We start from the raw sequence: 72,089 nt of genomic DNA, 5'->3' as shown, positions 1-72,089 counted from the left end.
TACACACCGATACCTCTAATACCCAGCAGCCAGTCCTCTTGCACAGCTGCATGTCTGCATTCGTCGTGACATACTATCCACAAGTTCATCAAGGCATTGCTGATCCAAATTGTCCCATTCCTCAACGGCGAGTCGGTGTAGATCCCTCAGAGTGACAGCAAGTGAAGAGTCGCTATTACAGGACACAGAAGTAGGAGGATCCTGCTCCATGCGATCCACAGTAGCATCTGCTTGGTTGTGCGGTCAGTCTGTAGAGTCCAGCGCTGAAAAACGGTTGCTGATGCGCACCGGCAGCACGGAGGCCATACGGTCTAAGGTATCACGTGGCGACACCCTCGAAGAGGATCTTCAAGTTGGCGAAGGAGATCGTTTGCCTTTGGTGGCCTTTTTCGAGCCTATCCGGTTAGAGAAAAAATTGGCTGTTGTTTGGCTGGAGGGACAGAGGAAGTCTTCACGGGAGTACTCCTTCTGTCCTTTCCGGCCTACCAGTTGTGTACCTGGTGGCTTCGCCCACTGAGGCGAGGGTCTGACAGCTTGTGGCACAGCTGGAATGGGGGATGGCGATGCTACCTTGACACTGGGCGATTTCACAGCCTCAGAGCTGAATTGGAGGTCGCATATCTGCGTGGCCATATCCTCCATGGAGCGAGGGATAACAAGAACAGAACTATAGGTGCCAGATGGGAGAATGCAGGGTTTGCGTCTAGCCAGTAACTTGCGAGCGACTGGGTATGGCACTTTTTCCTTTACGCAGATCTCTTGGACAGCCCGCTCATCAAGATACATGGGACAATCCCGAGAGGAGGTGGCATGGTCGTCATTGCAGTTGATACTGCGGGGAGAAGGAGGTGGACAGTCTCCCTCGTACGCAGCCCTACCGCAGGTTACACATTTGGCTGGGTGTCGACAAGACGTTCTAGTGTGGTTGAAACGATGACGAAGTCTGTGATAATTTCAAAGCCTGCTTTGATCTTGAATGGAAGCACCACTCTATCAAAGGTGAGAAAATGAGTGTGGGTGGGCACTAAGGAGGAACCTACCTTTTTCATTACACGACGGACGGCAATGAAACCCTGATCAGAGACGTGATGCGGATTCGGCCTTGGTTAGACCACCAAGCAGCCTGGTGTTAATTACACCACGGGAAGAATTCAAAGTTCAATGGGTCTCAACATGAACAGGGTAGCTGTGGAGAAGCGAGGCAGCAAGGAGTTGTTGTGCTTGAGAATCAGAAGTGTCTCCAAAAGCAAAGTGCCGTTCTGTAAACGAGAGCAGGGTTTCACATGGCTGGCTTGCAACAACACCTTCCTGAATAATAAACGGATTTACTGTAGCGAAGGACTGACTGTCTTCAGTACGTGAGACCATGAGGAACTGTGGTGCAGAGGGAAGGGCTTGGAATCACTTGCCTCATTACGTTTACCTTTCGTAGGTGTTGATTGGGAAGATGATTGACTCATTGGGAGAAAATCCCCCATGATTGCCAGCATCTCTGATGGTGTGGTCCTTCCAACTGGTGGCCCCCTTCACTAGGGGGCGCACCCACCTTAGGTGATTGTTCACACCACAGGTCACACCTGTATTACTTCATTTCCTTATTTCTAACATTTTCAAATTGTACATCGACTTTAGATTACATGTCAATCATAGATGTTCTTATCTCTATTTAGTGAACGTATTTTCAGTCATGTTTTGAACATTGTCCCGCTACACTTTATTAACTAATGTTTCGCCACAAGGGATATCGCATTTTAGAGAGTACATTAATATGGAGTATGTCGTTCTTCTTTTCAAACATTCACATACCCATTTCTTCTTTCCTTGTTGTCTTTTGGGCATGCTGTTGTAGTAATTGAAGTAGGCACAAATGCTGTGACCAAAAAGAAATGATTAGCGTACATTCGCATTCTCTTTACATCGTTCCTTTCTTGATGCTCCCATGGCGATGGACTGTTTCTATCGCAATCAGTAAGAGTGAAAGGAAGCTACCGTACAGACAGAGGAATCTACATTCATACTTCCAGAACTAATTACATACTGACATAATCGTCGGTATTGCTTTCGTTTCCCATAAGTTATAAATATTCGGATTTCGGCAAAGAAGCTCTGTATTTGGCCAAGATGTCAAAAACGAAGGCCCCTTACGTACTGGATGTATCGAGTAAGATGGGGAGATAGCTGTTTGAAAGCGGACAGAAGTAGTACGAGGAAGGGCGTCCCTTACCTGAGGGGTCGCTACCTGTGAAGGGGGAAGTGTGGCGAAAGTCCGGCGTGGCAAATGTCCGGCGTGGCAAATGTCCAGCATTCGCTGAATGGTGTACGGACATTTGCCACGCCGGACATTTGCCACGATTTTACCTGCTCCGAAGGGTTGGGTGCCTTGACTCCCCCTCCTCCTCCCCCTCCTCCCCATCGCTTACTCAGCCTTTCTTCTGGTTTACTTAACATAGAACCAGAATCTCTTTGGATTTTCCGCCAGATGTCTAGAGAGAGTTTCGTTGTGGAAACTATTAAATGCATCTCGCATTGAATTCCGCACCAAATTTTGGGCCTCAGTAAAACTTCGCCAATCTTGGAGATTTTGCGTTTGTCTAAATTATATGTGCCTTTTTCGGTGCTCCTGCAGCATCTTTCTGTCGTGTTTTGTGTACAATGGGGGATCAGTTCCGTCTCTTATTAATTTATTTGGTATGAATCTCTCGAGTGCTATTGATACTATTTCTTTGAACTTAAGCCACATATTGTCTTCACTTACAAAGTTTGGAGGGATTGGAGACTGTCTCTTAGAAAGACGTCAACAGAATTTTTAGTCACTTTTGTGAATAGATATATTTCGCTTTTAGTTTTGGTGAATTTCTTTGTTACAGAATTGAGCCTCGCTACGACTGTGTGTTCACTAATCCCAGTATCCGTCGTGATGCTCAGGGTCATTTGTGGCTGAGAGGTCAAGTGTGTTTTGGTAACCATTTACAATTTGAATGGCCCCATGAACTAATTCTTCAAAATAATTTAAAAAAAGGATTTAGAACAATTACGGAAGTTGTTTTCTATCTACAATCGGGTCTGAAAATGTATTTTTGTCAACATACGGAAGGTAGATTGAAGTCACTGCGAACTATAATTATATGAGTAGGGTACCTATTTGTTATGAGACTTAAGTTATGAGACTTTAGTTTTCTTTGAGCTGTTCAGCAACTGTTTCATCTGAGACCAGGGGTCGGTAAAAGGAGCTAGTTATTAATCTATTCCGGTTGTCGAATAGAACCTCTGCCCATACTAAGTAACAGGAACTATCTGCTTCAATGCCGCTCGTGAGCTGGAACACACATTACATTATTTTTCCTTAAGTTGTGCTTCTTGTTTCTGTTGTTGTGCAGATCATTACAATTACGGCTTTTCCCTCCAAAACCTAGGATGCTTTCTCTGTGACTCTGTAAATACCAGAGCTAAACAATGTAGAACAACAACGTACGTTACAAGCATAGTATTCTGTATTACTTCATTTCCTTATTTCTAACATTTTCAAATTGTACATCGACTTTAGATGACAGGTCAATCATAGATGTTCTTATCTCTATTTAGTGAACGTGTTTTCAGGCATGTTTTGAACATTGTCCCGCTACACTTTATTAACTAATGTTTCGCCACAAGGGATATCGTATTTTAGAGAGTACATTAATATGGAGTATGTCATTCTTTATTTCAAACATTCACATACCCATTTCTTCTTTCCTTTTTGTCTTTTGGGCATGCTGTTGTAGTAATTAAAGTAGGCACAAATGCTGTGATCAAAAGAAATGATAAGCGTACATTCGCATTCTCTTTACATCGTTCCTTTCTTGATGCTCCCATGGCGATGGACTGTTTCTATCGCAATCAGTAAGCGTGAAAGGAAGCTACCGTACAGACAGAGGAATCTACATTCAAACTTCCAGAACTAATTACATACTGACATAATCGTCGGTATTGCTTTCGTTTCCCAAAAGTTATAAATATTCGGATTTCGGAAAAGAAGCTTTGTGTTTGGCCAAGATGTCGAAGATGAAAGTCCCTTACGTACTGGTTGTGATGTGGAGATGGTGGGTTTGAAAGTGGACGGAATTAGTACGAGGAAGGGCATCCCTTACCTGAGGGGACGCTACCTGGCGAAGGGGGAAGTGTGGCAAAACTCCGGCGTGGCAAATGTCCGGCATTCCTGCCGAACACCTGACAGACGGACCAGTCGGCAATTTGAGAAGGTTGCAGCTCAGGTAATCACCCTCCCTGGGCCTGGCCAGTACGAGGGGGTACCTGCGAATCCTACCTGTCGACCCGGGGCTGGGAATTACGCGTTACCCAGTCACCTGTTACGCGTCAGACGCATGGGCCGGCCGTCAGGAGCGCACAGGAAGGAAGAAGAAACAGAGGAACACCTAACACCGAAGCGGAAGAACGAGAGGAGAAGGGAAACAAAGAAAGGAAAAGGGAGCTTGAAACAAAGGGGTGACTATTCCTACGTCAGTGACAGACAATGCAGAACATTACCTGTAACACACTAGACATGTTCCCCAAGGGAGGGGAAAAAGAATAACAAGAGGATAGACATGCAGCACGGAAGGAAAAAATGCTGCAAAGGCTAGGGGCCCGTGGTAGCCAAGCACGAACCTGCCAAAGAGTGGCGAGCCCTCTGGGAGGATCTGGCGCTGTGAAAGAGAGAGAGATATAAAAAGAAAGAGATATAGAAAGAGATATAGAAATGTTTTCATATGTAACATATTAGGAGGTGTATGAGCACCGGAGTCATCGACGAGATGTTGCATAGTACCAGATTCTCGCCTAGTGACCAAAATTATATCTAATTTGTTCCACATTAAACTGGTTGTGTATTAACGCATTACAGTATCTAGCCAGTTTCGCTGCCATACAATAGTTAGAGTCCTCACTGGACCCTTCGGAGTTGCTGCTCTTTAGTTATGACCACGCGGTAAATTTAGAGTAGAGCAGAGGTTGTTACACATCCTCTGCACGGTACAGTTTCTTTCTCAATTTCCCCTCTTATTTAGACGCCATCATCTACGCCAAGCAGGCAGTAGCTATCTTACTGAATGTTGCGATAAGGCATATTGATGTAACGAATGCTATTCGAAACCTTGCAATCGAGAATTCTAGGGTGGTTTTGTACTTTACTAACGTCGCAGTGCATAAAAGTTTATGTCAGTGGGAGTCATTAGAAGGGATTGTATCCGGTACACGTGCTTCGCGACAGGAAATGCTGCTGAATTACGCAGCGCAGTTTCTGCTACGGCCGCCTGACGTCGCTGCATGGCAGAGTCGCCTGTGAAAGTAGCAACCTGATTACGGCCCGTAGGGAATTATTCATGTAACCTCAACGCACCTCCCATGGACGCACTATCGACGAGATGCAAATAAGCCGCCAAAGTACACGACCAACTGAGTAATCAACTCTTTACGCTGCGTTGCGAAATTGTGATTTCACTTTTTGTTTCTTAGCTGCGGAGGACTCTTCGTTGCAACAACCGAATTTTACTCTGCTTTTACATGTGTAGTTCCTTCTGCAGTATTATTGTATTGTTTGGTTACTATCTAAGACACTTCGTATACAAAGAACACTCAGAACATTTTTGAACCTACAGATACAGCACAAGATTCAAAAAACACCCTTGTATCTCAACATAACCACGCTGAAAATCAGTACACTTTGTGCAGCTACTTTTCAATTTTTAACACCTGCACTAAATTAAGTAAAGATGAAGATGCCTTCAAGTAACTTACCCAGCCAGATATTGGGGAACCTATATTTGAAAATGGACTTTTCACTTTGTTCCATGGTGCCACTTGCAATTTTTCACAGATAAAAATAATTGTCAGATGTGAGAGAAGAGATATAAAACGGAAAAAAAATTTAAGATCGGCTGATAATTGAAACGAGGACATTTGAGAATGTAGTCTTACTCTTAACCACTTCGCAACCAATAAAACAAGAGTCGTTACAGCATGCAAATCAAGGCACTATTTCGGCTTCAGCCTCACCATTTGACGTGAATCCCTGTCAACGTAGTGATTATTTCAGGCACGAGAATATAAAATTATCACTAGAAACCAAATGCGGTGATCACGGAGGGCTTAGGAGCTATTATCAACCGAGGACATGCAGTTCTGCATCTACGATCCGAGACGTTTCTCAGGTCGTATTATTGTGATAGAAGAGACGTTTATATTTATGCAAGATGTGAAATTTTAGCTTGGACAACATCACTTAGAAAATTATTCCAGTCCATCTTGGCGTGGTGGTACAGCAACATTGCTACTATTTAGAAAAAAACAGTCGTAGATTGCACAGTGTTCCTTATTAACTCAAGAACGACGCGTTTCGCCCTTTAGTTTATCCATAGGTTAAGTGTAATAATCTCACGATTGTTGCTAATGTCGGTGTTTCTTTTTCATCGTTTATATACGGCTGTAGAATAATGAATCGTGTCTGTTCCTATAAATTATTTGTTAATGTCTCCAGTAAATTATGGTATACAGTGTACCAAGAGGAATGGTAAATATTTTTGGCACACTTTTAAGTTAAACAGTGGCTACTTGTCTGTGGGAAGTTACAGCTATTTGGAAATACGCGTATAAGAAACCATGCAAAACCATACAAAATAACGTGAATGGCACAAGTGGTTGATGACATACATCACAAATCATTTAAGGGGCTCCGGAAAGGCTCAAAATCATGAAAAGTTCAATTTTTACTTTTTTGCGTTTTCTGAATCTGCAGACTATTACCTTTTAATAGATATATAATTTATTCAATTCCGAAGACTACAACTATTTTTAAATTTTTTTTGAAATGTGTTCTACATGGGCGTGACCCACTGTGGCGCTGTTAAACTGCTGTCAAATGGTGTTATTATTAACGTCCGTGTTCATCAGGTACATTTTAGTGATGTGAGATAAAGTATGTGTTGTGGCTAACCTGTGATGGTTCAATATATATCGCTGGTGTGATTGTCGATTGTTTCATGTTTATTTACTCTGTCGTTATCTCGAAAATATTCGTAATTAATTCTGTTTCTTGAGTCTCTGTTTTGTTGAAGTATAATAATGAGTAAAAGTAAAGTTATTAGAAATCCTCTGAAGGCTTTCAAGAAAAGGAGAAATGTTGGAAAGCCAAAGGTATGCGTTATTACTGTAAACAATAAAGACGATAACCAAGTGAGTGAACCTAACCTCTCAAGTACACCTGCCCATAGCAGTCAAAGTGGGAAAGAAAATACTTCACAGAAGAAGCTTGGTTCAATGAGTGAAAACTATGAATGTTTTATGGGCGAATCGGATGTGAATGAAATATTTGATATGTCGGTTCTCAAAGGAATTTTTCAAACTGTGTAAGAGGTATTCATTGTAGTGAAGTTGGTCTGGAACTCTCCACAATAAAGCACGTAGGACTTGCTAGTGAAATACAACTGAAATGTGATAAGTGTTCATACATGACCACCTTTTGGAACAGTGTTGCAGTAACTGCAACTGAAGAAAATGGTAGCAAAATCTACGAACACAACAACGAGCGATGCTTGCTTTAGACAAGGAACGCCTTCGGGCTGCAGACAGGGCTGTAAAGAGTCTAGAAATACAAGCAAGAGTAAACAGGAGCAGGAACAAGAGGAAGCTGGAGGAGGAGTTTGCAGAGGATGAAGATAATCCATCCTATGGACCTGGAATGCACTAAAAAGTTAATCCAATCTTTGTCGCTCGATTCCCAAAACTTTTATTTTCTCATACTAATTACATGTTTTCTAAGGATTTTCCAAACATATTTGTTTCAAACTTTCAGTAAATGTTACAAGTACCTTCTGCATAATTTAACACAGCCTTTTTCCAAAAAACTGTATATTTTTGAATATATAAATACAAAATTACAAAAAAATGTTGTGAATTATCATTACAATTGAAAAAAAATCATCTTTAATAACTGAACTAAAATTTTGTAAAATCCCTGTGCTAAGTTGTAGCCCATATTCCAATAAATAATCTGTAAAAAGTTCAACTTCCTACCTCAAATACTTTGTGAGGAAAGATGTAATTTATAAGCGTTATTTTGACATTGCAAGTATAGGGCGTTCCGGAACCCCTTAAAAAATGTACATTTAAAAATTTCCCACACCGCCCACCGACTTTTACACAATTAGTAGGACTCTTAGTAATATTCCTTGTAGATCTTATGAACTTAACTTGGTGCATTTTATCACAGTATCGTAGTTCATAATGCGAACGAATTACTCATTTTTGTAACTACTCTTCTGCGGTTCTTGTTTCTGACTTTGCCCTCCAATCAAAAGTCAGCCAGATTTAAGGCTGTTGGTTGCAGTAACCAAGGAATGTAGCCCGTCCAGTCGATACATAATGAATAAGATATGGGAAAGCGTCGCTACGCTGAAAGAATTTGCGTAGCCTTGTGCAGAAGGAAACCTTTCTAATAGTCGCAATTAATTTAGTGATAAGACTTGATACTTGAACCGGGTAAAACAATACGCCGAACTAACCTATGGTATGTCCATATCACACTGCACGTTTATATAAAAAAGATTTTGGAAATGTCTCTAGTAAAGTGTATGTGGATTTTCGTCGCATTAGCGACCTGTTGGTGTCACTAGTCAAAGTAGCTCTATCATATAACAGCGTGAAACGAATTAAGAGGCGATTAGCAGTTTCCTATTTACAAATTCCTGTTGTTCAGTTTCATCTACTTACTGTCATCGAAGATGACGCAATTCGTTAGTTGATGTGAGGCACTTTTTTATTTGGAACAGCGGGGCGTGCAATAAAATTAAAAGACGCCCACAGGAATACTCCCAAGGGAGGGGAGGAGGAGGGGAATGTAAGAAGAGGTAGCGAAATAATAAAATTTCTTATCTAACATAATCGGTATGTATGAAGAGAGATCAATTATATACGAGATCCACAAAACTCATTATATCCCAAAGGATTGATAGTTATCCTCCCTATATTTTTTGTGCGTGAACTCCTGTGATATCTAAATGTAAACGTGTTTGTGTTCAGTTATACTAACAATATATTTATAACATTAATTTGATCATATTAATGTAACTATTTTATAGTTAATGATTTGAATTTACAGTTTCATGTAATTAAATTAAGCAAAAGGAAAGGTAGGAGTTTTACAGTTCATAGTTTCGTTTACAAACTGGTCATTTAAGATCAAGACCACACTAGCTCGGAATGGGGAAAGACGGGTTAGGAAATTGGTCGCACCCTTTCGAGGGAAACATGCCGGTATTCTCTGTATAAGATTTAGAGAAATCACGAAAAACGTAAACCTGGCTGGTCGGACGAGGATATCAGTTCGCTGTCCCACGAATACGCCTCATTGGTCGTTTCAATTGCTCCAGCTGTATGTAAACTGTGGATACAGCTGTGATCGAAACAAAAACAATAAAAACAATAATGAACCACTCTCCTGATAGGCTGTAAGCAGTTGCATTGCTTATAAACAGCCAAAATAAACCAGAACATTACGTTTATGTATTTATATTGTGATAGTGTATGAAAAAACGCTTAATTAAAATTTGTTTAAACTCATTAGGAATCTAGTTTAAGGCATTTTGTATAGTTACATGGAATTGTAGTGGAGCTGTAGGCTGAGGATGGAGGTGGAAGAATGGACTGACAGTTGATCACTTCAAGACCAGTTGGAAAGTCGGGAGTTTCAACATGAAAGACAACAGTCACGGACAACAGACCAGTCAGAATGGGTTGCTTTTGGGGGGATACTTGTGTATTTTCTGGTAAAAGTTGTGAGTGTAATCATCTTCCATCTTCACGTGTTTATGAAATGTACAGATGTTGTGTTTGTTTTATTTGTAACCATGTGAGGCGAACGTTTTTATGACTCATTCAGATACAGTGAAGACCCTAAGAAAGTGGTACACCTGTCTAGTATCATGTAGGGCCCCCGCGATCACGCAGAAGTGCCGCATCACGACGTGGCATGGACTCGATTAAAGACTGAAATAGTGCTGGAGGGAACTGACACCATGAATTCTGCAGGGCTGTCCATATATCCGTAAGAGCACGAGGGTTGGAGGTCTCTTCTGAACAGCACATTGCAAAGCACCCCAGATTTGCTCAATAATGCTCATGTCTGGGGAGTTTGGTGGCCATAGGAAGTGTTTAAACTCAGAAGACTGTTCCTGGAGCCATTCTGTAGCAATTCTGGACGTGTGGGGTGCCGCATTGACCTGCTAGGATTGCCCACATCCTTCGGAATGCACAATGGACATGAATGGATGCAGGTGATCAGACAGTACTCTTACGTACGTGTCACCTGTCATTCATACCTAGAGGCATCAGGGGTCTCACATCGCTCCAACTGCACACGTCCCACACCATTACGGAGCCTCCACCAGCTCCAAGAGTCCCCTGCTGCCATTCAGGGTCAATGGATTCATGAGGTTGTCTCAATACCCACGCTCGTCAATAGTCTCGATACAATGTGAAACGAGACTCTTCCAACGAGGCAAGATGTTTCCTTTCATCAACAGTCCAACGTCGGTGTTGACGGGCCCAGGCGAGGCGTAAAGGTTTGTGTCTTGCAGTCATCAAGAGTGCACGAGTGGGCCTTCGGCTCCGAAGGCCCATATCGATAATGTTTCGTTGAATGGTTCGCACGCTGACGCTTGTTGATGGACCAGCACTGAAATCTGCAGCAATTTGCGGAAGGGTTGCGCTACTGTCACGTTGAACGATTCTCTTCAGTCGTCTTTGGTGCCGCTCTTGCAGGATCTTTTTCCGGTGACGTCGGAGATTTGACGTTTTACAGGATTTCTGGTATTTACGTTACAATAGTGCAATGGTCGTACGGAAAAAATCCCCACTTCATCGCTACCTCGGAGATGCTGTGTCCCATCGCTCGTGCGCCGACTATAACACCACGTTCAAACTCACTTAAACCTTAATAACCTGTCATTGTAGCAGCAGTAAGCGATCGAACAACTACGCCAGACACTTGTTGTCTTGTATAGACGTTGCCGACCGTAGCACCGTATTCTGCGTTTACGTATCTCTATATTTGAATAAGCATGCCTATACCAGATTTTTGGCACTTCAGTGTATAAATAAGTGCAGGACGGCATGATGTTGACATAAGAGTGATGAAAAGTGTACAGTGTAAAAAATGTTTAATCGAACTGAAAGGACGGCGCCGGCCGGGATGGCCGAGCGGTTCTAGGCTATTCAGTCTGGAACTGCGCGACCGCTACGGTCGCAGGTTCGAATCCTGCCTTGGGCATGGATGTGTGTGATGTCCTTAGGTTAGTTAGGTTTAATTAGTTCTAAGTTCTAGGGGACTGATGACCTCAGCAGTTAAGTCCCATAGTGCTCAGAGCCATTTGAATCATTTGAAAGGACAGCAATGCGCCGATAGTAATTGTATAGCAGTGTAACTTTTTTAGACAAATAATTGGTCTGTTTAAAAATACGACAATGTTCCAGAAGTAAACAACAACGTAGATTCTTCATGAGATATATATTGTTCAATTTAATGGACGGTATTGCGCCGATATTAGTTTAACAGCAATGTAAAATTTTGTGATTGAAACTTGAATTTCTTATCGTGGACTGCTGTAGAGTATTCTAGCAGAAATGATAGGTTGTACGTTAACAAAAGACTAGCAACAACATAAAGATGCAGAACAATGATACTTTGAAAGTCTTTGCTATTGAAAGTACACTGTACTTAGTATAGAATGTGTAACTAAACGTTTAAAAATTTGCGTTGTAAGCATATACGAATGTATTGAGGATAACAACTTTGTTTACAATCACAAAATCAGTAAGTGTATGATTATGTAAGTTAATTAATAATTTGAGAATTAAAAAATATAAAGTAGATCGAAGTTTTTAAAAATAATAACGAATCACAAGCATTGTCGAATGCTATGGCTCTTGAGAGATGATAACCGATTACTGTATACATATTAATGAGTAAACATTTGCTTCTTTCCAATATTGATTGTTATCTGCGAGAACATTCTAGTCTCTGGAAATCTCAGAAGGAGGGTGATTTGTAATATTTCTGGCTCTGCAGACATCAAATCCAGCTACTACATGCTCTTCTTAGAATAGCTGAGAAGGCAGCAGTGGGAAGATGACGTAATGTTCCGAGATGTACCGGTTACATATGGTTTGTTTGGTTCGGGTATCATCAGAAAGACCGCCTAAATTGTAGCCCTTCTCCGCGACTGTCCGCTGTGTTCGGAAGTAGCGCGCAAAAATGATAAATTTCTGTTATTAATATGAGAAAAACTAAACAGTGAATTTATTACCCTTTCAAAAAAAATGGTTCAAGTGGCTCTCAGCACTATGGGACTTAACAGCTGTGGTCATCAGTCCCCTAGAACTTAGAACTACTTAAACCTAACTAACCTAAGGACATCACACACATCCATGCCCGAGGCAGGATTCGAACCTGCGACCGTAGTAGTCGCGCGGTTCCGGACTGCGCGCCTAGAACCGCGAGACCACCGCGGCCGGCTTGCCTTTCATATAAAAGCATCTTTCATAGCAGACTATCATTCCATTATTTCAACGTTAGTTACCAACAGAATAATACACAACTGCTAATGGAAAAGGGAGACGATGCGCTTCGGAGATCTTCGGATCGCGCCTAACTTGGATGGTGGACAAAGCGGTTCGGCTGTAAGATAAGAGCTGGCTCGACAGTCTCGGAAGACAGACGTGTGCCTTGGTCGGTATCGGTTAATAACTTAATTAGTAAAAAAAAGGTGTGTGATATCTTATGGGACTTAACTGCTAAGGTCATAAGTCCCTAAGCTTACACACTACTTTACCCAAATTATCCTAAGGACAAACACACACTCCCATGCATGAGGGAGGACTCGAACCTCCGCCGGGACCAGCCGCACAATCCATGACTGCAGCGCCTAGACCGCTCGGCTAATCCCGCGCGGCATTTAATTAGTAATCTCTCGTTATTTGGATATGTAATTGAGAACATTTTAATAGTAACTACGGAAATACGCAGTTCATTATTTTGTTTATTTTCTATGAAAGAGTCAAGAATGGAAATTATTTGTGATTCATAAAGTGGAATATACCCCCCGCGCGGTCTGGGGGTCTTCTCACGGTCCATGCGGCTCGCCCCGTCGGAGGTTCGAGTCCCCCCTCGGGCATGGGTGTGAGTGTTGTCCTTAGCGTAAGTTACTTTAAGTTAGATTGAGAAGTGCGTAAGCTTAGGGACCGATGACCTCAGCAGTTTGGTCCCGTAAGACCTTACCACAAATTAAAAAAAATAAAAAAAATAAATAAATAAAAACAAAAATAAATGAAAATTTGCAGTTTCTCGTACTTTGCTAACAACACGCTAGTGGCATTCAGTACGAACAAAGTACTTGAAAACTTAATTATTTATTCAAAATCAGTACCTCGATAAGAGTTTATTAGAACCTCAAGATTACGGATTCACGACCTCGCACAAACGAAAAAATGGATGACATCGAAATAAGTGTCCAAGGAATAGAAAAGCATCTGGAATCACTCAACAGAGGAACGTCCACTGAACCTGACGGGATACCAATTCGATTCTACACAGAGTACGCGAAAGAACTTGCCCCCCTTCTAACAGCCGTGTACCGCAAGTCTCTAGAGGAACGGCAGGTTCCAAATGATTGGAAAAGAGCACAGATAGTCCCAGTTTTCAAGAAGGGTGGTCGAGCAGATGCGCAAAACTATAGACCTATATCTCTGACATCGATCTGTTGTAGAATTTTAGAACATGTTGTTTGCTCGCGTATCATGTCGTTTCTGAAAACCCAGAATCTACTCTGTAGGAATCAACATGGATTCCGGAAACAGCGATCGTGTGAGACCCAACTCACAATATTTGTTCATGAGACCCAGAAAATATTAGATACAGGCTCCCAGGTAGATGCTATTTTCCTTGACTTCCGGAAGGGTTTCGATACAGTTCCGCACTGTCGCCTAATAAACAAAGTAAGAACCCACGAAATATCAGACCAGCTGTGTGGCTGGATTGAAGAGTTTTTAGCAAACAGAACACAACATGTTGTTCTCAATGGAGAGACGTCTACAGACGTTAAAGTGACCTCTGGCGTGCCATAGGGGAGTGTTATGGGAACATTGCTTTTCACAATATATATAAATGACCTAGTAGATAGTGTCGGAAGTTCCATGCGGCTTTTCGCTGATGATGCTGTAGTATACAGAGAAGTTGCAGCATTAGAAAATTGTAGCGATATGCAGGAAGACCTGCAGCGCATAGGCACTTGGTGCAGGGAGTGGCAACTGACCCTTAACATAGACAAATGTAATGCATTGCGAATACATAGAAAGAAGAATCCTTTATTGTATAATTATATGATAGCGGAACAAACACTGGTAGCAGTTACTTCTGTAAAATACCTGGGAGTATACGTGCGGAGCGATTTGAAGTGGAATGATCATATAAAATTAATTGTTGGTAAGGCGGGTACCAGGTTGAGATTCGCTGGAAGAGTCCTTAGAAAATGTAGTCCATCAACAAAGGAGGTAGCTTACAAAACACTCGTTCGACCTATGCTTGAGTATTGCTCATCAGTGTGCGATTCGTACCAGATCGGGTTGACGGAGGAGATAGAAAAGATCCAAAGAAGAGCGGCGCGTTTCGTCCCAGGGTTATTTGGTAAGCGTGATAGCGTTACGGAGATGTTTAGCAAACTCAAGTGGCAGACTCTGCAAGAGAGGCGCTCTGCACTGCGGTGTGGCTTGCTGTCCAGGTTTCGAGAGGGTGCGTTTCTGGATGACGTATCGAATATATTGCTTCCCCCTACTTATACCTCCCGCGGAGATCACGAATGTAAAATTAGAGAGATTCGAGCGCGCACGGGTGCTTTCCGGCAGTCGTTCTTCCCGCGAACCATACGCGACTGGAACAGGGAAGGGAGGTAATGACAGTGGCACGTAAAGTGTCCTCCGCCACACACCGTTGGGTAGATGTAGATGTAGATGTACGTACTGTTTCCTGCGAAGGGGACTGCAACTACAGCAGACTGCAGATTGGTGAACATTAATTACAACTAATGCATTCGACTCATGGCTGTGGAAGCAAATACGCACCTCGCGTGTACTGAAATCTTAGTACAAACGAGATGAGTGGTAACACATTGGAGTTATGAAGAAGAGAATTTTTCGAGGGAAGGGATTTATCACCGACGACTTAAGCAAGAACGAGGGATTTATCACCGACGACTTAAGCAAGAACGAGGCTGTACGAGGCTGTACAGTCCTCTTACTTTTTTGTATGGACAGCAGCAAACGGGAGATAATGATGCTGATTCCTGGTTGGATGAAGTCATCGGTTTAAAATATCTACAAGCACTGGGTTTTCAGTAAGATTTTGTCGCCAACAAGGTTTATGTGACGTTAACTAAACACGACGTGTGCATACGACTAATGTATGCATCTGATTGGAGAAGTCAACAAAGTAGTAAGCCAAGTTTTTCCATTTCAAAAGCCTAGCTGGTCCTAGCACCTTACGATACTATCTTATTAGCGCAAGGCGAAAATTGGCAAAATAACAAGTACCTCGATATTAGCTGACGGAATGAGATTAAAAAGTTACGTATTTGAAGTAGCACATCCTGTCCTACGCGTGCATACAGGGCTTTAAAGCCCTCTGGGTTTACGAGGGACAGTCAGTCGATCGCATGCGTGCATTGTAATGTCACGGACCACCTCGAGGCCCTGTGCCCTGCAGATAGAGTCGCGCGCAACCCATCGCCCACCGGCAACGCGAGAACCCAACTCGGCGAACAAAACACAATTACTTACGCGTGCTGAGTAGCTGGAACACAACCGTTAGACAGCCGTGAGCTCTCAACGCTGTGATGCCACAGGAGTATCGTGTTTAGCTGACAGTAACAATCTAGTCAGACGATGAGCAAAATAGCCACCTCAAAACAAATTCGAGAAGTGAACAAGACAGATGTCCGCGGTCAAACGATTGGAAATGGAGAACGGGTTTACCTTCATGTTCGGAAGCTACAAGTATACTTTAATTTATGAGACCGAAGAAACACACAAGATGTAGAAGAAAATGTTAAAACTGGCACATTCGATACCACGACAGATCAGTTGCAAAGCGATAATGAAACGGACCTGTTTGTCTGTGTCGAAGTTTAGAAAACGTTATTAAGTTGCCATGGAAGTAATAAAACCGTGTCAGTGCCGAAACAACAGAATCAGTCGCAACCAAAGCGCATCGCACACAAAGCTAAGGAAACGAAAACTTCCACGAAAAAGAACAAACCGTAAAAAACAGAGAAAACGGGATACGGATCTGGAGCAGGCATCCACAGCAAAATATTGTATTGTAGACAGTGGGAAAAATGCCAAAAAGGAACATGAAACTGGGAACCGATGGAAGTATTAAGCTTCTCGGAGTAACCTGTAATAAAAACCCAATTTAATTGGAGGATAAAGACGTCTGACAGTGGCTGCCTCTGAGGTACACAAGTTTCGAGAAGTTACAGTAAATATAAACCAGATAGCGCCTGAGGCAAAGACCTTTTAGTTTTAAACTGAAACGTCCCCTTTGAACAATTATACATGACTGTGCTTAAACTGATACACAATATTTTTTTTTTTTTTTTTTAGCGCAACGCAATCTGACTTTCAAAAATCCCTACAAAAGAATGGCCCTGACTAACATTAAACTATACCTTTCACAAATCACTTACCTCACAAAAATCTTCGCTGCTCAAGCTACTGCAATACAGCGAGCGCCACTACTGCCAGCTAAATAAAAGATTCAAACTATGGAAGGCACTAACTACTGATAGGGATAGTTAGCAAATGAAAGATATTAGTAGAGAACAAACAATGTATTTACCTTGATATCATCATATATAAATATAGCAGTTCATGACAAATTTCAAAACTCCGCCATCTCTCTCCCCACATCCACCACTGCTGGCGGCTCACCTCCAACCGCGTAACGCTACGCGCTGTTCACAGCCAGCTGCCTAACACTACAATGGCGAGTATTACAACAATGCAAAGCAGACACAGACTGCCCACAGCACAGCCAGTGATTTTCATACAGATGTGGCGTTACCATAAAAAAACCTAAACAGCCTACTTACATAGAGAAAACATAAACAGCCTACTTACATAGAGAAAACATAAACAGCCTACTTACAAAACCATTTTTAAAAATGTTGAAATGTGTGTGAAATCTTATGCGACTTAACTGCAAAGGTCATCAGTCCCTAAGCTTACACACTACTTAACCTAAATTATCCTAAGGACTAACACACACACCCATGCCCGAGGGAGGACTCGAACCTCCGCCGGGACCAGCCGCACAGTCCATGACTGCAGCGCCTTAGACCTGATCGGTGTGTTTGGTCGTTGCGGACGTCACATGACATCCGTTAAAGTTCGTTTTGTTGATCGTTCCACTCAGTTTTTTTATTATAGAGGCCAACCAACAGTCTGACCGAACACGCTGAGCTACCGTGCCGGCGTCCGCTCGGCTAATCCCACGCGGCAAACCATTTTTATTCGGGGCAGATGCAGATACACTCCTGGAAATTGAAATAAGAACACCGTGAATTCATTGTCCCAGGAAGGGGAAACTTTATTGACACATTCCTGGGGTCTGATACATCACATGATCACACTGACACAACCACAGGCACATAGACACAGGCAACAGAGCATGCACAATGTCGGCACTAGTACGGTGTATATCCACCTTTCGCAGCAATGCAGGCTGCTATTCTCCCGTGGAGACGATCGTAGAAATGCTGGATGTGGTCCTGTGGAACGGCTTGCCATGCCATTTCCACCTGGCGCCTCAGTTGAACCAGCGTTCGTGCTGGACGTGCAGACCACGTGAGACGACGCTTCATCCAGTCCCAAACATGCCCAATGGGGGACAGATCCGGAGATCTTGCTGGCCAGGGTAGTTGACTTACACCTTCTAGAGCACGTTGGGTGGCACGGGATACATGCGGACGTGCATTGTCCTGTTGGAACAGCAAGTTCCCTTGGCGGTCTAGGAATGGTAGAACGATGGGTTCGATGACGGTTTGGATGTACCGTGCACTATTCAGTGTCCCCTCGACGATCACCAGTGGTGTACGGCCAGTGTAGGAGATCGCTCCCCACACCATGATGCCGGGTGTTGGCCCTGTGTGCCTCGGTCGTATGCAGTCCTGATTGTGGCGCTCACCTGCACGGCGCCAAACACGCATACGACCATCATTGGCACCAAGGCAGAAGCGACTCTCATCGCTGAAGACGACACGTCTCCATTCGTCCCTCCATTCACGCCTGTCGCGACACCACTGGAGGCGGGCTGCACGATGTTGGGGCGTGAGCGGAAGACGGCCTAACGGTGTGCGGGACCGTAGCCCAGCTTCATGGAGACGGTTGCGAATGGTCCTCGCCGATACCCCAGGAGCAACAGTGTCCCTAATTTGCTGGGAAGTGGGGGTGCGGTCCCCTACGGCACTGCGTAGGATCCTACGGTCTTGGCGTGCATCCGTGCGTCGCTGCGGTCCGGTCCCAGGTCGACGGGCACGTGCACCTTCCGCCGACCACTGGCGACAACATCGATGTACTGTGGAGACCTCACGCCCCACGTGTTGAGCAATTCGGCGGTACGTCCACCCGGCCTCCCGCATGCCCACTATACGCCCTCGCTCAAAGTCCGTCAACTGCACATACGGTTCACGTCCACGCTGTCGCGGCATGCTACCAGTGTTAAAGACTGCGATGGAGCTCCGTATGCCACGGCAAACTGGCTGACACTGACGGCGGCGGTGTACAAATGCTGCGCAGCTAGCGCCATTCGACGGCCAACACCGCGGTTCCTGGTGTGTCCGCTGTGCCGTGCGTGTGATCATTGCTTGTACAGCCCTCTCGCAGTGTCCGGAACAAGTATGGTGGGTCTGACACACCGCTGTCAATGTGTTCTTTTTTCCATTTCCAGGAGTGTATATTCGTATTATAGAAAGTCGTGAACTCACGCGTAATCGAAGTACAGAGATACGAATCAGTGATTAACATAGAAAATGAAGCAGAAACTCCCATCTTACATAACATATACAGATGACGAAAATAATCAGTACAAAGACAAACTTCCCATAAAACGTCACCTCGCGCATTCTGACATGTAATTGTATCCCGGAACTAATATAGATGCCAAGTCACCAAACAAACGACTGAGTAAAAGAGAAATTTTGATGTTGGCCACGAGAGAATAAATAAGAATGCTCCTAGCCGAACAGATAACTGAAGGAGCTCCAGCAAAATAAATAAAGTAAGTCATCAGGAATTGTCGGACTTTCTGAGGAGTTTTCTTCATCATATTTACATCTCACTGCAGAACAACTAACACTGTTGTCTAACAAATTAGTAGCCTGTGATGATTTTTGTATTGACTTCACTGGACTGTGCGCAAAAATTCATCTCTATACATCTTAAAAATTAAAGTCTCCCGTCGCTTTTTCGGTCTGTTCGTGAAGGCTAATCTTAGGAATTACGGTAGGTATTTTGATATGTTTTTCACTAGTAGATAGGCTGAATCACTACTATACCAGACAATAATGAAATAATCAGCTATACTACAATTGCTAAGGTCATAAACTGCATTCACGACTCCATCACGAAAAGGCTTTTTCAGTAACTTAAACTATGAGCCCCTCCGATCAACTTAATTCCGATTAGCACCCATAAAAACACGTGAGACAATGTTATTTCAAAACAATACACACAAATGAAGAAATTATGAAAATTACCACCGCAGTGTTTGATGACAGCATTATAAGAGATTCCACACATAATGAAATAGAGAAGTACCCAACACCGGGCTAGAGAAACATTTGACAAAACATTGACGTCTAAATGACACGGTATGTGGTAGTTACGGAAGCTATTATAATGGGCGAACTGCTTTCAAACATCAGATAACGAAGCAGTTCCTACTGCAAACACTACATCGCGATCTTTACTACTGATCACGCCTTTACAAAATGGTTCAAATGGCTCTAAGCACTATCGGACTCAACATCTGAGGTCATCAGTCCCCTAGAACTTAGAACTACTTTAACCTAACCAACCTAAGGACATCACACACATCCATGCCCGACACAGGATTCGAACCTGCGACCGTAGTGGTCACGCGGTACCAAACTGAAGCGCCTAGAACCGCACGGCCACACCGGCCGGCACGCCTTTACAAAAACGAAGCTTAAGTATGGAAGTGATCGGACAATAACGAGGTCGTCGGATTTTACTACGTATACATCTTTCCTCCTAGGAAAGAAGCTGATCAGGAATCAGCGTCTCCCTCTATCTCATTCGCAGTGCCTTTAGCGACGTATTGTCGTTTATACTCAATGGCATCCAACAGATTACTTCATCCTCTAATTACACACATAAAAAAAAGTTTTGCATCACCTCGGTTCCGAGAGTTCAGGAATCTGTACAGGAAACTGGAATAGAGATCAACATAAACATCATTTCCGCCCTACTGCTCATGAAAACCACACATTACCTGTTGTACCACGATACAGCGAGACATTCAGAGGTGGTGGTCCAGATTGCTGTACACACCGGTACCTCTAATACCCAGTAGCACGTCCTCTTGCATTGATGCATGCCTGTATTGGTCGTCGCATACTATCCACAAGTTCATCAAGCCACTGTTGGTCCACCTTGTCCCACTTCTCAACGGTGATTCGGCATAGATCCCTCAGAGTGGTTGGTGGGTAACGTCGTCCATAAACACTACTTTCCAATCTGTCCCAGGCATGTTCGATAGGGTTTATGTATGGAGAACATGCTGGTCATTCCACTCGAGCGATGTCGTTATCCTGAACGAAGTCATTTACAAGAAGGGGGCGCGAATTGTCGTCCAATAAGACGAATGCCTTGCCGATATGCTGCCGATATGGTTGCTCTATCGGTCGGAGGATGGCATTCACGTATCTTACAGCCGTTACGGCGCCTTCCATGACTACCAGCGGTGTACGTCATACCCACATAATGCCACCCCAAAAAAGCAGGGAACCTCCACCTTGATGCACTAACAGGACAGTATATCTAAGGCGTTCAGCCTGACCGGGTTGCCTTCAAACACGTCTCCGACGATTGTCTGGTTAAAGGCATATACGACACTCATCGGCGAAGAGAACGTGATACCAATCCTGAGCGATCAATTCGGCATGTTTTTGGGATCATCTGTACCACGCTGCATGGTGTCGTGGTTTCAAAGACGGACCTCGCCATCGACGTCGGGAGTGAAGTTGCGCATCATGTACCCTATTGCGCACAGTTTGAGTCATAACACGACGTCCTGTGGCTGCACGAAAAGCATTATTCAACATGGTGGCGTTGCTGTCATTGTTTCTTTGAGCCATAATCCGTAGGTAGGCGTCGTCCAGTGTAGTAATAGCCTTTGGGCTGCCTGCGCGAGGCATGTCATCAACAGTTCCTGTCTCTCTTTATCTCCTCCATGTCCGAACATCGCTTTGGTTCACTCCGAGACGCCTGGTCACTTCCGTTGTTGAGAGCCCTTCCTGGCTTAAAGTAACAATGCGGACGCGATCGAACCGCGGTATTGACCGTCTAGGCTTGGTTGAACTACAGACAACACGAGCCGTGTACCTCCTTCCTGATAAAAATGTCGTGTGAGTAGGGCGTGCCGTTGGGTAGACCGTTCGCCGGGTGCAAGTCTTTATATTTGACGCCACTTCGACGACTTGCGCGTCGATGGGGACGAAATGGTGATGATTAGGACAACACAACACCCTGTCCCTGAGCGGAGAAAATCTCCGACTCAGCCGGGAACCGAACCCGGGCCCTTTGGATTGATATTCTGTCGCGCTGACCGGGGCGGACTCCTTCTGGTGGAATGACTGAAACTGATCGGCTGTCGGACTCCCTCCGTCTAATAGGCGCTGGTCATGCATGGTTGTTTACATCTTTGGGCTGGTTTAGTAACATCTCTGAACAGTTAATGGGACTGTGTCTGTGATACGACTTCCACAGTCAAGTCTGTCTTCAGGAGTTCTGGGAACCGGGGTGATGGAAAATATTTTGATGTGTGTATATTGCCATTTGATTTCCGGTGATTTCCATTTCTTCCAGAAGGCACCCCCTTTTCGCACTACTTCTGCTCAAGCACACGGCCACGGAGAGTGTGCCCCTCGATCAACAGCAGATAACGCACTTTCTCTACCTAGAGCAGTTGTCTCTCCATAGTTAACAAAATAACAAAATGTTGATAAATAAGTAATCTCTTTCGTGCTTATCACTGAAAAATAATAAACAAATTACAGTTTTGCACAGACAACAAATAAGACACCCACGTGGCACAATGCCTTCTTATAGATAAGTCTTCTAGTGAAATGCACTGTGTTCTTCCATTTGATACGCTCTTTATACACGAAGTCTACTATAATTCTGCCGTTTCTCGTGTCGTCAAGGTATAATATGTCGACAACGTAACAGGTCATTATTAGGTGTTCTCAATGCCACAGAGTCGACTGAAAATTGTTCTTAAGCAAAATTCTGGTCAACTGATCATACCTGTATGATCTGCTATGTATCTTCTCGTATAGATTTTTTTATTTACACAGAGTTTCTGTTTTCTTACACGTATTTTCCCGTGTGAATACCTATTTCAATATAGGAGAGCCATCATCTGTAAATCCTTATGCACATGATTACGCAGTTACGTTCAGTAACTAATGATGCACTTCTTTCTGAAAGTAGATCCGTTTCGTTCAGAATTCTAATACATCACATTAGTCCCTACTCTTTTGGTTACAAAATTCTATTTTTCAACATAGCCTCCGTTCAATGCGAAGGCCTAACACCACATTACTAGGATGTCCTGTATGCCTGCATGGTACTACTCTATTGGTACACGTCGGATCCAACTTCTTGCTGCATCAGTAGCTACCCCACCGCCCACATACTACTTTCTTCAGCGCACATTCTTCACTGGGCCCAACGGATGGAATCGAAAGGTGGGAGATCCTGGCTCTCGGATGGATGAGGAAGACAGTCCAGTGAAGACCTCTCGTGGGCATCGAATTGTGTTAAGCCTTGCATTGTCATGGAGAAGCAGCGACGTGTTTGTTTGTGTCCGTCAGTCTCCTCGAATGAGAGTGTCCACACGTTCCAGCGTTGCAGAAGTCACAGTTGTGTGCGGCCTGCCAGTGAGCTAGAGATGGGACAAGTTGCGCGACCTTGTAGCTATGATGACAGACGCTTCGGCCAACTACTCACCGTGCTTTTGTTCACCAGCAGGTCCCCATCGTGATTCTGCTAGCGCCTATGAATGTGTGCGGTGCTCTGGTTTTCCACCAAAGGAAAATGAATGACAGCTCTCTGCCTGGAACGCACATCCGTTACAAATGCCATTCTGAAGGCTGCATATAGCACCGCCAAATATGGAAACTTCATGAAACGGTAGAGGCTGAAGCGGGTATATGTCCCGCAACAAATTCCTCATTTTTTTAACCGAAACTGGCCGAGAAAAAAATGTTGCATTACTTGTTGAGCATTCCTCGCACGATATGAACGCCAATGGACACTGGTTATGTCTCAATTAGTTTTCTGTTGCGACGTCTTAATCTGGCCGTTCCTACAAGGAAAGAACAAAACTGAACATACAGATTCGTAGCTTCAGGCAAGTCCAGGAAGATTTGCTTCAGCGAACAGAATAGGAAAGCCGAGTTATTTCTTCCAGAACTGTTCTCATATGGGATGCAACGGACAGATTAAAACAACGTATATTTTAGCGGAATGGTTATTGAACCACAGCGGAGCGATAAATCCATGAATATGAGAATCTGGAAAGATAAATCGAGATTTCTCGCTCCCCTCAGTTCGCAAGCTCTCAAACCGACTTCGCGCTTAGCAAAGCACGCGAAATCAATCGGAAAGAGAATGCATGCGAGTATATGTGTTGCCTCAATAAAACACTACTTATCAGAATTAAGTTGTGGCATTTTTTTCGTAAAAACTGAATTTAGCGTGCCTTTTCATGAACTTCTTTTTGCTGTACGTAAACGATATATGTTTTTTTTTTTGTGTCACCTTTAAAGCCTAATACTCTAGACTTCAATTCATGGTGAGGGTTTCTTCGTATACCTCAAGTGCAACAAAACCTGAGATTACTTCGCAGAACTGGTTCAAATGGTTCAAATGGCTCTGAGCACTATGGGACTTAACTGCTGAGGTCATCAGTCCCCTAGACCTTAGAACTACTTAAACCTAACTAACCTGAGGACATCACACACATCCATGCCCGAGGTAGGATTCGAACCTGCGACCGTAGCGGTCACGCGGTTCCAGACTGAAGCGCCTAGAACCGCACGGCCACACCGGCCGGCCCGCAGAACTGGTATCACCTTCATTTTTTTTTTTTTTTTTGTGACACGGAAGTTGGTGCTGTAATTGAAAATTCATGATAATTTCTATGGGACCAATCTGCTGAGGTCATAGGTCCCTAGGCTTACACACTACTTAATCTAACTGAAACTAACCTACGCCATGGACAGCACACACAAACATGCCCGAGGGAGGACTGGAACCTCCGACGGGCGGAGGTTGGTGTTGTAATGTAGCAAATTATTAGGAGTTGTCATCTGCATTGAAAGCGTAGCTTCCTGTGGAGCCGGGAGGAGAACAGATTTTGGTTCTCGCAATGGAACAGCTGACGCTGGCTACTGGGCCGTGCGAGCAGTGTATTTGCCTAACGCTGCGTGCAATACGTAATACATTCACTCTATGAATCTGAAGAAGTACTATTAAATATTAATCGATACTTTTCATACTTAGTGTACTTAATTCTATGGATAAAATAACCATAATGTTAAAACTTCAAATCAATAAGTTCAATACTTTCGGAGATATAATTTGTTACCTAAAACACATAATAACCATGTTGGTATTGTGAAACTGAGTTAGGGACTAATGTAAAAATGTTTCAAATGGCTCTGAGCACTATGCGACTTAACTTCTCAGGTCATCAGTCGCCTAGAACTTAGAACTAATTAAACCTAACTAACCTAAGGACATCACACACATCCAGGCCCGAGGAAGGATTCGAACCTCCGACCGCAGCGGTCACGCGGTTCCAGACTGAAGCGCCTTTAACCGCACGGCCACACCGGCCGGCGACTGTAATGTATTCGTCTACAGTATCAACTGAAAGAACAACCAAGAGGATAAGTTCATATAATAAAATTTTCTGGAATTTTCTTTACTTTCATTACCACAGATTTCAGACGTAGTTGAAAGTACTTTGGAAAATTATTGTTTCATCGTGTTTTGGAGGTGTGAGTGTTGTGGAGAAACTGAGAGAGTGAATGGAGGACATACGTAAAATTTTGAATGTGACATTTTATTAAAACTATGTAAATGTATGTGTGCGAAAGTTTATGTGCAATAGGGGAATTTGTGACGTACTGTATGTCCGAGTGAGCTTGATTTTGTAAAAGGCAACCAGAACGGGCGCTCAGTGTTAAATTTATCAGTAATTTATTTTGTGGAAAGAAAACGTATTTTGTTTGCATTAAATTTTATTTAGTTTTGGGATACGAGAGCTCTAGACTAAATTACTTATGGTAATTTGACTGATTGAGATTAGAAATACCGCGATTATACGAATGTTCGAGATGATCAGATTGGCTGCTTAACATACTAGCCAACAGGAATTCAGCATTTCCTGCGAGTTTGAATAGGGCTTTCTGCCTCAGGTCTACGAGTCGTCCGCAGCTCGTGGTCATGCGGTAGCGTTCTCGCTTCCCATGCCCGGGTTCCCGGGTTCGATTCCCGGCGGGGTCAAGGATTTTCTCTGCCTAGTGATGACTGGGTGTTGTGTGATGTCCTTAGGTTAGTAAAGTTTAAGTAGTTCTAGGGGCTGACGACTATAGATGTTAAGTCCTATAGTGCTCAGAGCCACTTGACACATTTTTCTATGAGTCGAGAGACTCGCTCGAGACCCGTCTTCTGGTAAACACGTATGTTAAACCGTGCTGATCAAATTTGGACCAAAATGAGGAAAGTCGCGTGTTTGATCGATTCACGTGTCGTTGACGAAAAGCGACTACAGTACTGAGCATTTTTTGAAAGCTTGAGCTTTGTGAGTGGTTTATTTTAGGAAATATTCGCGTGTGAACGTTTCAAGTCATACATAAAATCCGCGTGGCGTGTTTCGTGCAGATTACGAGACATTATGGCGAGTCCTTCTTTATAAGAAGCCTACTGAGCCATTGAATGTGTTAATTCGCAAATTATCGTGGGTCAGTAAGTGTTTAGGACGCTCAAAATATCAGGTCGGACTAAATATCTTCTGACTACGTTTGGGTGTGAACTTGTAAATGAGACAGTCTGTAGCATTGCATAATGGATGTCGGGATATTAAATGCGAACTTGATAGCCATTTTCCGTGTTTTAAAGACAACAAACCAATTTAAACGAGATTTTAGACGTCTTTTCAAACGAGTCATGAAACAATCCCTAACGCTCGATATTTTAACTAACTGTCAGCTACTGCCCATGGACTGGAGTCATGCTGTCTTTGCGTGGTGGGTATTTAGTCGAATTTTCGTCAACGCTGCTAAACCAGTATCTACCATAGCGGAGTGAAGGGGCGGACAACATGAAACCTATTCAGGTGGATGGACTGGTTGTTTAAAGCCCCGCCGCAGTATGTAAAATTGCATTAATGCGTTTCGTAAATGAAATAATTATTGTGATGGCGGCGAAACTTTTCGTTTGCTGAAGACTCTCACATTCCGCTCCACGCGTCGTTATTTTCTTCCTTCCACTATTTTCAGACGATCGTCTCGCTTAACTTTAACATTTTGCAAAAAGGATCTGTCATCTTCTTGTTGGCACTGTCGCTACCTCTCCTTCTCATAGTCAATAAATGTAATTATTTTAATAGCGAGCCGTCACACCTGACTGAGAGGACATTTACCGTAATCGCTTCACTGCTTGTACCGCTTGGCAACGACACGAAAGTTTTCAAGTGGAACACCCACGTACCTACTCGCTTAATCACTTTCGTTCGCGTTACCAGCGAAATTCCAGTTTTCCTTATCTATTAATAATTTGGTCGATGGGAAAGTAGACAGAGGTTTTATGAGAACAATATACTTCGTGAATTTCTTGAAGTGTATCTATGGACAGTCTTCTTGCAGGCCTTAGATATCTGCATGTACAACACCAACTTTAATCGGAACAGCAGCTAACAGTATAGCGAAGTATGCAGTGGGCGACTGACACTGTAAGGCTGCAGAGAAATCTGTCATTGCCGGCCGCTGTGGCCGAGCGCTTCTAGGCGCTACAGTCTGGAACCGCAGGACTGCTACGGTCGCAGGTTCGAGTCCTGCCTCGGGCAAGGATGTGTGTGATGTCCTTAGGTTAGTTAGGTTCAAGTGGTTCTAAGTTGTAGCCGCGCGGGATTAGCCGAGCGGTCTAAGGCGCTGCAGTCATGGACTGTGCGGCTGGTCCCGGCGGAGGTTTGAGTCCTCCCTCGGGCATGGGTGTGTTTGTCCTTAGGATAATTTAGGTTAAGCAGTGTGTAAGCTTAGGGACTGATGACCTTAGCAGTTAAGTCCGATAAGATTTCACACCATTTGAAATCTGTCATTTTTTAATTTTACAGCTAGCGCAATGACCTCTGATATCTTCCGTGAATCGCAGGGCATCGCCGAAATTTCTAGCTTGGCTTCACAATGGCACTTATCAGCCAATAGTAGGCCAAACATTGACCATAAAAGGTCATTACAATAGCGAAAACGACTGAGAAGACTTTAATTTGATGACAAAAGGTCATGGAAAACTACAGTCCTAACTAAAATCGCCACCGCGAGGAGATACAGTATTATTTATTCTAAAGTCATCGTAATGAACTCCCAAATGGTCCTATAAGCTGTCACATGACTATTTATCAGTCACAGAATGTTGTCACCAGATTAAGGCAGTGCCTCCTACGAACACGCTGTCACGCATTGTCGATAAAGAAGCATATGGCGCTCTCGGAAACCGTTTCAGTTTGTGCCCACCGCCGAAGACGTGACATGTATCCATGACACCGCTGACGCACGTTAGCCCAGGTAACTAAGCGTTATCGGCCTACATCTTGGTTGTTGGTTTCTTCAGATACGCTACGGCTGATTTTCTCCCTCATCCTGTTCGTGCTCTGTTTCTTAATGCACTTGTCGACTATGGTACGTTAAGCCATAGCCTCCCTTTGCACAGGGAAATACTATTACCGCGACTAATACGATCAAGCCACATCATTCCAGCTTTACGTGGTTAACTGTGGGTCCAGGCGAGTAATGGAGGAGCATCCTTCCGTACTGTGGCCTTAAAGGGGCCGCTATGTTACGCGTGCCTCATGATACGGGTGCACCTGTACCAGAAGCGTTCCACCCTGCTACTCGGCCAATCTAGTTTGATGAGTTTGCTAGCGTTGCATGCACTATGACCTTGCCCTGCGCCCACAGGCACGTATCGGGCTGAATCACAAACAGAGCCTTGTGTTACGCTCTGGGTGCCGTTTGTCAATTCAAACCGGAATGAATTAAAATGGATACTGCGAGGGTAAGTGAAAGATAAACCGGAATTTTTGTTTTACGCGCCTTTTTCTTAACAGAAAGCGGCGCGTTTTATGCTCATAGTTACTTTAGTTTCCAGTGAATGTCCTCCACAGCAAGAATGTTTTCGTACTGTTACTTCAGTCAGAATCGTAATGTCAGAGCGAGAGGCACCGAATTATGATTAAATTTCTCACAATAGTGTGGGTAAAACCGTCTGAAACGTTTAAAAGAATTTCGGCACAGTCCGAGGACAACACAAGTATACGACAAGACAAGTATATGTACATCGAAACAGTTTTTACGAAGACGAGAAACAGCGAAGAATCCAGCTCACTGACGTCGCCCAATGAATAAGGAGAATATTATCATAGTTAACCTGCTTATTGAATACAATCGCCGAATAACAGTTACTGAAATTGCTACTGTCGTTAGGATCAGCTACAGCAGTGCTCAGGCGATCATTACTGACAACCTTGGATTTTGGGAAGTGTCCGCAAACTGGGTGTCTCGTATTCTCACCGCAGAGCAGAAATTTCATTGTCTCGAGTGTTCCAGAGGAACGGCTGCACAAACTGAGCAATTAAATAACGCGTCTGGCCCTTATACAAAAAGTTAATCGACTTGGCATTGATTGACAAAGTTACTGGATGCCTTCCTGAGGGATATCGTGCCTAACTCTGTCCAACTGGCTCGTTAGATCGTCAAAATCTCGAGATGGTTGGAGGGTCCTGCCAATAATGTTCCAAATGTTCTCAGCTGGAGAGAGATCCGGCGAAATTTCTGGCCAAGGTAGCGTTTTTCAAGCACGAAGCCGTGTGCAGGTGGGCATTATCTTGCTTAAATGCAAACCCAGGATGACTTACCGTGAAGGGCAACAAAACGGGGCGTAGAATGTTGTCAACTCGACGTAGCGCTGTGCTGTAATGGTGTCGCAGATGACACTCAAAGGGATTCTGCAATGAAAAGAAATCGCACCCGATACCATCATTGCTGTTGTCGGGGCGTGTGGTGGGCAACAGTAATGTTGATATCCCACCGCTACCGGTGAGTCTCCAGACACGTCTTCTGCCTGGACTCTCACTGGAGTAGAATTGTCTTCAGTGGTGAGTCCCGCTTCGAACAGTAATCAGCGAAGACGTGTCCAGAAACGCCACGGACAGCGGTGGGTTACCAACCTGATTGTCGCCCACCATACGGCTCGACAACCAGGCGTTATGGTCTGGGGTGACATTTTGTATCATAACAGGACCCCTTTGGTTGTCACAGGAGGCACCCTGTCAACAGAGTGGACGATATTGTATGGCAATTTATTTATTTATTTATTTTTTGCTCTTCATGTAAAGCCAGCGTGCGTTTAAGTTTCAGCAAGATAATGACCGCCTGCACAGGGGAAGACATTGCACTGCTTGTCTTCGTGCTCGTCAATCCCTACCTTGACCAGAAAGATCGCTGGATATCTCCCCAAATGGGAACATTTGGAGCCTCATGGGTAGGACCCTCCAACCATTTCGGGGTTTTGTCGATCTGACGTGCCAGTTGGACAGAATTTCGCATGATATCCGTCAGGAGAACATCCAAAAACTCTGTCATTCACTGCTAAGCCGAACAATTGCTTGCATAATGGCCAGAGATGGACTAACGCGTTAGTGACTTGTTCAGTTTGTGTAGCCCCTACTCTGAAAAAAATCAACCATTTTTTCTGTTTATCTGTACATATACCTCACATATTCAGATTTCCGTCCCATTCGGGCAATTCCTTCGTGGTGCGTCGTTTTCATTGTCTTAGAGTGTACTTACAATATAAATCAGAAAAAATAAAAACAACATTTGCCAGATAAAGCTCTGAATCAAAGAACAAAAGACAAATGTATTTCCATGTCGCAAAAATGTATGGTGTGTGTTTTTCAGACGATTCGATGGTATAGATTAGGTGTCTTCTGTACGTGCAGCGATTGTACAAAAATATGGGAGACACACATGTTTGAACATAAAAGGAAATGCTAATAAAGGCTGCTTGTTGCGCTCTTATATTTCATTAGGAACGGCACTGCGCATTGTCCTCAATAGGTTTCATGTGGCAGACGTGGCTAGAACAGAATTCTGTGTAGTATAGAATGTGTTATGTTGAAGCTAAGTGAGTTTGAACATGGGCGAATTACTGATGTTCGTATCGTTGGTGCTTCCGTAACAAAGGTACATCTACATCTACATAAATACTCCGCAAGCCACTGTATGGTGCGTGACGGATGGTCCCCTGTACCACTAATATTCATTTCCTTTCCTGTTCCACTGGAAGATGGTGCGATGGAAAAACGACTATCTATATGTCTTCATATGGGTCCTGATTTCTCATACATTATCGTCGACGTCCTTACGCGCATTGTATGTTGGCGTCAGTAGAATATTTCGGCAATCAACTTCAAATGCTGGTTTTCTAAATATGTTCGGTGTTTCAGGACGGACGGTATCGAAAATTTTAGTGCATGCAGCGAAAGCACAAAAACATCGTCCGTTAAGACACAACGCGGACGATAGTGCATGTTGTGAAGATGACAGACAGTCATTGAAGAGGATTGTGAAGAAAAAACGACAGGAACGATAAAGTTACTGTACAACTGAATGCCGCACTCGCGAACCCAGTCAGCGTCAAAACAACACGAAGGAAGGGTCGTACGCTGAGAATCGCAGGACAATCTGGGATTCCAAACCCACTCATCAGTGGCGCAAATGCCTGTAAAACAAGAAATTGGTGCTCGAGACACAGAACCTGGACTATAAAGCCATGAAAAAAAGTAAAATGTCGGATGAGTTTTGTTTCACATTTTCTCCAACTTCTAGCCGAGCTTACTTCCGAAGAGTGACATGTGGCAGGGGTTCTGTGATGTTTTGGGCAGGCATATTCTGGTATTCCATTAGTCGCATAGTTACTTTGCAAGGTAGCATTACAGCCAAGGATTATGTGACCATCGAAAAGGATGATCAAGTCCATCCCACGGCACAATGTTTGTTTCCAAATGATGATGTTGCGTTTCCCGACGACAGGTCCCCAGTTCACAGAGTTCAAATCGTCCAGGATTGGTGCTTTGGACACAAGAATGAACTGTCGCATCTCCCCTGGCGACTACAGTCATCAGGTCTAAATATTGTTGAGCCTTTTTGGCCTACTTTGGAGAGACGGGTGCGTGATCGGTATCCACTTTCATCATGGTTAACTGAACATGTCACTATTTTGCAGGAGAATAAAAATAAAAAAGGTTCAAATGGCTCTGAGCACTATGGGACTTAACTTCTGTGGTCATCAGTCCCCTAGAACTACTTAAACCTAACTAACCTAAGGACATCACACACATCCATGCCCGAGGCAGATTCGAACCTGCGACCGTAGCGGTCGCTCGGTTCCAGACTGTAGCGCCTAGAACCGCACGGTCACTCCGGCCGGCGCAAGAGAATCGTGTAAGGTTCCCTTGAATACAATACAGGAACTATATTTATCCATTCCGAAACGACTGAAAGCTGCTTTAAATGCCAGCTAGTACCTGCGCCGTATTAGACATAGTAACGTGTAGAGTTTTCGGTGACTCCATGTTTCTACCCAACCCCTTTATCTCTGAACATTCTGGTGGTTTCCTGCACTAGTGTCGCGTGGTCTAAGGGCGCAATGTCACGGTTTGCGCAGCCCCTCCCGCCGGAGGTTCGAGTCCTCCCTCGAGCATGGGTATGTGTGTTGTTCTTAGTATAAGTTGGTTTGAATAATTTTAAGTAGTGTATAAATCTAGGGACCGATGACCTCAGCAGTTTGGTCCCTTAGAAATTCACACACATTTTTTCCTGCACTAGACAGTCTTACACATTCGAAGATATTCTCTTTTTTTACCAAAGTTACGAGGCTGCAGACTGTTCTATGAGAAACTTTTGCTCCTAGCTGCGAACAAGGCGAAAGTGAAACGGCAGTCTTTCTGTGAATCTACTAAGAAATGAGGCTCTTGAACATCGTTCCATAACACGCAGCTAACGGAAATGGTCAAACAATTTAACTTGTCACTTCATCTTAATAGTGACCTGGATTTTACGAGGGCAATCAATTCAAAAGAACGAGAAGTTTTGTTTTCCTTTTTTTCCCCCTTTTGTTCTCTTTTCCTCCACTCTGCATTTCCATAGACAATGTTGTCACTAGAGAATTGTTATTTATATGTTGCCCATTCAATTCTACGGTTGAAGCAACACATTAATTTTCACGTTTATGTGGACCACTATTCAATTTTTTACATTCTTTGATTACATAATTCCTATGTAATCCCTATATATTTCCTAAGTAACAGCATGTTCACAACAGGCATAAATGAGGTATTTTCTTGAAAAAATGGGTGATAACACGTGCAATACTTGCAGAGTAATATTTCGCAAAGTACAAGTGCAAATATGGAGTTTCAACTAAGTCATCAAACCACAGCGGAAGGGATAAGCATGCATACTCGACAAGGCTATACGGGGACATAATACGTACATCAACTTCGGTGTACGCGCACTGCAGTAGTCCAATAGCAAAAAACACAGTAATCAAATTTTCAAATTATGAAAAAGGAATATGGACTTCGTGACCAGATATTTACCACACATAGTTAAAATAGCTGCGGATCTTAGTGCATAAATTTGATTGTAGACAACAGAGTGACGTGAGATGATGAAATGTCGATCATCCATTGCACGTATTAACATACATCGTTGCAAGCAAATGTTTTGCGTTTTGTCAAACAATACTTTTTATTCTCTGCAGCTCTTCCTGTTTTTCGCTAGGAGTCTTTGTCGTAGCAGCCTTCCTACAGACACAAGTATCGTCAGTTGAAAGTCTCATGCAGCCCTCAACGTTAATCAGTAGATCAGTAATATAATCTGTAAACAATAACGACTCTTTATCATTCCGTAGGAGTACTCGCAGCGCAAAGATACATAAAATGCCATTCTCAATTCGAGGAACATAACATAAACCTAGGCGTCGTCTTATATGGACTTCATGGATTAACAGAGACAGCCGGCCGCGGTGGCCGAGCGGTTTTAGGCGCTTCAGTCCGGAACCGCGCGACTGCTACGGTCGCAGGTTCGAATCCTGCCTCGGGCATCGATGTGTGTGATGTCCTTAGGTTAGTTAGGTTTAAGTAGTTCTAAGTTCTAGGGGACTGATGACCTCAGACGTTAAGTTCCATAGTGCTCAGAGCCATTTGAACCATCTAATTAACAGAGACAGCTGAGTTTCACAGGATCTCTGTTAGTGAAATCTATGTTGATTTTTTTTAGGATTTCCTTCGCCAGAAACAAAATAATGAGTGAGCATAAAAGTATTACACAGTTCTACAACACTGACGTCGGCAATATGGGCTTATAATTACGTACATTAGTTCGAGGACCGTTTTTGAAAACGAGGATGACTTGCGCCTCTTGTCCAATCGCTAGACAGCATTTGTTGTTCCAGGGATCTACGATAAATACTGCTATTAAAAGAGGAACAACTCTTTGCTCATTATCTGTACAGAACCTGCCATGAATCTCGCCTGGTGGCCATTCCACTATTTAGCAGTTTTAGTTGACTGTCGATTCGGCAATCGCTTAATCCTATACCTGCCACTTCAATCTACATCTACATGATTACTCTACAATTCACATTTAAGTGCTTGGCAGAGGGTTAATCGAACCACAATCATACTATCTCTCTACCATTTCACTGCCGAACAGCGCTCGGGAAAAACGAACACCTAAACCTTTCTGTTCGAGCTCTGATTTTTCTAATTTTATTTTGATGATCATTCCTACCTATGTAGGTTGGGCTCAGCAAAATATTTTCGCATTCGGAAGAGAAAGTTGGTGACTGAAATTTCGTAAATACACACCTGGAAATTGAAATAAGAACACCGTGAATTCATTGTCCCAGGAAGGGGAAACTTTATTGACAAATTCATGGGGTCAGATACATCACATGATCACACTGACACAAGCACGGGCACATAGACACAGGCAACAGAGCATGCACAATGTCGGCACTAGTTCAGTGTATATCCACCTTTCGCAGCAATGCAGGCTGCTATTCTCCCATGGAGACGATCGTAGAGATGCTGGATGTAGTCCTGTGGAACGGCTTGCCATGCCATTTCCACCTGGCGCCTCAGTTGGACCAGCGTTCGTGCTGGACGTGCAGACCGCGTGAGACGACGCTTCATCCAGTCCCAAACATGCTCAGTGGGGGACAGATCCGGAGATCTTGCTGGCCAGGGTAGTTGACTTACACCTTCTAGAGCACGTTGGGTGGCACGGGATACATGCGGACGTGCATTGTCCTGTTGGAACAGCAAGTTCCCTTGCCGGTCTAGGAATGGTAGAACGATGGGTTCGATGAGGGTTTGGATGTACCGTGCACTATTCAGTGTCCCCTCGACGATCACCAGTGGTGTACGGCCAGTGTAGGAGATCGCTACCCACACCATGATGCCGGGTGTTGGCCCTGTGTGCCTCGGTCGTATGCAGTCCTGATTGTGGCGCTCACCTGCACGGCGCCAAACACGCATACGACCATCATTGGCACCAAGGCAGAAGCGACTCTCATCGCTGAAGACGACACGTCTCCATTCGTCCCTCCATTCACGCCTGTCGCGACACCACTGGAGGCGGGCTGCACGATGTTGGGGCGTGAGCGGAAGATGGCCTAACGGTGTGCGGGACCGTAGCCCAGCTTCATGGAGACGGTTGCGAATGGTCCTCACCGATACCCCAGGAGCAACAGTGTACCTAATTTGCTGGGAAGTGGCGGTGCGGTCCCCTACGGCACTGCATAGGATCCTACGGTCTTGGCGTGCATCCGTGCGTCGCTGCGGTCCGGTCCCAGGTCGACGGGCACGTGCACCTTCCGCCGACCACTGGCGACAACATCGATGTACTGTGGAGACCTCACGCCCCACGTGTTGAGCAATTCGGGTCCGCCGCTCGTGGTCTCGCGGTAGCGTTCTCGCTTCCCGAGCCCGGGGTCCCGGGTTCGATTCCCGGCGGGGTCAGGGATTTTCACCTGCCTCGAGATGACTGGGTGTTTGTGTTGTCCTCATCATTTCATCATCATCCAGGAAAGTGGCGAAATTGGACTGAGCAAAGATTGGATATTTGTACGGGCGCTGATAACCACGCAGTTGAGCGCCCCACAAACCAAACATCATCATCATCATTGAGCAATTCGGCGGTACGTCCACCCGGCCTCCCGCATGCCCACTATACGCCCTCGCTCAAAGTCCGTCAACTGCACATACGGTTCACGTCCACGCTGTCGCGGCATGCTACCAGTGTTAAAGACTGCGATGGAGCTCCGTATGCCACGGCAAACTGGCTGACACTGACGGCGGCGGTGCACAAATGCTGCGCAGCTAGCGCCATTCGACGGCCAACACCGCGGTTCCTGGTGTGTCCGCTGTGCCGTGCGTGTGATCATTGCTTGTACAGCCCTCTCGCAGTGTCCGGAGCAAGTATGGTGGGTCTGACACACCGGTGTCAATGTGTTCTTTTTTCCATTTCCAGGAGTGTAGATCTCGCCGCGACGAAAAACGTCTTTGCTTTAATGACTTCCATCCCAACTCGCCTATCATATCTGCCACACTCTCTCCCCTATCACGTGATAATACAAAACGAGCTGCCCATTTTTGCACCCTTTCGATGTCCTCCGCCAATTCCACCTGGTAAGGATCCCACACCACGCAGCAATATTCCAACAGAGGACGAACGAGTGTAGTGTAAGCTGCCTCTTTAGTGGACTTGTTGCATCTTCTAAGTGTCCTGCAAATGAAACGCAACCTTCGGCTCGCCTTCCCCACAATATTATCTATGTGGTCTTTCCAACTGAAGTTTAACACCCAGGTACTTAGTTGAATTGACAAGCTTGAGAATTATACTCATTATCGAGTAATCGAATTCCAACGGATTTCTTTTGGAACTCATGTGGATCACCTCACACTTTTCGTTATTTAGAGTCAACTGCCACCTGCCACACCATACAGCAATCTTTTCTAAATCGCTTTGCAACTGATACTGGTCTTCGAATGACCTTAGTAGACGGTAAATTACAACATCATCTGTGAACAACCTAAGAGAACTGCTCAGATTGTCACCCAGGTCATTTATATAGATCAGGAACAGCAGAGGTCCCAGGACGCTTCTCTGGGGAACACCTGATATCACTTCAGTTTTACTCGATGATTTGCCGTCTATTACTACGAACTGCGACCTCCCTGACAGGAAATCACGAATCCAGTCGCACAACTGAAACCCCACAGGCCCGCAGCTTGATTAGAAGCCGCTTGTGAGGAATGGTGTCAAAAGCTTTCCGGAAATCTAGAAATACGGAATCAACTTGAGATCCCCTGTCGATAGCGGCCATTACTTCGTGCGAATAAAGAGCTAGCTGCGTTGCACAAGAATGATGTTTTCTGAAACTATGCTGATTACGTATCAATAGATCGTTCCCTTCGAGGTGATTCATAATGTTTGAATACAGTATATGCTCCAAAACCCTACTGCAAACCGACGTCAATGATATAGGTCTGTAGTTCGATGTATTACTCCTACTACCGTTCCTAAACACTGGTGCGACCTGCGCAATTTTCCAATCTGTAGGCGCAGATCTATCGGTGAGCGAGCGGTTGTATATGACTGCTAAGTAGGGAGCTATTGTATCAGAGTAATCTGAAAGGAACCTAATCGGTATACAATCTGGACCTGAAGACTTGCCCGTATCAAGCGATTTGAGATGCTTCACAGCCCCTAAGCCAGGCTGTTCCAGCTCGTGGGCTCCGCTGTGAGCCGCGGAGCGCTCCCTGCTCCAGGGAGCCGTGTCGCTCGCTGTGACCAGTCAAGTGGGCCGGCACGCCGGCACTTGGCACGGCTGGCTGAGGCAGGCGGCAAGGCAAGGGTTTTGGTGTGCCAGCTGCGTCTTACAAGATCGAAAACCTCACACTCTTAGCTGCTAAGACGTGGTGACGTGCTACACCAGGAAATACGATCTTCAGGAAATAAATAAGAAACAAATGTTTTACAAGAAATTGCATACTAAATTTATTGGGCCTCTGTAGTTTGAAATTTTCTTTTCATTGCAAGATCGGAAATAACAGGTGCCAAAGTGTTCGCAGCGTTAATGCGGAGGATGGCCTTCATTGTTGCATCCTGAAGAAGTGATCGTTCCTTACTTTATAACTGTTTTCATTGCTCAGAAAAGCTGCTCACATCAAAACGTAAATCCAAACATGCACATGATCTGAGCGGCATTGTTGTGAAGTTTGGGAAATGTTTTTTCTGTAATGAACACTACCATCGTGACAAATACAACGTGATGTAGTACCTCTCTTTCAACAAAGTTGAATTTTGCAAATCAATAATCTCCAATTGAAGCGACGATGACAAGTCATCGGTGGAAACTGAAAAAGGAGTGCTGAATACCTTAAGTTCCATTTCCAAACTAGTGAGGTCTCGGAATCGTGTTTCAAACGACGTGATGAGCTGCTTTGCTTGGTAATGGCCGAAAGTAGTACCATCAGGTAGTTTTAAAGAAGCAAGATGATTGAAGAACGTCAGATGTCCATTACTCATCTGTCTCTCAAATAAACGTAACTTTTCCATGAACACTTTGATCTGGTCGTGCATGTCAACGATTAGCTGCCCTTTGCCCTGCAATGACAGATTTAAATTATTCAGATGCATAGTTATGTCAGCTAGGAACGCCAGGTCTGATATCCATTTTATATCTTTCAGACAACGCATTTCTTCCCCTTTCATTTCGAGAAAATGGGTATTTCCTCACTAATGGCAAAGAAAACATCAATAACTTTTCCCCGACTCAGCCAACGAACTGTACTGTGGTAAGATATATCCCCATACTCGCACAACTGAGACCCCACAGGCCCGCAGCTTGATTAGAAGCCGCTTGTGAGGAATGGTGTCAAAAGCTTTCCGGAAATCTAGAAATACGGAATCAACTTGAGATCCCCTGTCAATAGCGGCCATTACTTCGTGCGAATAAAGAGCTAGCTGTGTTGCACAAGAACGATGTTTTCTGAAACTACGCTGATTACGTATCAATAGATCGTTCCCTTCGAGGTGATTCATAATGTTTGAATACAGTATATGCTCCAAAACCCTACTACAAACCGACGTCAATGATATAGGTCTGTAGTTCGATGTATTACTCCTACTACCGTTCTTAAACACTGGTGCGACCTGCGCAATTTTCCAATCTGTAGGTGCAGATCTATCGGTGAGCGAGCGGTTGTATATGACTGCTAAGTAGGGAGCTATTGTATCAGAGTAATCTGAAAGGAACCTAATCGGTATACAATCTGGACCTGAAGACTTGCCCGTATCAAGCGATTTGAGTTGCTTCGCAGCCCCTAAGCCAGGCTGTTCCAGCTCGTGGGCTCCGCTGTGAGCCGCGGAGCGCTCCCTGCTCCAGGGAGCCGTGTCGCTCGCTGTGACCAGTCAAGTGGGCCGGAACGCCGGCACTTGGCACGGCTGGCTGAGGCAGGCGGCAAGGCAAGGGTTTTGGTGTGCCAGCTGCGTCTTACAAGATCGAAAACCTCACACTCTTAGCTGCTAAGACGTGGTGACGTGCTACACCAGGAAATACGATCTTCAGGAAATAAATAAGAAACAAATGTTTTACAAGAAATTGCATACTAAATTTATTGGGCCTCTCTAGTTTGAAATTTTCTTTTCATTGCAAGATCGGAAATAACAGGTGTCAAAGTGTTCGCAGCGTTAATGCGGAGGATGGTCTTCATTGTTGCATCCTGAAGAAGCGATCGTTCCTTACTTTATAACTGTTTTCATTGCTCAGAAAAGCTGCTCACATCAAAACGTAAATCCAAACATGCACATGATCTGAGCGGCATTGTTGTGAAGTTTGGGAAATGTTTTTTCTGTAATGAACACTACCATCGTGACAAATACAACGTGATGTAGTACCTCTCTTTCAACAAAGTTGAATTTTGCAAATCAATAATCTCCAATTGAAGCGACGATGACAAGTCATCGGTGGAAACTGAAAAAGGAGTGCTGAATACCTTAAGTTCCATTTCCAAACTAGTGAGGTCTCGGAATCGTGTTTCAAACGACGTGATGAGCTGCTTTGCTTGGTAATGGCCGAAAGTAGTACCATCAGGTAGTTTTAAAGAAGCAAGATGATTGAAGAACGTCAGATGTCCATTACTCATCTGTCTCTCAAATAAACGTAACTTTTCCATGAACACTTTGATCTGGTCGTGCATGTCAACGATTAGCTGCCCTTTGCCCTGCAATGACAGATTTAAATTATTCAGATGCATAGTTATGTCAGCTAGGAACGCCAGGTCTGATATCCATTTTATATCTTTCAGACAACGCATTTCTTCCCCTTTCATTTCGAGAAAATGGGTATTTCCTCACTAATGGCAAAGAAAACATCAATAACTTTTCCCCGACTCAGCCAACGAACTGTACTGTGGTAAGATATATCCCCATACTCCGCTTCCACATCTTTCAGGAATCCTTTGACGACGCACAGTTCACGACATCTTTCATTACGCCACCTAGCTCTACTGTTTCAGCACACAGTGCCTCTTGGTGCATTACAGAACACGAACTATGTTGCATGTTTTGATACCCTCCGTATTACGAATCCGTTTTTAAACATACGTCTACTGGTATGTCGTTCTTAAGCCTGGCTACCAGTTCTCTGCGTGTAACGCCTTCTACCTGACTGTATTTAATTCTGTATATTGTACCTCTTCGCAGAATTAAATACTTTATGACATACAAAACACTGCGGTCGACTATCCCTCTCAATGAATAGAAAGGTATCCTCCAATAGAGGTACAGAGCTCCCGCGGCTAGTCATAGCTGTCATTGAGCACGGATTATTACGGCTGCATGCGGCCAGGGGTCAGTGAGTTCGCTTTCCTCCACGCGGGCTTTGAGCTGCCGCAGTGAGCGCTCCGGAGCGCTCCGGCTCCCTGGAGCTCGGTTGGAACAGCCTGCCCTAAGGTATCTATTTCTAAGAAACTCATGCTAGCAGCTGTTCGTGTTTCAAATTCTGGAATATTCCATTCGTCTTCCCTTCAATGTTGATACGATAATTAAAAGGTGAAACAATTTCGAAAGTCCGAATTCAGTATTCCGACCTTCTCTCTGTTACCTTCTGTTCGGGTGTCATTACAATCACAGAGCGAGTGATTTCGAAGAACTTACTGCCTTCATTTAATACCTATATTTATTGGGATTTTTATTCAGTTCTTTCGGAAACATTTGACTTTCAATATTCGATCAAACAACAATGTGGCGTCCTAGATTCATATCAGCAGTGACCCAGTTCTCGGCTGTTGCCAGTATCTGGTTCGCCCACCATTAGACTAAGTTTGCTTAGCAGTGGTCTGAGGTTTGATGGCTGGCGTGTGCTGCCAGCAGTGCGTGCATTCACTCCTTGGGTAGCGTGCTCAGTGAACGCCTCGCGTCGCACTCGAATGCCTGATTATCGGTCGAGCTGCATTGACCGGCACGCTCGGGCAGAGCGCGCACACAGGTCGCGGGCCGCGGTATCTCTGCCGGAACAAATGCTACGCACAAATTACGCACTGTTTGCCAGCCTTCCCGGCGCGTGCATTCGAGCCTGCCTCATCACGGCTCAAGAGCAGGGAGCCGAAGAATCGCTTTCCGCTAAGCGCAGTGGAGAAAACTGCCTTCAAAGGAGCCTATCGAGCCATTTGGGACAATAGCTAAACCGCTTATAAGTTAGATTTGGATATTAACGCGCTAAGTAAAACTTCACGTGTTTAATTTGAACCGGAATCGTAATGCAGCACAAATTTCGTCATTGTTTCTGAAGTTTTTGAATTGAAATAATGAAAATACCGCGAATGAAGTACGTAGTAACAGTGATACAATAGCATAGTGGGGTGTACAGTATTTGTGAAATTGTTTAGTTAATTATTCCTCAAAGAACTCACTCTGATGGAAGCAACGTAATACACATATCAAAACAAATTTTACATCACCCCAGTTCCCAGAGCTCCTGAAAATAGACGTTGACTGTGGATATTGTATCACACACTCAGTCCCTTTGACTGTTCAGAGATGTCACTAAACCCGCCAAAGATGTAAATAACCATGCATGAGCAGCGCCTATTAGACGGAGGTGATCCGACAGCCGATCAGTTCCAGTCATTCCACCAGGAAGGAGGTACACTACTCGTGTTGTCTGTAGTTCAACAATGCCTAGACGGTCAATACTGCGGTTCGATCGCGTCCGCATTGTTACTTTATGCCAGGAAGGGCTCTCGACACGGGACGTGTCCAGGCGTCTCGGAGTGAACCAAAGCGATGTTGTTCGGACATGGAGGAAATACAGAGAGACAGGAACTGTCCCTGACATGCCCCGCGCTGGCCGCCCAAGGCCTACTACTGCAGGATGACCGCTACCCACGGATTATGGCTCAGAGGAACCCTGACAGCAACGCCACCACGTTGGACAATGCTTTTCGCGCAACCACAGGACGTCGTGTTGCAACTCAAACTGTCCGTAATAGGCTGCATGATGCACAACTCCACTCCCGACGACGATGGCGAGGTCCGTCTTTGAAACCACGACAACATGCAGCGCGAGATAGATGGCCCCAACAACATGCCGAATGGACCGCTCAGGATTGGTATCACGTTCTCTTCACCGATGAGTGTCGCATATGCCTTCAACCAGACAATCGTCGGAGACGTGTTTGGAAGCAACCCGGTCAGGCTGACCGCCTTAGAAACCTTGCTGCATTCGCCTCAGTTCCGGTGTTTCAAAATGGTTTAAATGGCTCCAAGCGCTATGGGACTTAACATCTGAGGTCATCAGTCCCTTAGGCTTAGAACTACTTAAACCTATCTAACCTAAGGACATCGCACACATCCATGCCTGAGGCAGGATTCGAACCTGCGACTGTAGCAGCAGCGCGATTCAGGACCGAAGCGCCTAGAACCTCTCGGCCACAGCGGCCGGCCCAATGTTTCATTACACCATTTTCAGGCCACTTGACCAACGTAAACTGGAAGGAATCCAACCTCGTGTGCAGTCATAACGGAAGTCAATATTAAATATTCGGTGTCCATAGAGCTCTGGTTTACGCGACTTTTCTATCCCTTCGTTCATCAACCGACGACTCGACCCAGCGAACGACTCACTATCATGGTCAGTACGCGATGCATACGCAAGAGGAAGCAATGTTTATTGCCTCTCCTTCGAATGAATACTGTCTGAACGTCAATAGCACCCCTTTTCATGACGTACCAATATCTTTCTTGTAACATCTCCAAATGGTTTCTTCAGAACGTATTTATCTCATTCTTTAGCTTTACTCAGTCCCACTTCTGTGTCAGGGCATATAGTTATTGGACTCCTCATTAGAGATCTAGAAATTTTTAAAAGGAGAAAATTTGAAGATCAGAACAGCCGAACGACTCAACCGAGTCGTCCGTTGATGAACGAAAGGGCAGTGTCGTGTAAACCGGATTTCTACAGACAGTGGTTATTATTTATATTGACTACTATTATGACTGCACACGAGGTTGGGGTCCCGGCGGAGGTTCGAGTCCTCCCTCGGGCATGGGTGTATGTGTTTGTCCTTAGGATAATTTAGGTTAAGTAATGTGTAAGCTTAGGGACTGATGACCTTAGCAGTTAAGTCCCATAAGATTTCACACACACACACACGAGGTTGGATACCTCTAATTTACATTGATCAAGGGGCCTGAGGATGGTGCAATGGAACACTGAAACTGGTTGCGTAAATAAATCAAATGTAAAAGAGACATCTGCAGGTATTTTGATTTTCATTTCGTACTGAAAAACCGAAGACCTTGTAACTATATATTACAGGGATGGACATACAAAGATTACAGTCAGCTTGCTTTAATAAAAGTGTCTTCATTCCTCAACACAACGATACGGATGTACCGATAATTTCCTCAGTCCCACGAAATAGAAAATGTTGATTTAATTAAAAATATTGTGTTCTGTCATGAAAACTAACATGTGAAGAATATAACGCCTCTGTCAGGTTCACACTAAATTACAGAAACAGCGAATTTTATAATAGTCATTTAGACAAACGTGTCATGTATATAGTCTGGTGGCTAGCATTGCTAGCTCTGGATCATGGGGTCCCAGGTTCGATTCCTGGCCGGGTTGGGGATTTTCTCTGCCCGGGGACTAGGTGTTTGTGTTTTCCTCATCATATCACCACCATCGTCATCATTAGCAACAGTGGCTAATTGGACTGTGTAAAAATTGAAGTGTGTCAAAACCGGGACTTTGCGTGGGAGCTGATGACCGCGCAGTTGTGCGCCCCACAAACCATCATCATCATCATCATCATCATCGTGTCATGTATATACAATCCGTGCACGTTACAATTGCACTTATAGCATTTTCGGGTGAATTACTTTACAAATGTTTTCTCAGAAACAGGTTTGAATCCAAATAATAAAGAATGAAGTGTCAGGAGGCGAAACTAAATCCAGATTTTGGAAGATATCTATACTTACACTATACTTACACCGACTTCGCGTCAGGTCTCACCGACCGACATCGATACCTTTCCTCACTGCAGCACTCCGTGAAGAATGGGCTGCCATTCCCCACGAAACCCTCCAGTATGTTACTGAACGTATGCCTGCGGGAGTGGAAGCTGCCATCAGGGCTATGTGGGCCAACATCGTATTGAATTCCAGCATTACCGATGGAGCGCGGAACGAACTTGTAAGTCTTTTTCAGCCAGGTTTCTGGATACTTTTGATCACATGGTGTACCTCTTTGCCACCAGTCGGTGTGTGCCATAGCGGACTCATTGCACCTGTATTATTTTGCAACCTCTGTGTTTTACTTGGGCTCAGTAAACAGGAAGAACGGCTGCCAGTATAGCTCTGCACGTTTCAACGACTTAGCAGTTCCGTCAAAATCATGATCGATACACAATACATATTCAGGAGGAAGAAATGTTTATTGCCTCCTGATGGCATGTATGCTATCCGAAAGTCAATAGAACGCCTTTTCATTGCGTACAAGTGTCTTTCTTGTAACATCTCTCACTGATTTCTTGAGAAAATCTGTTTTTTTTTATCTTTATTCAGTTCCATCTCTCTGTCAACGGCAGATGCTCTCTGAACACGTCTTTAGATACCTAGAAGATTTTAAAAGGGAAAAAATGTAAAATTTAAAACGGTGAATTGTGGGAAGTCCAACTGGGAACATAAATTAAAACAGTAGTAATAATACATCACAAGATTCAAATGATGACTAGCTCAGTCGTTATTGGCCCTTCAGTGAAAGACTAATTGTTTTCGATCAAAAGTGAAGTAATTTTTAATGAAATTGTGTTGTCTATCATCGTACTTTGGCCGTCGATTTCCCCCTAGGCACATGGTATCCCCGCAGTGTGATTCTGGAAGATCTGTGTAATATCACTGTATAACTATGGGGACTTATTAAATGTGTTTACTAGGCATAAATTTCTTTAGATGTGGGACGAGTCCATCTGTTTTCGTACTGTTAAAACACATCTCTAGGCGGGCGCATTACTCTGATGAAAGATTATTTCTTTACTTAACTAGTCAGGCCGTGTTGCAGGAAATTTTATATCTAATTGCTGCAGAAGAATTGTAGTCGTATTTTTTATGTAATGTATTATTCTCTTCGAGACAGTCGACAAGAATAATTACTTTTACATTTGACTTCATCGTACGGATTAATGCACAGTGTTCTATCTGACAAGACAGGGAGTGTGCTACCCGCACGTAGAATTGGTGCCTCGGGGAACATCTGTTGGCCTGGTGGACTGGCCAATATGTATATGGCCTTCAGATGAATTTGAAAGCTCGTTTAGACAAATGACGGTTTGACTTGATGCCCAGTCTCCATCTCGAAAAAATCAATACACAAACAGTGAAAATATGATGACAAGAGCAAGTTCATACAATTGACAGATAGATCATGCTCACGACTCTCCTTCTGTCGTTTAACTGATAACTGTCATCCAGTCACAAAACTAAATTCCCTCTTTCCCTGAAGAACCACCAGCTTCCACACACTCATTTAGTTGCTGTTGCTTTTCTCGTGTAAAGTGGTGAACTCACATTCCATCTGATGCAAAAACTGGGGTACCAAATTAGATGACCTCTTTTTTGATGTGTTACGAACACTGCTCATAAATCATTTCCCTATTTTCAATTGCGCACCAACGACCTTGCCACAGTGGTATCACCGGTTCCTGTCAGATCACCGAAGTTAAGCGGTGTCGGGCTTGGCTAGCACTTGTATGTGTCACCGTCCGGGCCTGCCGAGTGCTGGTAGCGAGTGCTGCGCAGTCAGCCCTTGTGTGGTCAATTGCGGAGCTACTTGACTGAGAAGTAGCGGCACGGGTCGCGAAGACACAGCGGCCGTGAGAGCGATGTGCTGACTACATGCCCCTTAGTATCCGCATGCGCTGACATCCAAGGGCTAAGGATGACACGGTGGCCGGTTGGTACCGTTGTACTTTCAAGGCCTGTTCGGACTATGTTTGATTGTTTTATTTACAATTGCTCAGCATTCAGGTGTTGTGATACGCATACAACATAAAGCTTTCTTTCATTTACTTCTGCTTGTAAATTTACTTTTCATCGCCAATCTTTCAACAGAGTATTTGACACCTTCTCATTTTAGTCTATGATTGTAGCTGGGGGATGTCATTTATGTGAGCCATCTTAAGAAGAAGTAAGTCTGGATTTGAATTCAGTTACCGGTTTTTTAGATGCTGACAATCAACTTGCAGAAGCCTTACAACCATCCATCAATTCTCGGTGTATTTACATCGAAGAAAATAATTTTACAACGTTGCCGTATTCCACGATAATTTTAACACATGAATGGTGTTTTGGCGCTGTGTGTACTAACTGAAGACAAATCAAAATTTTGTTGGTGTGAACACAAGGCCGAGAAATTTTATCTTAGCTTTTAATATGTGCTCATTATACTTTAAGTTCTCATCACAAGTAAAGTGCCCATTATCGTACATGAAGTTTCAGTGTTCCGATGTGCTCAATTCTCCGTAGTTTCGAGATGCAGACCTTTCATATTCACGTGGTTTATCATGTTGATCCCATGAATACGCAGTCACTTGGCCATATATACGCACGCTCCTTGTGCAGAGAAAGTGTATGAGTTAGTAAAGTTTGCGCGAAAACCGGTGACAGGACTCTGAATAATTCATACCTCAAAGAATGGTGCTTTACTTGGACTCCGGCTCAAAGTCTGGAAGCAGTAACATTAAGCCACCGTCTCTTGTCTCCTGTCTCCTTGGTGGCTAAATGATGACGGCGAAAATGTCTTCCAATACCACGATTCGAACCGGCTATGTGCAAGTCGACCACATCGCCCAAGCCTGCTTCGGCGACCTCGAATATGAGGCAGGAATCAATATGTAATGAATATGCTGAACAATTTGATCGTGAACATTAATTTGATATTTCTGTTTTTCCACCAGAGTGTATAATCGTCTATAAAGGTGGCGTGGAAAATGGAACTTTCAAACATTATAGTCGTCATCCACCTCTGAGATGTCAGTGTATTTTTGCCATGTGGAGGATCCGTGTTCAATTCGCGGTACTTTCAAGGATTTTGCCTTGGTGAGAAGACTGGGACGGGATCGACTGAGTCTCATGATTCCAGCCGAGGAACTAACTATTTGACCGAGACATAGCAGCTCCAATGTGTGGAAGGTCGACAACTGCCAGGAGCGCGATGTGCTGACACAATGTTCCTCCATCCCTGCATTTGAACAACGCTACGTGACAGAGACGGTACACACCGCGTGGTTTTAAGACTTGCTAGCGGTTCTAGGCGCGCAGTCCGGAACCGCGCGACTGCTACGGTCGCAGGTTCGAATCCTGCCTCGGGCATGGATGTGTGTGATGTCCTTAGGTTAGTTAGGTTTAAGTAGTTCTAAGTTCTATGGGACTGATGACCACAGATGTTAAGTCCCATAGTGCTCAGAGCCATTTTTTTAAGACTTGACCGCATCCGCCTCGGTAGCTGTGTGGTCAGTGCTGCGGATTGCAAAGCGAATGGGTACGGTTTCGATTACCGGCCAGGTCCGAGGTTTTCTCCGCTCAGAGACTGAGTGTTGTGTTGTCCTTACTTTCGTATCGTCGTAACTGGCATTACTATTGAGATGGCTGAATGGTTACGGACCGAAAGCCAATAAAATGAAAAAAGGGCCTCATAGCAAAGCTGTCTTTTTGAACTTTATTGTCTTTAAACCTTTTATACTCAATGTGGGAATTTACAGTGCTCTGTGGCCAAGAGCAACCATAAACGATTTCCACTTGCTATGAAAATATATTTCCTGTACAAACGATCTCATATGAATTCAGATTATATTGTCTAATAAAAGAGGGAATATCATTGTAATCTCGCGAAAAGTATTTACCAACAGTTTTTTCTGTAAAACAGTTGTACTAGATTAAAACAGTATATTCATTGCCTGATCGAGTTTTATGTAGGGTAAGGTGGTTTAAGTATGATACAAAATCACAAAATTAGTCTGTATTTTTTAAAGAAAAAACTGTATATCAAACAGTATTAACTGCTTTAAAATGAAGCTATGGTTAAATATTTGAAGTTACAAATGTAAACTAGAAAAAAATAAAAACGCTATCACTTTTTCGATATCTTAAATATGATATGGCTGGTCCAAAATAGGATACACGTGTGGTACTGTTGTGTACACTTAAAATAGAAGACTGAGTCTTAAAATGAGATAGAGAATCCAAAAAACTTATACATATGTATAAGTAGGCTGTATCTGTGGAGGTATTTTTAGGGTATTTTTGGTATGAAACGAACGTCAGAGTGAACTGCAAGAATTTTTCTATTTCTTCTATTTTTAATAACACACAGTCAGCTAATGGGTAGAAACTGCTACAATTATATTTAATCTATCGACAATAATACAAAAATAAGAGATATGCAAAAGAGAATCACTGTCTTTTTTCATGATTATTAACAGGATCGTTAAACACAAGCCAGATTCTTCGTTTTATAATTTTTAACCCTAGTAGCAGCGTCAGGAATTGGCAATTTCCCTATTACATCATTATTTTTAATATGATAAATATCTTTTTTCATTTAATAATAAATGAAAAGCACCAGTTTTCATTTAAGTTAAAATTTATTTTGTCCTGGTCAAAGACTTTAGATACTTCCAGTACTTTTTGTATGGTGCACATACATTGGCAGCTGTATGAAATCCTCTTTCTGTTTGAAACTGAGCCAAGATATAATCCCCACCACCTGCATGTGCTTTATCATTCGTTACAATTGAGTCTGCTGTGAATTCGTCAACTAGATCAACATCTTCCAAGGTGTCATTCGTTTTTCAGACAGATGTCGGACTCAGAATCAGTCTCCCCAGTTTCCTTCCTCTCGCCACATCTTTGATCATAGGCATAGCAATGATTTTGGCATACTCTTTTCTTGTTTCAGTAATGAGTTTACAATGTTTTCTTTGAGGTTATTATCTGTGACAAAGTGTCTGCCCCATTACGTTTGGTCACAGGTTTTTACACTCTGAAGGAATAAACTCCCCAAAACTAGCTGAAGTTTCACTGCTCCAAAGAGAGGTTACACTTTTTCTTCAAGAACTATGAGGTTCAACTCCAACTCCATCACAGAAAGGCAACATGGCATCATCATCTGAAATGTGACTCAGCTCAGTGACATTTGTGGGGTCATTCACCTCTTTTACGGTTGATGCAAAATCTTTTATAGTATACAGCCATTCTTTCTTGTTATATGAAGATGTCACAGTACTAGTGCTCTAACCCATATCCCAACATATGCCAATTTAATATTGTACGATACAGGGGAAAAATAAATTTAAGATGTCTAGTGTCCTATATCACAACATTTCATTCTGCATTATTATGTCAGAATGAAAACTATACAAAGCGGACTCTGGAGGAATAACACTTGAAAACATTTGCATCCAGCTAATTGTTGAATACGACCATGTGCGTGCAAAATTTGAATCTAGTAGCCAGCAAACAATTTTAAACCTAGCACAATTTATAGTCTCTGGTGCACTAATGTCAACGCTAGCAAGAAATATAGCACGGCAACGGCTACATTATTGCCAACAGTAGCAAGAAACACGTATTTCAGTGTATAGAACTGTTTGACAAAAAAATTGTGTATCACTTTTGCGCATCAATTGTATCAAATTTTGGAACAACGAGTATCGTATTTAAGAATTATATTACATGCTTAATAATTTTTTCGTGATAATAAATGTGTTCATAATGAAAAATACAACAGACAGAGCACAATCTTCTGTGTATGTAGCACAAATTTAGTAGATTCAACGTCAGTATTTTCATAAATGTAGCAAATGCTCTAGAACTGCGTGAACATTTATCGTCTGTGAGTGTGTTTAAATCGTCCATTGGTCTTCGCCTCTGAGTTTTGCGTTTATGGTGTCTTGAATATTATTGAGATTTAAGTGTATTGTGTGTCTGATGATGGTAAATCTTCTGCAGAAAAAGACGATGTGTTCTGGAGAGTCTTCTTCCCCTAATGTGCTTGTTGGTGTCTGCCTCAGACTCACGCGGTGTGAGTGCGTAGGATAAGGGCCGTGTCCTGTTAAGAAGTGAGCCATACCGCGGTTGGGATCGACATGTTTGAGTTTTAGTCCCTCGCTTACATCGGGAAAGAACTGCAGTAGCCTGCGACCCTTATTCCTGGTGTCCCACTCACCTTGCCAGGAATCCATTCTCCAGTTTTTAGTTGGCGTTTCGTGTTATTTGGTACTCCAGTGATGTTTCGACCTGGTCGTGCCTTCCCACTTTAATGTCTGTTCCGAGCAAGTGATTCCATTGATGTAGTGCCGGAACCTCCCGATAGCCTGAGTAAGCCGCTTCTTTGTCCTCGTCTGACGAATGTCTGGTTTTTGATTTGTTCAACCTGTGAGCCCGTGCAGGAGGCGAAGCTAAGTACCGACTCGAAGAGAGAAAAATGGTATGTCCGTGTAAATGACAGTTGGAGTTTAAATTGTTCTGAATTTAGTCTTGCCAGTTTGTGTAGTATTTTTTCTGCTTTGTTTGTGGCAATGGGCATGTGTCCATGGAAATTTTGTTTTTCGTCTATGTGTACCCCTAAGATAGCGTTTAAAGTTTGTGTTCCCTCTTTTTACACTAGGGTTTCTCTGGAGAGACACTTTCAGTTAAGTGTGTGTTGTTTTGTTATGGGCTATCTTGAGTTTGTTGTTGTGACACCAGTGTGTTATTGTTTTGAGTGTTCCATTTGTTCTTTCTTCTAGCTGGGACCTACTGTTAGCAGACACTGCGACCAAATGGTCGTCTGCGTATATGATAACTCCATCTGTCGTTATTGATCCCTCCACTAGTTGCAGGAAAGGTTCAATAGTGATGTCCGAGAAGATGGGGCCACAAATGGATCGTTGGGGGCAGCCTTTTGTAACTCGTTTGATTACTTTTCGGCCGTCCGTCTGCCATTCGACCACTCTGTTCTTACAGTAGTCTAATAGATTGTTGTATAGTGTTTCGGGTATCTCCAGTCGTCCGACCCTCTTGAACATGCGGGCCACCATAGATTATAAAAGGCTTCTGCAATGTCGATCATAATTGCCATTGCATATTAGGCCTGGTGTTGTTAGCAAACTGTTACGCTTTGTAGATGGCATTATCAATCGATGTACCTTATCTGACAACGGGAATGCTACTTTAAATTAAAATGTCTTCCCTGTATGGAAGTATACATAATAGATGTACAAGTGCAGGTTGTTAGCACATGGCTGACGACATATGGAAATTGGAGCCTGGTCATGAGGCATGCTCGGATAGCATAATGGTAAGGCGACCACTCACGATAAGCGCGAAATCAGAGTTCAAGCCACGGTCCGGCAGGAATTTTCACTGTCGTCCTTCCATTACTCATCTGGTGGTTGTCCATATTCGCTACTGCGAATATATTTCATGTATTGTTTACTAGAAGTCTCAATTGTCACGGGCTAGTACCGTGTGGTCATAATTAAAGTGCAACTACTCACGGACGTCCAGTGTGGGCTGTATGGAAGCAAAACTTGACAGATACGCTAATGCTTTAACGTGGACCCGAGTTATGCCGGAAAACAAATCAGATACAGTTGTGGACACCTGGTGCAAATCTGATGCTATACATGTCTGTATTACAGTATAAAATCTACGCTGTTATTTGAGAAACCATAACGTGAGTGAACAGGATGACTATTGAGAAGAGAGTCGTACGCTGTTAGTGAAACAGCAATACCAGTGCTGCGTTGAGAGAGTGTCACCGACTGAAAGGTTTGAGGAGCGGTTCAATGTCATTAAATACACTCCTGGAAATGGAAAAAAGAACACATTGACACCGGTGTGTCAGACCCACCATACGTGCTCCGGACACTGCGAGAGGGCTGTACAAGCAATGATCACACGCACAGCACAGCGGACACACCAGGAACCGCGGTGTTGGCCGTCGAATGGCGCTAGCTGCGCAGCATTTGTGCACCGCCGCCGTCAGTGTCAGCCAGTTTGCCGTGGCATACGGAGCTCCATCGCAGTCTTTAACACTGGTAGCATGCCGCGACAGCGTGGACGTGAACCGTATGTGCAGTTGACGGACTTTGGGCGAGGGCGTATAGTGGGCATGCGGGAGGCCGGTTGGACCATTCGCAACCGTCTCCATGAAGCTGGGCTACGGTCCCGCACACCGTTAGGCCGTCTTCCGCTCACGCCCCAACATCGTGCAGCCCGCCTCCAGTGGTGTCGCGACAGGTGTGAATGGAGGGACGAATGGAGACGTGTCGTCTTCAGCGATGAGAGTCGCTTCTGCCTTGGTGCCAATGATGGTCGTATGCGTGTTTGGCGCCGTGCAGGTGAGCGCCACAATCAGGACTGCATACGACCGAGGCACACAGGGCCAACACCCGGCATCATGGTGTGGGGAGCGATCTCCTACACTGGCCGTACACCACTGGTGATCGTCGGGGGGACACTGAATAGTGCACGGTACATCCAAACCGTCATCGAACCCATCGTTCTACCATTCCTAGACCGGCAAGGGAACTTGCTGTTCCAACAGGACAATGCACGTCCGCATGTATCCCGTGCCACCCAACGTGCTCTAGAAGGTGTAAGTCAACTACCCTGTCCAGCAAGATCTCCGGATCTGTCCCCCATTGAGCATGTTTGGGACTGGATGAAGCGTCGTCTCACGCGGTCTGCACGTCCAGCACGAACGCTGGTCCAACTGAGGCGCCAGGTGGAAATGGCATGGCAAGCCGTTCCACAGGACTACATCCAGCATCTCTACGATCGTCTCCATGGGAGAATAGCAGCCTGCATTGCTGCGAAAGGTGGATATACACTGTACTAGTGCCGACATTGTGCATGCTCTGTTGCCTGTGTCTATGTGCCTGTGGTTCTGTCAGTGTGATCATGTGATGTATCTGACCCCAGGAATGTGTCAATAAAGTTTCCCCTTCCTGGGACAATGAATTCACGGTGTTCTTATTTCAATTTCCAGGAGTGTAGTTTTAAGAAGACAACAGTGATTTCTAAAAGACGTGTGAGCTTGATCTGCAACCTGGAAGTTCAACCAGTATAAAATCTGCTTAATACAACTTCCACGGCGTTTTATCTCCAGAGATTTTCCAGACGCATCGCTTGCAAGATCACCTGATCTGTATCCGTGTGACGTTTGGCTCTGGGGATAGCTGAAAGAATGGATTTACCAGTAAGACGTGCTGTCTCTACCTGATCTGAAGGCCAGTTTACAGGAATACGTTGCTCAGATTCCACCGGAACTGCTGCGAGCAACTACTGATCACGTCGTTTTACGGATGCAGAATCTCGTTGACGTCATAGGTGCTCAAACTGAACAAATGGTGTAAGCGGTGGTTAATAACAAAATCAATATTATGCTTACCTCACTTGTTTGACCTTTTCTTTGCACGTTCCGTTCCTAATCAATTACATGTGGAAACGTTTCTGTACGTCTTTCTTGCGTTCACAGCGCTAGATTTGCACCTGGTGGCCAAAATTGGAACCATTTTTTTTCCAGCGTAAATCGGTTCTGTATTAACGCATTTGCGTAACAAACAAGTTTCACTGCCATTCGATTATTGTAATTCACACAGAACCTCCGTGCGTAGCTGTACTTTAATTATAATCACCCAGTTTTTGCAGGATAGCAGTCTGTGCATTAATAAATCAGAAAATTTGTAAGTTAGAGAGAGGAAATGAAACTAATGTTGTAAACTGTTATTCACAATCTATGTTTCCAACATAGTCATAAGGTAATCTAAAGTACATTTAGTGTCAGTAAGTAATATGTGTTATAGAAGAAACGCGGATGTCTTTCAAACGCGAGATAAAATATACCGAAGTGACAGTTGCCTGAGAATTTACGCTTCATCTGGAAATAACAGGGAATTTTTACTGTCCTACTTGTACTGTAGATACATATATTTGCTTAGGTTACGTAATGACATTTAACACAGGTATGTCCGCACTGAAATTGCAGTTGTGTAGTTGTTAATGTGTAACATCATGAGGTATGTTGTGTAGAGATTGGAAATCGTTACTTCCACTGTAGGAGCTGAATGGAGGATGAGCTCCAGGCAAATATCAGCGAAACCACGGACAGTGTCCTTTCATCGGAAATCCATCCGGCAACGAGCCCCTAAACTCCAGCTGTAGCGAATACAATGCCCGAAGAGAGAACTTCTCATTGTCTTTCGGCCAGTACAGTCACACAGAATAATAATACTTCATTTACATGGGAGGTATATACACTACTAGGACGACTTGACCACCGCTGTTACTATGCGCAGAAACGCCTAGTTTCCTCTTATTTGCGTAGGTTTTCGACAACGAAATCGGTTTGATAAACTTATTCTGAGTATGTGACTGCATCGTGGTGTAAAACATCCAACGTTTCTGGCAAACCAACAGGTCCTTCACGAGAGGGACGATGAAGAAGACTAAGGTAGGGTCAGTGAAATTTCTACATTCCGCGATTCCGAATTCTACTATAAACTTTCTGAAGATGATCGGGTTTACTTACTGGTAAGAAACCCTAGCTCTGATGTGGTTTGTTACATAGTAAATCCTTCGGCTTTTTTTCCCGAGTAACGTTTGTGACTGACTTTTACTGAGAATAGTTGCACAGTAGGGGAAATATACTTCGTACAGAGTACCTGTCAGGTTCCTCATGAAAATATTCTCGATGATTCAAAGTACTTGCTATACTCCAGCATTTCCATGGCTGTGAAATGCTTTATTCAAAATTTCATCCTTATGCGAGTTTCTTTTCAGTATAAAAAATAATGATGAATGGTGTCAGTACTTGATCGCTGTTGAGTGTGACTGACATTATGAGAAGGTTTCAGATCGAGATCTCAAAACGGCATGCCCAGAGGATGTGCAATTGCAGCGTATCGCCGTATTTCGGGATTTGGGAAAAGTCGCATCACGGACCATCACACCAGCAGATGGCACGGACAGTGGCTTGTATCTCTATGGATTCGGAACGAGTGGTGACGAAATGGACAAAGACAATAGTGTGGCAAGATGTGGAGGCTCGGAACCTTCAATTAGAAGATCGTAGGATTGTAATTGGAAATTTGTGGTAAGGACTATGGGACCAAACTGCTGAGGCCGTCGGTCCCTATGCTTACGCACTACTTAATCTAACTGAAGCTAACTTAAGCTAAGGACAACACACACACACACCCATGCCCGGGGGAGGACTCGAACCTCCGACAGGGGGAGCCGCGCGAACCGTGACAAGGCGCCCCAAACCGAGCGGCTCATAGGATTGTTCTGTTGGCTCTGATGAATAGACGGATGACAGCAGCTGAATGCAGGAAGAGTGTCACAGCGAAACGTCAGGAACAGGCTAATGGAAGCTGGGTTGAGATGCCGAGCTGACTTACATCGTTCGACTCTGACAGCACACCACTGACAACAGATACTTTCGTTACGTGGTGTCGGGGTCAACTGGGACATTGAGTGCATTCTGTGGTGTTTAGGGATGAATCTTGCTTTTGTTTCTGGCAGTCAGATCGACGTTAACGCGAACTTAGACGACAGTGTGAAAAGTCAAATGAAGCAGCGATTCTCGAGACACGTAACTCTCCAACTCCCGAAATTATGGTATGGGGAACAACTGGACATGAAAACATGACTGGTGAGGTTGTTGATGAATAAATATCGAATGCCTGCCGGTATGTTTCAAGAATTGTCGATATTGTCGTCGTACCTTTCATGACAGGCGTACCAAATTGAATATTCCAGCAGGACAGTACAAGATATCAGACTACAGTTCACTTGACAAAAGCCTTCAGGAAATTGCGGATCCTTGATTTACCTGCCCTGTCTCCAGGTTTGTCTGGATACGATAGGAGTAGTATACTGTTATTGTTACCTGCAGTCCGTATTCTTCATGGAATGCCTCTGCTTGTGTTTCAGGCATGTCAAAGAAACACGTGAACGTGACTTCTGAAGCTTCGTTTCCATGCTACTACGAACACTGGAGTGTATTCGTCCCTATAGAGATCGCACCTCATGCTGATCCTGATGATGGACATGAGTCATGAATGGAATGGAAGTTTAATAATTTAAAACACGGTATGTAATGAACATATCCATAAAGTCTGATAAATACCGAATTGTTGCTTCATGGTGTAACAACTTTCATTTCTGTCAGGGTGTATTTCTACTCCCCCTTGAACCAGTTGCTCGTGTTGTGGCACAGGTAGCACAAAGGAGTTAAGCTGAGGTGACTTTTTTACGCCAAGATTAATTTTATTTTTAGGTCTCAATATGGTCGAGAAAGTTAGTATTGCTTCTGAATTGCTAGGCAGAGCGCCAACATCGCTCGCGAGACTGTCCCATCAGTACTGTTATGAACTTCGCACCTGAAGGCAAATAAACTGAAATGTCTGAACAGATACCAGAGATCGTTTCCAACGCTGATTCCGTTAATCGGAATGGAATTACCCCAGATTTTCAGACTTTTTAACAATATCTTGTGTAACGTTGCTTTTCCGCACTCGTTAATGAGCATTCTCCTCTAGTTCTCGGTGCCTCCCACAAGTGCAATACGTCAACCATATAACCTGGAACTACACTACTGGCCATTAAAATTGCTACATCACGAAGGTGACGTGCTACAGACGCGAAATTTAACCGACAGGAAGAAGATGCTGTGATATGCAAATGATTAACTTTTCAGAGCATTCACACAAGGCTGGCGCCGGTGGCGACACCTACAACGTGCTGATATGAGGAAAGTTTCCAACGGATTTCTCATACACAAAAGCATTTGACCGGCGTTGCCTGGTGAAACGTTGTTGCGATGTCTCGTGTAAGGAGAAGAAATGCGTACCATCATGTTTCCGGCTTTGATAAAGGTCGGATTGTAGCCTATCGCGATTGCGGTTTATCGTATCGCGACATTGCTGCTGGCGTTGGTCGAGATCCGGTGTTCAGCCATCTAAACCTCTCCTGGCCATATAAATGAAATCAGGCCTTGAGTGTGGTAAGATCTTTCATCAGTGACGTGAGGGCAACGTGACACGTCTTCTGTTTCAGAGCTCTCGACCGACACTGCTATTTCCAATCTCACAGACATACCTCGTTTCACAGCAATTTTTAGAAACGCACTCCCATGTTTCGCCCTCAAATTTTTACTATCGATAACTGAGTGCTTACACAATTCAAAGAATAGCGATAAGCTGGGTATTTTGTTTTATGTAATGGAGAGTTCTGACACACTATTCTTACAGTCGTGTGTTCACAAAACACGATGGGGGTAAAAGTAGAAAACGCTGGTACACCCATAGAATGCGAGGTGTCGTTTATGAGAATTAAATTTTACGTTGCGTTACTTGGCTCACTATATTACAGACACCAAAAAAGGTTTTACATCACTCCGAGTCTCTTTGATTGTTCAGAGATATCACTAAGCCCGCCCAAAGCTGTAAACAACCATGCATGAGCTGCGCCTATTAGATGGTGGGGGTGAATGGACCGCTCAGGATTGGCATGACGTTCTCTTTACCGATGAGTGTCGGATATGCCTCCAATGAGACAATCGTCGGGGAAATGTTTGGAGGCAACCAGGTCAGGCTGAACGCTTTAGACACACTGTCCAGCGAGTGCAGCAAGGTGGAGGTCCACTGCTGTTTAGGGGTGGCATTATGTGGGGCCGACGTACGCCGCTGGTGGTCATGGAAGGCGCCGTAACGGCTGTACGATACATGAATGCCATCCTCCGACCGATAGGGCTATCATATCGGCAGCATATTGGCGAGGCATTCGTCTTCATGGACGACAATTCGCGCCCCCATTCTGCACATCTTGTGAATGACTTCCTTCAGGATAACGACATCGCTCGACTAGAGTGGCCAGCATGTTCTCCAGACATAAACCCTATCGCACATGCCTGGGATAGATTGAAAAGGGCTGTTTATGGACGACGTGACCCACCAACCACTCTGAGGGTTCTACACCGAATCGTCGTAGAGGAGTGGGACAATCTGGACCAACAGTGCCTTGATGAACTTGTGGATAGTATACCAAAACGAATACAGGCATGCATCAATGCAAGAGGTCGTGCTACTGGGTATTAGAGGTACCAGTGTGTACTGCAACCTGAACCACTCTTGCTGTATGATGGTACAATTTGCAATGTGTGGTTTTCATGAGCAATAAAAAGGGTCGTAATGATGTTTATATTGATCTCTATTCCAATTTTCTGTACAGGTTCCGGAACTCTCGGAACCGAGGTGATGCAAAACTTTTTTTGATGTGTATATTCGTGTCGCAGGACGAATCGCCGGAAATACTGAATTAAGTAGCCGCAAGATATGGTGCAGTTGAAGACACGCCATCTGTGAGGAGACTGCTAAACACGTCACTCTACCGGCAGCCGCATGCTATATCATCGGGCGTACGATGCCAGTATCAAACGAAGACGAAGTCGAGATGTTCAGGTTGCGGGCTTTGTGTTATTTAAGCCATTGTAGCATTAAGGTTTTGAAAGTGCTAATACTAATATTATGTTTCCATCTTATACCGTGTTTGCCCCTACAGTATTCCTTGAGCACTTCCTTCCTTATTACGCTTTCAGGGATGTACATTTACCAGGGTTGCAGGCTTTAATACTTTCACCCTTATGTGGACGATTCTTGTCCGTCTGATTAAAAATACCCATAGCAAGGAGCTTATATATTCATAAGGATTTGACAGATTCATACGAAAACACTCCTGAAATGGCATTAAGCCCTAAAACAACTACAAATCTCCTGTGGAATAAAATATTTAAACTGCGAATGATGATAAACTGAATTTTGCTTTGCATTTCGTAAAAGTGTACGATTCTCATAAAACATGCTGTAGGAAGTTAATTGTTTTCCTTGTACATACCACGACGTCTCAAAAATTTTCAAAACCGTTTACTGCAGAGTCTCATCAATCCAATATTGGCTTTCCCGGTAATATTAGCAATAACATTATCACCCAAGAAAATATAACATGCTTCCAAAAATACCTGAGCCTTTGGGTTTCATATACAATGCTGAATGTGACCACAGAACCCGCTGAAAGCTGCAATACGACAGCGTACACCATTACAGAGCGTCTGTCAGGCAATACACTTCCTTGGTGTACTCCGCAGTCAGATACCCCACACAGTAGTTAATAGTGTAAAAATGTACTTTTGCGGACCACACAATATAGTTTTCTCAATTAGTAGCCAAAGTTTTATTCTTCTCGCTCCATTTCCTTGTTTTACCAAGGATTGGTAATACCAAGATCGTTTTATGCGAATGCAGGCTTTGGTGTTGAACTGCACTGACGAAATCAAATCTTATAGGGAAATCAACTGAGTAATAAGGAAGTTTCGTCAAATTTCTTATTTGTCATCCTTGGCAAAGTATCTGAGTATTGTCAGATGCTTTTACACTGGTGTCTAAAACTGGATCAACAAACCACTTCTTCTCCGTCTTGTGTGTAATTCACGATATAATCATACAAACTGTGAACTGATGTTCGTACGATCATGTTCTGGACGGAAGATGGCATTCTGGTCAACGGACAACGACGCCAACGATGACGTCAGGGCACCTGCCAAACGGGATAGTGTTTGCCGGATAGTCCCACATCCACAATCGCTATATACACAGTCACAGACGGTGCAGTATGGCACAGAGAACACTTCTACCAGGCTATCTGCGGTAGAGGACACTGGGAAGAATGGAAGCAGAACTGTGGCAAACTGATGTGGACCGATGGCTTAAAATGAATCGTTCTGTTCTTTGTCGGATGTGGCGACAGTTTATAGAGACCGAAACTGTATCCCGAAGAACCGGGCGGTGCCGACCACGTGTAACGTGTCTATTGACACACATCGTGGACTTCGAAAACATCATTCTTGTGAAACACACCTAGCTCTTCACTCGTACGAAGTGGTGAGTGCTGTTGGCAAGGAATTTCAAATGGATTCCGTATTTATGGATTTCCGGAAGGCTTTTGACACTGTACCACACAAGTGGCTTGTACTGAAATTGTTTGCTTACGCAATATCGTCTCAGTTATGTGACTGGAGGTATGTATAATTCGTTAAGAATCGTATGACAATGGTCACACATTACCCCTTGGTGTGACAAAGTCACGTGAAACTACATGTCGAATATACAAACATGACATGACCTCAGATACACACAACTCAGAGAAAATCGTTGAATGAACTAAACTGTTACGGAGGCACAGTTTTCGAGTTTAGAGTTTGTTTTCCTTGTTTGTTCACTTTATATTTAGATTAGTAACATCTCTTCCAATTGCTCCCTTTACACTTAGATGAGCAACATCTATTCCAATGTTGTTTACAAACGTGTTAACTTCTTTGACGACAATAGTCAGTTACAATCTGATGATAGCGTTGTACGCTGAAAATCGGTTAACGCAATAAATTAGTCTCGTAGAACATAAACAGTATAGAGCTTTTCATTTCGTATAATGTTGTTCTACGAAGAACCGACGAAAGAATCAATTAACACGTATTGCTAGTAGTTATCCACCGTTACATATTTGATTGTTCTACATCCCCAGCGCATAGTGACCAAATATAGGTTGATCCCTACAACACTTCAAATTTTGTTACAATCTTGTGATTGCTATTTCATGTTCACTACTTTAGATTTTCTAATTATATACCTGAAACTCTCCGCTGTGTGGCTTAACACACGCGTGTGTTGCTCATTTAACTTCCTTACTTTAAGTTAAAGTGAGATAGAATTTATAAATGAGTTACTTGGGTCATTAGTGGGTCTTCGTATCAGGGCAAGTTTGGTTTACTTGACAAAAGATAAAAGAATTCTTAAGAGAGCTAATTGCTTACAATACATATACACGGTTATATTCGCCACAATTTTAATCATCATTCACGGCGAAGAACAGCTGTGAGACAGATACGCTCGACACAAGATTGCAATCTTTGACCAATGAGTCGCTAAGAAATGGGTATTTATCAGCACAGATAAAGAGAGATTGTAAGACTGCCACGTATATAGACTAAAAGACTCCGTCCAAACAGGCCTCGTAAAACACAATGGCACAGTCCGCTCGCCGTGTCGTACTCTGCCGATAGGGGTCACTGGATGCGGATATGTGATTGCATGTGGTCAGTACTCCGCTCTTCCGACCTTTATTAGTTTTCCTGGCTGGAGCCGCTACTTCCCAATTAAGTAGCTCCTCAATTGTCCTCATAAGGGCGGAGTGCACCCTGCTTGTCAAGTGCGCTTGGCAGACCTGGACGGTGGCCCATTCAAGTGCTAGCCAAACCCAACAGTACATTATTTCGGTGATCTAACGGGAACCGGTGTTACCACTGCAGCAAGGCCGATGGTCCACGTATATGGGGGGGGGGGATCATAATTAATAGCGTAAACGCACACAGTTGAAAGTACACAATACTAGAAGAAGAAAAAAAAAACCGGAAACATGAACTCTAAAACGCATACCTTAAGAGCTATGAGCACTTTATTACTGTAAAACGCATCTCTTATACTGAACAAGTGCTCATAGCACTTAAGATATGCGTTTTAGAGCTCATATTTACAGAGAATTCTTTGCTTCTAGAATCAGAATGTCGTAATAGCTAAAAAACCTACTTGAACAGGAAAATCTTATTTCTGTCAAGTGTGCTTGCGAACCAACGTAAAAATCAGAATTTTACGATGTACCATGTAGTTGTGGAGGAGTGTACATGTATTCTACGAAAACACCAGTGGAAGGAGGACTGTGATGTCGTCCAAAGCAGAGTTGACACTTCGCACAAAACCCATAGAAGAGTATAGTCACTGCACAGCGCACCAACGAATGATAAACGCCGGCGTAGCCACGCCTCCTAGAGCTTGGCTACGCCGGCGCAATCGATGATCTACTTATGGTTCAGCAGAAGAACGCTCAGCCCACTTCACAGTCAACAGTAAAGACGACGACACCATACTAGATAGGCCACAAGTGTATTAAATGTCCTAGGAAAAACACCATGTGAACATTATGCCAGTTACTCTTCTAGTGTAGAGTGTTACAAATTTGTCTGCATCACGAGATACTTCAATGTGCATAGACAGATGTAAATACTCATAGCATTGCTGACGAAATGAATTGTGCAAAGTGAAGTCAATCTTCACAACTATATTGTAATAAAGTGAACTATTATTTTATATGTTTTAATTCTGATGGCTCTCCTCATACAGCTAATGAAAGAATACACTGTTGTGTCCGCTAACGTATTTTCACACGCCTGAACGAGGACAACATTGGTAGGTAAAAAGCAGATGAAACTGGAACACCAAAAAAGAAAACATATAACGATATTTTATTATTGTGCATACACAGTTTTGTACGAAGAGTACATGACTAAATAAGTGTCTGCAGGTGTAGAGGGTGCAAAATTTAGTGCACAGAGCTGTCCACCTCTGGTAGCAACAGTGTCTTTAACACGACTGGAGTCGGGTGGCAGATTCGAGTGTGACATTCTATTCAACTTCAGCTATATGCTGCAATTAATCAACCATTGCGGCTGGCGAGTGGTGGCCTGCTACACCGCCAGCAACATATTACCAAATGATTTCATTGTCTGATGAATATGGATAACGGCCTAGACACAGCAACAATCAAACCAGTCACAACAGACAAAGAGACAACGGGGATTCACCTATGAGGTTTGGCACCAAGAAACGTATCTTTCATTACTTACACTCTAAGGGCAAAAATCAACACATCACGAAGGAATTAGGGGAATGGAATGGAAATCCGCAGATGCGATGTACATGTACTGACAAATAAAAGGTTACAGTTTTAAAAAATTGGATGATTTATCCAAGAGAGAGAACGTCACAAATTGAGCAAGTCCATAAAGCGTGGGACCACCTCTCGTCCTTACGCAAGCAGTCATTCGGCTTGGTATTGTTACACAGAATCCTTGGATGTCCTGCTGAGGGATACTGCGCCAAATTATGTCCAATTGGCGGGTTAGTTCTTCAAAATCTCGAGGTAGTTGGAGGAACCTACACATAATGCTCCAAATGTTCTCGGTTGGGGAGAGATCTGGCGACCATTCTGGGAAAGGTAGGGTTTTTCAAGCATGAAGACTAGCGGTAGAAGCTCTCGCCGTGTGTGGGCGGGCATTATTTTGATGAAATGTAAACCCGGGATAGTTTGCCATGAAGGGCAACAAGATTAGGCGTAGAATATCGTCGACGTACCGCTGTGCTGTAAGGGAGCCGCTGATGACAACCGAAGGGGTCCTGCTATGAAAAGGAATTGTAGCCCAGATCGTCACTCTTGTTGGGCCGTATGGTGGGCGACATTAATCTTGGTATTCCAGCGCTATCTGGGGCGTCTCCAGACACGTCTTTGGCCTGGTATCTCACTGACTGCAGTAGATTTGTCTTCAGTGATGAGTCCTACTTCGAAATGAGTCCTGAAGATTAGCGAAGACGTGTCTGGGGATGCTCCAGACCGTGGTGGGATACCAAACCAACTTGACCGGCGCTCACCATACAGCCCAACAACCAGGAGTGATCGTCTGGGGTGCCACTTTAATTTATGGCAGTACCCGTTTAGTTGTCATCCGCGGGAACCTTGCGGCACAGCGGCAATTCGACAATATCCTACACCCCGTTCCGTTGCCCTTCATGGCAAGCCATCCTGTTATTACATTCCAGCAAGATAATGCACGCTGGCACAGGGCGAAAGTTTCTACCGCTTGTCTTCGTGCTTGAAAAACTCTACCTCGGCCAGCAAGTTCGCCGAATCTCTTCCCAATTAAGAACGCTTAGAACATTATGTTCAAGTCCCTCCAACGCAATATACCTCAAGAGGACATCCAACAACTCTATCAAATAATGCCGAGCCGAATAACTGCTTGCGTAAAGGCCAGTGGTGGACCAATGCGTTGTTGACGTGCTCGATTTGTGAAGTTCTTTCTCTTGAATAAATCATCCAAATTTTCTGAAAGTGCAATCATTTGTTTGTCTGCACTTGCACATTACATCTACGGATTTCCGCCCTATTTGGATAATTCCTTCGTGGTGCGTCGTTTTTTGTTTTTATTAGATGGTTCAAATGGCTCTGAGCACTATGGGACTTAACTTCTGAGGTCATCAGTCCCCTAGAACTTAGAACTACTTAAACCTAACTAACCCAAGGACATCACATACATCCATGCCCGAGGCAGGATTCGAACCTGCGACCGTAGCGGTCGCGCGGTTCCAGACTGTAGTGCCTAGAAACGCTCGGCCACTTCGGCCGGCTTTTTTTTTTTTATTAGATCATACATTCACTGTGGAAATGGTAATACACATCCCCAACCGTTGTTCTAACATCACCTGGACTGAGAACTTGTCAACAATAACTTATGTAACTTTCAATTCGCATTCAGGTAATTATTAAGAATATCAGTTACCCCTGATAATCATTGGTGGAAAAGCTCAACCAATCACAAGTGTAGCGTGAGCGGGCAGGAGCCAAACTTTCAGATAGTTCCCTACCAGTCTACGATTGGCTTATGAGGAGGTAACACGTGAATCTGTGTATAAAATGTGATCTCACGTAAAGACGGAAAAAAATTGCTGTAAAACTTCCTCAGGTGATGTACTCCTGCCATCTTATGCTAGTGTAAGCAGTCTATGAACGGTTTCCGGAGGGCCAAGGTGTGATTTAGTATGTGAAGTGCGATTTCATGTAAAGACAGAAAATATTGTTAAAATTTGTCTCGGAAAACAATTATGTGTGTGAATTCTAAGATCACGAGGAAAATTTTATCGAGACTTTTTACGGTGCTCTGCAAATAATTAGTATCCGGAAACTTTACTATGAGTATTAATAGTAGACTGTCTCTAGGAATCGTTTTTTTATTTTTGTGATTCTATGAATAAAAGAAAAATCAAGAGGTATCCCAATATATCGAAATTTCATTTTTCAGAAGCACTGAGATTTTTTTCCATTTGCCGCTTCGTTATGCCCTGTTTACTGCCTGCACGTCACAGCCAGTCTGTGAGGAATAAACCAGTTGGGACGGCGACTACAAGTAATCTTCAGAATACAAGAGGTATGGCAATTACCTCCAGTCGTGCTAGGAAAAATGGGGGCGGGTGTTACATTCTAAATTTCACAGCGTTTGTGGCATCTGGTACACTACTTTGATGGAAAGTGTTATATTGAGAAACCAAGCGTGTGGTTTAGGACGGTTACAATCTGCAGCGTTTAGGAATGCTATACATATAACACTTCACATACTCTTATTGAACTTTACACTTGGCATCCCATGACCAAGCGCAACACTCATAAATACACTGAAGCGCCAAAGAAACTGGTACAGGTATGCGTATTCAAATACAGAGACATGTGAACAGGCAGAATACGGCGCTGCGGTCGGCAACGCCTATGTAAGACAACAAGTGCCTGACGCAATTGTTCGATCGCTTACTGCTACTACAATGGCAGGTTATCAATATTTAAGTGAGTTTGAACGTGGTGTTATAGTCGGCGCACGGGCGATGGGACACAACATCTCGGAGGTAGCGATGCAGAGGGGATTTTCCCGTACGACCATTTTACAAGTGTTCCGTGAATATCAGAAATCCGGTAAAACATCAAATCTCAGACATCGCTGCGGCCGGAAAAAGATTTTGCCAGAACGGGGCCAACGACCACTGAAGAGATTCGTTCAACGTGACAGAAACGCAACCCTTCCGCAAGTTGGTGCAGATTTCAGTGCTGGGCCATCAACAAGTGTCAGCGTAGGATCCATCCAGGGAAACATCATCGATATGGGCTTTGGGAGCCGAAGGCCCACTCGTGTACCCTTGATGACAAAGCTTTACGCCTCGCCTGGACCGACATTGGACTTTTGATGACTGGACACATGTTGCCTGATCGGACGAGTCTCGTTTTAAATTGTATCGAGCGTATGATCGCGTACGAGTATGGAGACAATCCTGCATGTCAGAAGGGAATGTTCAAGCTGGTGGCGGCTCTGTAATGGTGTGGGGCATCACCTGCATCCATTCATGTCCGTTGTGAATTCCGACGGACTTGGGCAATTCCAGCAGGACAATGAGGACACCCCACACGCCCATAATTGCTTCAGAGTGCCTCCAGAAACACTCTTCTGAATTTAAACACTTCCGCTGGCCACCAAACCCGCCAGACAATAACATTATTGAGCATATCTGGGATGCCTTGCAACGTACTGTCCAGAAGAGATCTCCACTCCCGTCGTACTCTTGCGGATTTATGGACACTCTTGCAGAATTCATGGTGTCAGTTCCCTCCAGCACTAGTTCAGACATTATTCGAGACCATGCCACGTCATGCTGAGGCACTTCTGCGTGCTCGCGGGGGCCCTACACGATATTAGGTAGGTGTATGGCATACCTAATTGGGGAAATTGCCATTAAACGGTGCGTAATCGACGTGACAGGAAATATTTTGAGACACTAAACACGGCTGTACCTTGAAAGTTGGTTATTGGACAGTGATTAGTTGAAGTGGGAGGGATGTTGAACAATACGGATTTGGCGAGATCTGTGAGTTTGAACTTTGCTGTGCACTGTGATATATTAAAAGCAGTGAGTGTCAAGATTCCCGTGTGACTGTTGATTACGCGTGTACCGTGTACCGAGTACCGTAGGTCTCTAGATGAGCGTAGCGTTCCAAAGGATTGGAAAAGGGCACAGGTCATCCCCGTTTTCAAGAAGGGACGTCGAGGAGTTGTGCAGACCTATAGATCTATATCTCTAACGTCGATTAGTTGTAGAATTTTGGAACACGTATTATGTTCGAGTATAACGACTTTTCTGGAGACTAGAAATCTACTCTGTAGTAATCAGCGTGAGTTTCGAAATAGACGATCGTGTGAAACCCAGCTCATGCTAATCGTCCACGAGTCACAGAGGGCCATAGACACGGGTTCCCAGGTAGATGCCGTTGAAACGGCTCTGAGCACTATGGGACTTAACATCTGTGGTCATCAGTCCCCTATAGCTTAGAACTACTTAAACCTGACTAACCTAAGGACATCACACACATCCATGCCCGAGGCAGGATTCGAACCTGCGACCGTATCGGTCACGCGGTTCCAGACTGAAGCGCCTAGAACCGCACGGCCACACAGGCCGGCGTAGATACCGTTTTTCTTGACTTTCGCAAGGCGTTTGATACAGTTCCCCACAGTCGTTTAAGGAACAAAGTAAGAGCATTTGGGCTATCGGACCAATTGTGTGATTGGATTGAAGAGTTCCTAGATAACAGAACGTAGCACGTCATTCTGAATGGAGAGAAGTCTTCCAAAGTGATTTCAGGTGTGCCGCAGGGGAGTGTCGTAGGACCGTTGCTATGAACAATATACGTAAATGACCTTGTGGATAACATCGGAAGTTCACTGAGGCTTTTTGCGGATAATGCTGTGGTATATCGAGAGGTTGTAACAATGTAAAATTGTACTGAAATGCAGGAGGATCTGCAACGAATTGCCGCATGGTGTAGGGAATGGCAATTGAATCTCACTGTAGACAAGTGTAATGCACTGTGAATACATAGAAAGAAAGAAACTTTATCATTTAGCTACAATATAGCAGGTCAGCAACTGGAAGCAGTTACTTCCATAAATTATCTGGGAGTAGGCATTAGGAGTGATTTAAAATGGAATGACCATATAAAATTAATCATTGGTAAAGCAGATGCCAGACTGAGATTCATTGGAAGAATCCTAAGGAAATGCAGTCCGAAAACAAAGGAAGGAGGTTACAGTACACTTGTTCGCCCACTGCTTGAATACTGCTCACCGGTATGGGATCCTTACCAGATTGGGTTGATAGAAGAAATAGAGAAGATTCAAAGGAGAGCAGCGCGCTTCGTTACAGGATCATTTAGTAACCGCGAAAGCATTACGGAGATGCTAGATAAACTCCAGCGGAAGACTGTGCAAGACAGAAGCTCAGTAGCTCGGTACGGGCTTTTGTTGAAGTTTCGAGAACATACCTTCACCGAGGAGTCAAGCAGTATATTGCTCCCTCCTACGTATATCTCGCGAAGAGACCATGAGGATAAAATCAGAGAGATTAGAGCCCACACAGACACATACCGACAATCTTTCTTTCCACGAACAATACGTGCCTGGAATAGAAGGGAGCACCGATAGAGGTACTCAAAGTACCCTCTGCCACACACTGTCAGGTGGCTTGCGGAGTGTGGATGTAGATGTAGATGTAGATGTTATTTGTTATAAACAATGAACGTTAGGAGAAAAAATTACCTTCGAACTGTGGTTATGAAATAGATTTTATGAGCACTGATTATAAGGAATCATTTTAAACAACAGATAATTTTGGCAAACGGAGGGATGGCTAGTTAAGAAACTTTCCGAAGAACTTAAGTGACTGTAGTAAATATTCGTTGAAATAACGAATTAGGACTGTTGTTGTGGAACATTGTAGGTGATGGGTACTGTGAATGGATGTTTATTGCCACATTATTAATCTGATGAGACATGCAAACTGCAAGTGCAGTTGGTCGAGTTAATGTGACGTGATCTACGGAGAGCTTGTGCGACTTTTAAGTCCGGCGGCGGCGGAGACGCGGTGCCGGCCACTAGGAGTGGTCTAGCGACAAAGCAGATCGGCGGGACCGGCCTCAGCTAGGCGGGGTGCAGTGGATCGCAAGCGAGATGCGGATGCATACAATATTGCAGTGCTTGTGTTATTCTTGATGGGCGTGGCTTCAACTCCATGGCAGTGCGTGGGTGGCAGCTGACTTTGCAGTGATTAACGCAAGTTGTGCTTACACCCTTGTTAAAGATTAAGTTTTGTCATAGTTTCAGGGGAAGTGGTCTTGCAATTCTTGGATATATACACGACTGGCCATTAAAATTGCTACACCACGAACATGACGTGCTACAGACGCGAAATTTAACCGACAGGAAGAAGATGCTGTGATATGCAAATGATTAGCTTTTCAGGGCATTCACACAAAGTTGGCGCCGGTGGTAACACCTACAACGTGCTGACATGAGGAAAGTTTCCAACCGATTTCTCATACAAAGGGGCAGTTGTCCGGCGTTGCCTGGTGACACGTTGTTGTGATGCCTCGTGTAAGGAGGAGAAATGCGTACCATCACGTTTCCGACTTTGATAAAGGTCGGATTGTAGCCTATCGCTGTTGCGGTTTATCGTGTCGCGACATTGCTGCTCGCGTTGGTCGTTATCCAATGACTGTTAGCAGAATATGGAATCGGTGGATTCAGGAGGGTAATACTGAACGCCGTGCTGGATCTCAACGGCCTCGTATCACTAGCTGTCGAGATGACAGGCATCTTATCCGCACACCTGTAACGGATCGTGCAGCCACGTCTCGATCCCTGAGTCAACAGATGGGGACGTTTCCAAGACAACAACCATCTTCAAGAACAGTTCGACGACGTTTGCAGCAGTATGGACTATCAGATCGGAGACCATGGCTGCGGTCACCCTTGACGCTGCATCACAGACAGGAGAGCCTGCGATAGTGTACTCAACGACGAAACCTGGGTGCACCAATGGCAAAACGTCATTTTTTCGGATGAATTCAGGTTCTATTTACAGCATCATGATGGTCGCATCCGTGTTTGGTGACATCGCGGTGAACGCACATTGGAACCGTGTAACTGGCGTATCACCCAGCGTGATGGTATGGTGTGCCATTGGTTACACATCTCGGTCACCTCCTGTTCCCATTGACGGCACGTTGAATAGTGGACGTTACATTTCAGATGTGTTACGACCCGTGGCTCTACCCTTCATTCGATCCCTGCGAAAACCTACATATTAGCGGGATAATGCACGACCGCATGTTGCAGGTCCTGTACGGGCCTTTCTGGATACAGAAAATGTTCGACTGCTGCCCTGGCCAGCACATTCATTGAAAACGTCTGGTCAATGGTGGACGAGCAACTGGCTCGTCACAATACGCCAGTCACTACTCTTAATGAACTGTCGTATGGTGTTGAAGCTGCAGGGGCAGTTGTACCTGTACACGCCATCCAAGCTGTGTTTGACTCAGTGCCCAGGCTTATCAAGGCCGTTATTACGGCCAGAGATGGTTGTTCTGGGTACCGATTTCTTAGGATCTATGCACCCAGATTGCGTGAAAATGTAATCACATGTCAGTTCTAGTATAATGTATTTGTCCAATCAATACCCGTTTGTCATCTGCATTTGTTCTTGGTGTAGCAATTTTAATGGCCAGTATGTAATTTCGTGTTTTGTGAATTATTTCCATATAAAATAAGGCGAATGAGTTGTTTTAACCACAAATACTCTTGGTGACAGAGAGTATTTCACTGTTCCATTGATCTACTTCTTTTACTGCCATAAACTAAAAGAACAACGAGTAGAATAAAAAGGTTCCTTATAAGCTCATTATCGCTGAACCAAAAGGCTTTGGCAAGACCGAATGGTGAGAGTAGTAACGAGACGTAATTAGACAAATGTGTAAGAGGAGACTGCAGTCTATTACGTACACACTTCATCATGTATTTAAAAGATATCACTGAAGATTATTTAAGGACAAGAAGGTTAAAACCGGTGGCCGAAGAACATGCTGTTTTAGATTAGTATACGATATGGTTCTTCTAGCCAGGGACAGAAGTCAATTCCTCGGAATGGTAAATAAGCTTAAACTACTGGAAAAGGTTGTGGAATGAAAACAAACATACAAAACTTAAAATAATGACCGTAAGATGCCTTTACACGGACTCAGAACCTCCCAGTATGGCTGAAATCCAAAAATGATTAAAGATTTGATGAATGATAAGGCTCCTGGCGTAGGTTCAGTAACTGCTTAAATGCGCAAAATAGCCTGGGCTGGAACAGTCAAGAAGCTATATGGTGTCTTAAAAAAATATGGACAACAGAAGCTATACCAAAAGTTTGGAAAGCAGCATTAAGGAATTTCCTTCCTTGTAATGACTTACAAAATTCTTTCAAAAGCATTACCAAACAGGATCGAAAGCCCACTGGATCAGCAATTAAAACAGTACCAAGGAGGCTTTAGCCAAGGATAATCCTGTGCAGGAAAAAATTTTGAAGCTGGAACAACATTTGTGGGCTTTAAATAAGCAAATGATTCGATTTACAGGGAGTCATTCCTCGATACCTTGAAAGAGTGTTGAGCTGACAACAAATAAGTGGCAATCAAAAGAGGCACTCTAATAAAAAGAATAAGTAAAATTTTTCAAGTGTTTCTGAGATAAAAACTGGTTTGAAACAAGAGGATGGATGTCCCCATTGATGTCCGACCGTCTACTAGAAAAGTTAATCTGGAATGGAGGAAAAGAACAGAAGAAAGAGGAATCATAGTTGGGAGAAAAAGGGATAACATGGGAATTTATTGCCGGCCGGGGTGGCTGAGCGGTTCTAGGCGCTACAGTCTGGAACCGAGCGAACGCTACGGTCGCAGGTTCGAATCCTGCCTCGGGCATGGATGTGTCTGATGTCCTTAGGTTAGTTAGGTTTAAGTAGTTCTAAGTTCTGGGGGACTGATGACCTCAGAAGTTAAGTCCCATAGTGCTCAGAGCCATTTGGGAATTTATTGGTTGGCTTTTGCAGACGCTCTTGCCATCTTAGGTGATTCTTTACAAGATACTATAATGAAGATACATGTCTTACAAGAGTCAGCTCAAAAACAAGGCTAAGTATACTTTTGAAAACAAAAAATAAAAAAAGAATTCATGGCGGATGTGATGGACGCACCGAAGTAGATGGAAGCTGATTA

Source organism: Schistocerca americana, chromosome X (genome assembly GCF_021461395.2).
Source record: "Schistocerca americana isolate TAMUIC-IGC-003095 chromosome X, iqSchAmer2.1, whole genome shotgun sequence".
Lineage (NCBI taxonomy): Eukaryota > Metazoa > Arthropoda > Insecta > Orthoptera > Acrididae > Schistocerca > Schistocerca americana.
This window is presented reverse-complemented; position numbering follows the sequence as displayed.